We start from the raw sequence: 72,089 nt of genomic DNA, 5'->3' as shown, positions 1-72,089 counted from the left end.
AGAAGAAAGACTGGAAGAGTTCTCTGTCAAAAGTGGTACATGCCTATAACTGTACAAAGAGCGATGCTACGGGTTACTCACCCTTCTTCCTATTGTATGGACGATCGCCAAGACTGCCAATCGACATCATGTTCGATACTCTGGCGTCAGAGACTTACAGAACTTATCTGGAGTACGTTCGGAAATGGAAGGAACGGATGGTGGTCGTAAAGAGGAAAGCCGATGACAGTCCAGTGTATGAAATCCGACTGGAAAGAGGAGATGAGATAACCAGAATAGTCCATCGGAATTTATTACTACCCTGTGATTATCTCCCACCACAACAAGACTTCCCAAAAGCAGACCGACATCGACCGAGATCGACTAAGGGACCACCACAGACTGAAGCTCCAGAGGTGAATAGTGACCTTGAAAGTTCCGATGAGGAAGAGCACACCATTGTATTTCTCGGACAGGCAAGGAGAGGTACGTACCATCCTCAAGAGAGTGAACTAAGTCGCGAGGCTCCAGAGTTTGTTCCACGGAGTACAAATGAAGTCCAATTCAGATCTGATGATCGAACACCGTCACTGAAGAGACTAATCGACACTTAGGAGTAGCAGAATTACCAGACCAGGTGGAAACAGACTATTCAAGAGAAGTACAGAAACTTTCAGCGGCAGTTCCAAGATCATCTGAGGAAGTTCGAGAAATGAGTGCAGCAGAAGAAACTCCAGTGACTGAAGAACCCGTGGTATCTGAGGAACAACCCACCAGGAGGATGCCGACTCGAAAAGTGAGAAAGCCCGTGATGCTGACGTACGAGACACTTGGAGAACCAAGTCAAGTGCCAAGGACTGTCGACTGGAAACAGGTATCTCTGCCTGCGTACAAGGTAAGCCCACTTGAGTGGTATTCACCACTGAGAGACAGTATGGACAATGTTACCTGATGGAAAGATTTGTTTTGGCCTAGTGAGAGAGAGAGAGATGGTTATCAATGTTTATAAATGTTATACCAATTTGACAATGGTAAATTTATATATATAGTTACTAAGCTTTCACCACTGTCTCAGAATTGGTCAGATTGACCAATTAAGACGAATGTCGAGGACGACATTTAAAAAGGAGGGAAGACTGTAACATGCAGAAATAGTGCTGTTGCTTCCAAGGCATCCTGCAACTGTTACAAATAACACAAGCACAGGAGAAAGGAAGTGTTATGCTTCAGAAGCATACAGTAACTAGAGGGGTTAACACAGTCACAGGAAACAGGGAGTGTTTTAACAGAGCCCCAAGGGGATTGTTGGGAACTTGTTATTGTAGTCTGGCTGAAGCCGAAGAGAAAGGTGGTGGTGTGTTATCTGGATCTGACAGAAGGCAACTGAACAGGATTCAGAACAGGAGAGAAACTAAACACAGGTCAGATAAACTCCCTGAACTAACAGTGCAGAGTATTATTGGGCAGGATGATAAGGACTGGAAGGACTAGTGTCACAGGGATCATCTCCCTCATCAAACTCTCCCCCCCTCCATCTCCATGCAGTATAAAGAATGCTGTGTACTATTGTGTCCTTGTGAAGGAAAAGCCTGTGGCTGTGTATGCATAGAAGTGTGCTGCTAAGAGATCTAATCTATGCTGAATTATGCTACTGAAGAGACTGTAATACTGTGCCTTGTGAAGAAACTACTGTATTGTTACTTGAGTCAGTTGCTCAAGAAACTCAGACTGTACTATAATGAAGATTGTTGCTGTAATATCCCTGAATTGCACTGGCCGTGCTTCAGATTAAATTCCACTGTTAAACTCTTGAAAAAGACTCTTGTCAGATGTGTCTGGTCAGCAATTGAATCTATCGTGTGCCTGAGAGAAGCTGCAGCCTATGGCCCCCCTGAGTAACGGTTCCCCCTAGATTCCAAAGAATTCATGAAACCCGTCTTACCCTATCTGAACCTAGCAGCGTGCGTGTAACAGATGCACAGGTGAGATTATGTCTCTGCTCCATGTGTAAACGTCTTCTGGATCCCCGAGCTTGGTACACCCGCCTGGTGCACAGATATTCTCGCCTGTATACTGCGCGGACGTGTTCCTCTTCGTTCTGCCAGTGCGCTCCATAGTTTATCGAGATGTTGCTGGTTCATATAAGAATGCTGCAGTTTCATTTCCCATTCTGTCTTTTGGCCTCTTCTTAGTTACTAATTCATTAATGTGGGGAAATATAAGGAGGATAATTGGACACAGGGACTTCATATTAACACAGGGCAGATAAGTGACTCTGAATCCGCACCGACATCATTATCAGGTGAACAGAACCTAAAAGGGAACCTACAGAACATGCCTGGTTGACTTTTTGAAGCAGCGGCTATAGGGAGAAAATTACGTTTTATTCTCCCTGCAGCCGCTCATTTCTAGTCATAGGGGCGGTGCATGGTTTGGTTACAGTCACCATGATGTAATTACTCCCGGACACTTTGATTGACAGCCCGCTCTGCAGCGACAAGTTGTCATTAATGAATAAGTGTTGTGTTCATAAAGAGAGAAGATTGCGCCTTCACTTCTTAGAAGACCTCATTCAGACACCCATTTTTTTTTCTCGTGCGTGAAAAAAAAATCAGAACGATTTACATCAGTGTTTTGGGTCTGTGTTCCAACAGTGATTTTCTCATATACAAAAAAATAAATAAAATTTGCAAAGCTTCTCCCATCCAATGCTGTCCGTGATTTTTACGAATCCATAGACTTGTATGGGTGATTTGGCTCAAAAACAGACAAGTCTCCATAATTATTTAGTGACTCACAATCCGCAAAAAAAACAGGGACGTGTGAGCAGCTCCATGGACTGTGATGGGTGCGTGTTCTATACACCAGAAATGGACGTCTGCATGAAGCTCAAGGCTGTGCACATGTCCGATTTTTTCCTTGGACCTGAGTGGACCGTAGAAAAAATCGGAGATATGTCCAATTTTGATCCGAGTGTTGGACCAGAATGGGCAATGCAAGTCTATGGTCCGTGAAAAAATCAACTGCACTCGGATGACATCCAATTTTCCCGGACTGACAGAATGGAGAAGGTGGATAAACTTTTTTCTTTTTCTCCACGTCTGAGAAAAATTGATCAAACCCTTATGAGAATAATTGGACCGTATTCCTTGCATGTGGAGAAATTGGTTGTGTGAACCTACCCTTGGTTAAATCAGATAAACCCGTAATCTCGTATCGCCATTTTTCCCCTAGTTGCCCTTGCTGAATAAGCACCTACTGATCAATATCGGTCACATGGCATGTTCGCTGTTGACCACATGCCGTACATGGGGGGCTTGTCCTGCACACCCAATCTACACGTCGTCAGCAGTGATGTCTTTGCATATGGACATGGAACAGAGACAGATGCCCATGAACCTGACGAACATAGCGCGTACCATGGCATCGACTGCTCCTGTGCAATTAACTAGGTGCATGGATTAAGGAAAATACGAGGGTCCTGATGCAACTCGTGGTGGAGATGGAGACAGGTAGCAGGTGTAGGACGGGATGAGATTGCAAGTGTTTTGCAATCTGGGATAAGTATCTGAGGAATTAATTTAGGATTCATGACATGCACCAATGACGTAACACAATAATGGCTCCAAAAAGAGAGAGTTTTAGGTAATCCCAATATAGGAGAGCGCAAAGCTTCAGCGGAAACCTGCAGGACACGCGGTGATGATCTATGGGGGGATCTTTGTGGCTACGGCTGCTGTAAAGCCCAGTAACATGTCTTGGTAGAATGATATCACATGACCCCCACGGCTCCGAGTCACCAATTGTGAAATCTCATATATCGATATTACTTATAGGATGTGATTACACACACAACCCTACGGGATATCAGGAATCCTTTAAACTTTCATGCACAGAAAAGCAATAATGAGATGCAATCAAAGTGATTCACCCCCCAAAACAAAGTCGGTTTATTAGCAAAATCTACAAACTTTCTGCTGTTTGTTCTTGTTTTACTTTTCTTTTACAATGTAAATAGCAACACGACTAATATAACAAGTGGTTTCTCCAAATTCAGCACAAAATGCCACTTTTATTACTACTACTGCAGTGTCCAAATTATTCATTCTCTTCTTGACAAGCGACTTTAATACTTAGTAGAGCCCCTCTGACTGTTAGGACCTGCTGCAGATGTGATGCATATCCAGACAGCATCTTCAGGCAGCGTTTCTGAGGAACCTTAGGCAATTGCCTCCAGGTTTCAAATATTCTTGGGTTATCAAGAGAGTGGTTCAAGAAGTTGAGATCATTGCCTTGCACAAACAAGGAAAAGAACAGTCTGCTCCTATATGCTCAAAACCATATAAATAAGCCACAGAAGCTTCACAAGTTTGTTATGTAGAGAGATGAATTTATGTCTGGAGGGGGAAGCATGAAGTGTATTCTGAAAATAGCACCCTCCCACAATGAAGCATGACGATGCCTTGGTGATGCCTACAGTGAGGCATGGTGGTGACTTTATGATATGAATAAAGAGAAAGTTCCAGCTCACCCCTGAGATGTAATCCCAGTCTGGCATGGAGCACGGAGTCCTCGCTGCTGCACAGCGCCTGGGTCAATGAGGAAGTGAAGATGGATCCAGCTCAACACACCAGGCAATTGATTAAAATTCAACAATCTTTATTGGCAAATCCTTTTAAAAATTTGTAGAAAAAACAAAAAATGGACATCTCAAATGACAAAGCATATATTATGGGGTGGTGTGTATAAATAATGCCATACGCGTTTTGAGTAAAAAAAAAACCTCTTGAACACTGGCTAAGTGCCACTGTGATGTCTACATTAAAGAGTGGTAGTGTCTCAGTGATGTGTACAGTGAAGTATAGATGGGGCTCAGTGATGCCTACAGTGAAGCATGGTAATGTCTACAGTGACAAATGGTGGGGACTTGGTGATGCCTACAGTGAAGCATGGTGATAACTTGGTGATGTCTACAGTGAAGTATAGTTTTGGCTCTGTGATGCCTACAGCCAAGCATGGTGGTGGCTCAGTCGTGCATACAGTGAAGCATGGCATAGGACATGGTGGTGTCTAGAGTAAAGAGTGGAGGTGGCTTGGTGATATCTACAGTGAACAATAGTGGGGACTTGGTGATATCTAAAGTGAAGTATAGTTGGGGCTTTGTGATACCTACAGTAAAGCACGGCCCTGGCTCAGTCCTGCCTACAGTGAAGCATTTCAGTAGGTCTCAGAGATATCAAAGATAACAAAGACAAAACTATAACAAAAGATAACAAAGACAAAACTATTTAAATAATAAAAATATGGGAGGAAGAGAAATCAATCACAAACTAAAATGTTTTTATACAAATGCACAAAGCATGGGCAACAAACAAGGAGAATTGGAACTACTAATGCAGGAAAAGGAATATGATGTCATTGGAATCACTGAAACTTGGTGGGACGATACACATGATTGGAATAAAAGGCTAAAAGGATACAACTTATTTGCAAGAAACAGACTTGATAAACGAGGAGGAGGTGTTGCATTGTATGTTAGAAAAGCGTATATCTGCACAGAGATTGAAGCTTCAGAGACTGGGAGTTCTGTGGAAACTGTTTAGGTAAGAATACAAGGAGAGAACAACGGAAAGGACACCATTGTAGGCATTTACTACAGGCCACCTGGGCAAGCTGAAGATATGGATGAACTCTTTATGTATCAAATGACCAAGTTCTCCAAAAAATATGACGTAGTGGTCATGGGAGATTTCAACTATCCAGACATTTGTTGGGAATCTCTCTCAAGTAAAACTAACAGGTCAAGCAAATTCTTATCCTCTCTTGCTGACAACTTTATCTTCCAAAAGGTAGGGGAGAAAACAAGGGGATCTGCTACTTTGGATCTAATCCTTATAAACAGGGAGGAAATGGTTGAGGAGGTAAAGGTGGCTGGGACCCTAGGAGGCAGCGATCATGCTATTATAGAATTTTGGATAACTAGAGGAGGAAGACATGTGAAGACTCAAACTTCAAGGTTAGATTTTAGAAAGGCAGATTTTAAGAGACTCAGAAAGAGAATAGGAGGGATCCAATGGCTGGATGTCCTTAAGGACAAAAATGTCCAGGAAGGATGGGAAATTTTTAAAAATGAGATTCTCAAAGCACAATCGTTAACAATCCCGAAAAGTAGGAAGAATGGGAAGCATTTAAGGAAACCAGGATGGATGAACACAGAACTTAAACATTTCTTTCTTTCTTTTTAGCATGTGTTTATTAAATGGAAAGAGGGAGGCATATCTAAAGAAGATTATAATGCAGTCTGCAGATCCTGCAGGGCACGTATCAGGTTAGCTAAAGCTGACAATGAATTAAGGCTTGCAAGAGATGTCAAAAGCAATAAAAAAGGATTTTGGGGGTATGTCAAAAGTAAAAGAAAAGTCAAAGATGCTATAGGATTTTTACAGGATGAAAATGGAGAAATGGTAAGAGAGGATGTTGAGAAGGCCGAACTTTTTAATTCCTATTTTGCATCTGTTTTCTCTCAGAAAGAAAATGTAACATCAACTGATCTTCACTGTCCTTTTAAAGGAATAGAGGAATCCAAGTTATCTGTAAACAGAAAGATTGTGAGGGAATATTTAGCTAACATAAATGAGTTCAAGTCTCCAGGTCCAGATGAATTACACCCCAGAGTACTGAAGGAGATCGTAGAAGAAATTTTAGAACCACTCTCCATAATCTTTGAAAATTCTTGGAGAACAGGAGAAGTCCCAGAAGACTGGAGAAGAGCAAATGTTGTTCCTATCTTCAAAAAGGGGAAGAAGGTGGACCCAGGGAACTATAGGCTGGTGAGTCTGACTTCTATACCAGGAAAGATCTTTGAACAAATTATTAAACAACATGTATGTAAGTACATGGATAAGAATGAAGTGATTAACCAGAGTCAGCATGGGTTTGTAACTAACAAGTCATGTCAGACTAACTTAATTTCCTTCTATGACAGAATCACTGACTGGGTGGATCAGGGAAATGCTGTAGATATAGTATATCTTGACTTCAGCAAAGCATTTGACAAAGTATCTCACACCATCCTTATTGAAAAAATGACCAAGTATGCAATGGACCAGGCAACTGTTAGGTGGATTCATAACTGGCTTAGTGATCGGACTCAAAGGGTGGTTGTAAATGGCTTCACATCCAGCTGGATGAATGTCTCAAGTGGGGTACCACAGGGCTCCGTCCTGGGACCTGTATTGTTCAACATCTTTATCAATGATTTAGATGAAGGAATTGAGGGTAAACTGATTAAATTTGCTGATGACACAAAGCTAGGAGGGATAGCTAATACTAGAGAAGAGAGAGAGAGGATTCAAAAAGACCTAAATAAACTGGAGCAGTGGGCAGCAACCAACAGAATGGTTTTTAACAGGGAAAAATGCAAAGTACTACATCTGGGCAATAAAAATGAAAAAAGCATATACAGAATGGGAGGAATAGAGCTAAGCAACAGTACATGTGAAAAAGACTTAGGTATACTAATAGATCATAGACTCAACAGTGTGATGCAGCAGCAAAAAAGGCAAATACAATTCTGGGATGTATTAACAGAAGCATACAGTCTAGATCACGTAAAGTCATTATCGGTCTTTACTCCTCTTTGGTCAGACCTCATCTGGAATACTGTGTACAGTTTTGGGCACCACATTTTAAAAAAGACATAGACAAACTGGAGCAAGTTCAGAGAAGAGCGACCAGAATGGTGACTGGTCTGCAAACCATGTCCTATGAGGAACGGTTGCAGGATTTGGGAATGTTTAGCTTGCAAAAAAGAAGACTGAGAGGAGACTTAATAGCTGTCTACAAATATGTCAAGGGCTGTCACATTGTAGAAGGATCATCTTTATTCTCATTTGCACAAGGAAAGACTAGAAGCAATGGGATGAAACTAAATGGGAGGAGACACAGATTAGATATTAGAAAAAACTTTTTGACAGTTAGGGTGATTAATGAGTGGAACAGGCTGCCACGAGAGGTGGTGAGTTCCCCTTCAATGGACGTCTTCAAACAGAGGCTGGACAGACATCTGTCTGAGATGATCTAGTGAATCCTGCTTTGAGCAGGGGGTTGGACCAGATGACCCAGGAGGTCCCTTCCAACTCTACCATTCTATGATTCTATGATCTACAGTGAAGAATAGTGGTGTCTCAGTGATGTGTACAGTGAAGTATTGTTTGGGCCTACAGTGAAGCATGGTAATGTCTACATTGAAGAATGGTGGGAGCTTGGGGGTGTCTACATTGAAGCATGGTGGGGGTTCAGTGACGCTCTGAAGCTGCTTTGCTTCCTCTGGCATTGGAATCCTGCTGCGTGTGAGGAGCAAAATGGATTTAATAAAGTATCAGGAAACCCAGGAGAAAACATGTCTTCCGTGAGGAGGCTGAATCTCGGGTGTCATTGGATCTTCCAGAAGGAAAATGATCCCAGGCATATCAAAGTTCACCAAACCTTAGTTTCAGAAGAAGTAGTCGTGGAAGGTTATGGAGTGGCCGTCACAGTCACTTGACTTAACCCCCATTGCCCATGAGGAATGAACTAAGATTTCTAAGGAACGCTGCCAAAAACTGTTGTTTGTTTATGCATTGCGCTTTACATCAGGTCATAACAGCCAAAGGGGCTGTGTTAATTACTAAAGATGCTGATCATGGAGTGATGAGGTCAGTAAAAGTGGATTTTTTGCTGGATTTGGCGAAATCACTGGTATGACTTACATTGTTCCTATTTAATTGCTTTATTGCAAACTGTATACAGTTTGTACATTTTGATAAATAACCTGAAGTGCAGCGGGGAGCGGGGGTGAATAATTGTGATTGTAGCTGAACTTACCTTGAATAACACTCAGTCCTTTTGCTTTTGTTCCTGGAGTTCTGCATTTGCGGTAATCCAGGTATTACTGGGGTGATTGCCAAAGAACTGAAATGTGCAATGAGAACATGAAATGACAGCTCCACCCTGGCTGTCTATTATTGCTCCTCAAGAACATTTTACTGGAAGACGCAGCTCTTAGAAACCTGTTAGCCTAAGCTTAATAGCCTAAATGTGCAATCTATCCCTTATCGATGAAATTCTAATTCACCTGATTCCCCGAATAAATCCCGATTTGGCGCAAATTGATAGTGCTCCAAAGCCTCAAATTACAGTGAAAAATGTGTATGCCTCTATTCTCTTTTCCTCACACACTCAACTTTTTCCTTGCTGGGCTGTCACATACTATCTCTCATGTTTATTCAGTGTTTTATGGCTTCCTATCCTTATCTTTATGGCAAAGTTATCATCTTCATTACAAGATTCACTACAAGATAGCAGCTGAATTCCCTGCCTCTGCTTTTATACAGGCTACGACGGTCTCTCTCTGTTGGCTATGCTGTACTATGTGATGCTATACCTTGAAAGCATTATGGAGAAGCCCACCTGAGGTCATGTGACTGTCCGGTTGCAATCTTCTGCTATGTATAAAATGGTGGTGATCATTTTAGTTCATTCGCACAAAAGTCCCAAATTGGTCAAATTTTGCAGGTGGAGCCAATTCCGAAAAATTTGACACAAATTTTCATGCTTTTCACTGATAGCACTTGTACTTATGTTATTTTATGAGGCTGTGCATGTGTCTGATTTTTACCTCGGACTGAAGAAAAAATCGGAGACATGTCCGATTTTGATCTGAATATTGGATCAGAATCGGCAATGCAAGTCTATGAGTCCGTGAAAAACAATGGACTGCACTCGGATTACATCCAATTTTCACGGACTGACAGAATGGAGAAGGAGGAGAAACTTTTTTTTTTTCCCCATGTCTGAAGAAAACTGATCAAGCTTTAATCAGAATAATCGGACCATTTTTCTTGGATGTGGAGAAATCGGTCGGGTGAACCTACCTTTGATTAAATGAGATAAACCCGTAATCTTCTATCGCCACTTTTCCCTTAGTTCTTGAATAAGCACCTACTGACCAATATCGAATGCTGTCACATGGCAGATTCGCTACTGACTAGGGATGGGCGGACCTGTGGATGTTCGGGTCTGTCAGGTTCGGCCGAACTATAAAAAAAAGTTTGGTTCTGGTACCAGAATGGTACCCGGACCCCATCAAATGAATGGGGGACCCGAACATCCGGCATTTCTCACGCTGTCATCTGTATGACAGCATGGGAGACACCGACTCTGATCAGCGGTAAGTTCGTTACCGCCTGTCAAAGCGCTGCGGTTCCCACGATGTCACAGAGATGAGCCAGTAGCTGTGACCAGTGGTAAAAAGGTTACCGCCAGTCACAGGCGACGGCTGATGAGAGTGCAACTCTCATCATCGTATGCCTCTTTTACCTATTTATTAATGTAAAAATAAAAAATGACAGTATTCCTCACTTGTCCACTGAGAATCCATATTTCCCACGACGTGCTCCGACTCTGCTACGTTTGGATGCATTGCTGAGCAGTTACATAAGTAATGTGACCGCTCAGCCCTGCATCCAGGACACAATGAGCTGAGCGTGAGAACGCAGCTGAGTGTGACCAGCGGTGATGTCATTAAGGTTACCGCCGGTCACACACAGACGCGTTCCCACTCAGTGTGATCTGGTTGTCTTGTTGAGCGGTAACATTACTGATGTCACCGATCAGCAATGCAACCAGATAAAGCAGAGTTGGGGATCGTCGTGGGACATATGGATTCTTAGCGGACAGGTGAGGAATACTTAGATTTTTTATTTTTACATTAATAAATGGGTAAAAGAGGGTCGAGTTGTGTTTCAATTAAAGGACATTTTTCTGTGTGTTTCTTTATTAATTTTCACTATAGGGTTAGTAATGGGGTGTCTGATAGACACCTTTCCACGCTCAGCTCATTGTGTCCTGGATGCCGGGCTGAGCGGTCGCATAACTTCTGTCACCGCTCAGCAATGCATCTACATATTGGAGCATGTTGTGGGACATGGATTATCGGCGGACAGGTGAGGAATACTGTGTTTTTTATTTTTACATTAATAAATGGGTAAAAGAGGGTCGGGGTATGTTTATTTCAATTAAAGGACTTTTTCCTGTGTCTTTGCCTTTATTACTTTTGATTACGGGGTTAGTAATAGGGGCATCTGATAGACACCTCTCCATTACTAACCCCTGGGCTTTGTGTCAGAGGAAATAAAACAGCTGACATTAACCCTAAAACTATTACCCCACTTGCCACCGCACTAAGGTAAGTGGGAATAGCTGACATTAACCCCAAAACTATTACCCCACTAGCCACCGCACTAAGGTAAGTGGGAATAGCAGGGCAAAGCGCTAGAATTGGCGCATCTAATGGATGCAACTTTTCTGGGGCGGCTGCGGGATTCTATTGTTAGGCTGGCGGGGGCCAATATCCATGGTCCCTTCCCAATCTGAAAATACCAGCCCTCAGCTGTCTGCTTTAGCTCGGCTGGTTAGCAATAATGGGAGGGACCCTACGCAGTTTTTTAAATTATTTATTTGAATGATTAAGAAAAACGGCGTGGGACCTCTCTATATTTGATAACCAGCCAAGATAAAGCTGACAGCTGGGGGCTGCAGCCAGCAGCTGTCAGCTTTACCTGCGGTGGTTATCAAAAATAGAGGGGACCACACGTCTTTTTTTTTTTTTTTTTTACACAACTACTACCGAAAGTTCATCAAAGGTTTTTCAGTGGCAGCAAAACCTTTGACGGATATAACCAGAAAAGGGACAGACTTTTCCTATTGGTCCAGTCTGTTAAATATACTTATTTTTGTATATTTATTATACATATAGGACTGTTTATCCATGCAATTCTTCCAGAGAACATATCACAATATTCTTATTAAAAAATGTAGATTTTTATTCTTGGGTTGTCCATTAGAAAGAATAATTGCAGAAGTTACATAAAATAGGTAAAATAGTTACAAAGAGATTGATTCATGAATGTCCATCTTTTCCTGGATCCTGAAAGGTAGTTTGCGTCTGTCTTTGTTGAGAACATGTCTGGGCCTACTCGTACATTGTCAGCTGTTTCCTCATCGCGTAGACCCGCCGTCTAATGTAGTGTGAAGTGCAAAGAGAGCCCCTCCCTGTGTCTCACATGGCTTATATAGGCCCCTCATAGCACCTGTTCTTTATATATGGCACTAAATCTTACCTGAGCTAAATGTATAAGAAGAGCCTGAATGTCTTGTCAGCTAAAACCTAGCACGAGGCTGATGCAATTGAGAATAAAAATTAATAACCATAATTAATATTTAACACAGTCCGGCCCGAGAGGCTTTTGATACCTCGAAAAAATGTTTTGCGCCTGCGCCACTCCTGACATGACTCAGCCATTTATTGTTGAAGTTGATGCGTCTGAAGTGGGGGTGGGAGCTGTGTTCTCGCAGGGTGTGTCTCCTAGTAAATGACGTGCAGATTTTTCTAAGAAACTATCATCTGCTGAGAAAAATTATGACATCGATAACAGGGAACTCTTGGCAATTAAATGGGCTTTTGAAGAATGGCATCATTTTCTGGAAGGGGCAATACATCCAGTCATGGTAATCACTGATCCTAAAAAATCTATTTAATTTAGAATCTGCTAAGGGTTTGATGCCTAGGCAGGCAAGGTGGTCTCTATTCTTTGCTAGCTTCAACTTTTTTTGTGACATATAGGCCAGGGGATAGGAATGTTAAGGCGAATGCCTTATCCCGATGTTTCTCTGGGGGTGGAGATAACTGTGAACCGGTAGCTATACTACAGAAAGGAGTAGTTATTGCTGCTATAAGTTCTGACCTTGAAAAACAGGTTATAAAGGCTCAGGGGGACACCCCAGCTGCATGTCCTATAGGTAAACTGCTCGTTCCTGTGAATCTACGTCTTAAGATTATAAGTGAACATCATGATTCGGTCTCAGCCGGACACCCTGGAAGCAAAGTCACCACAGATCTCCTTACCCGACATTTTTGGTGGTCTGGGGCGCTTCAAGATGTTCGGGAGTATGTAGCTCATACTCCCCTCATACTCGTCCATCTGGGTCTCTCCAACCATTGGCAATTCCCAGTAGACCTTGGACTTATTTATCAGTAATTTCATTACTGATTAAACAGTATCTGCAGGTAATACAGTTATTTTGGTAGTGATGGACAGGTTCAGCAAGATGTCTCATTTCATTGTGTTAGCCACCTTACCCAACACCAAGAACTTGGCAAAAATTTTCGTCAAGGAAATCGTAAGATTACATGAAATTCCTACCGATATTGTTTCTAATTGGGAGGTGCAATTTATTTTAAAGTTTTGGAAAAAAATTGAACTCGGTTGGGGATCCATGTGTCGTATTCCTCAGCTTTTCATACACCATCTAATGGGCAAACTGAACGCATTAACCAGCATCTTGAGACTTATCTTAGGTGTTTTGTGTCTGAGAATCAGGAGGATTGGATTACTTATTTACCTCCAGCTCAGTTTGCAGTAAATAACTGTTGTCCTGAGTCTACTGGTAATCTCAGTTCAGCTTGTTTAATAGGAATCCCTTCTCAGGAATACCTGAAGAGGAATGTTTTTCATCATCTATTACGTCTGTGTGGCAAGGGGTTCTTAATAATTTGAAGAAGATGGGGTCCAGATATAAGCGTGTGACTGATCTGAGACGTGTGGTGGGTGACTTGATGTGGTTGTCCTCTAAGAACATTAAGTTGAAGGTTCCCTATTGGAAACTTGGTCCCAGGTTCATTGGTCCTTACCAGATTGTGACTGTCATCAATCCTGTAGCATTTTGCCTTGCATTGCCATCTGCTTTTAGGATTAATAAGGTGTTTCACCAATCGTTGCTCAAAAAGTATGCTGCATCCTCTGAACCATCACCACTGCCTCCGTCTCTGGACATGGTTAATGGGAATTTGGAATTTCAAATAGCTAAGATCATGTTTTCATGCTTGGTTCATTTGTCTCTTTGTTACGGGTCCGGGTGGTGGAACCTCTGTGCCGAGGTGCAAGGAGGGACCCAGAGGGACGTGACTAAGTATCCACCCGAGCCGACCCTGGTCGTATGGCAGCAAACGACACCGTGACCAGGGAGGATCCGGGCTGAGGGACCGGGTGCTACTCTCGGGACGACCTTGTAAGAGAGCAGGTGGCTCCCACGGGTCAGATGGCTGGGACTGACCGGTATGGCGGATGGACACGGCAAGCAGGCGGAAGTCTCTGGTAGCAGACAGGTGGTCACAGTTCGAGAAAGCAGGGCAAGTAGCAGTCTTTAGGTTTACCAGGAAGGTGGTCACAGCAAGTGATGGCAGGGTCTCCAGGCAGGCTGGCAGGAAACAGGCAGGTGCTCCCAGGTGAGCGGGCAGACAGACGAGGCGGGTAACTGGCAGGTAACTGGTGGGTGCTCCCAGGTGAGCCGGCAGACAGACGAGGCAGGTAACTGGCAGGTAACAGGTGGGCGCTCCCAGGTGAGCGGGCAGACAGACGAGGCAGGTAATTGGCAGGTAACAGGTGGGTTCTCCCAGGTGAGCGGGCAGACAGACGAGGCAGGTAACAGGCGGGTGCTCCCAGGTGAGCGGCCAGACTGACGAGGCAGGTAACTGGCAGGTAACTGGTGGGCGCTCCCAGGTGAGCGGTCTGACAGACAAGGCGGGCGGATGCTCCCAGGTGAGCGGACAGATAGCCAAGGCAGGTAACCGGCAGGTAACAGGTGAGCGCTCCAGGTGAGCAGACTGGCAGGTAACAGGCAGATAATAGGCTGGCAGGCAGGACGAGAAGTCAAGCTAGCAGCGGGACCTGAGGGCTGAAGCACAGATCAGACACAGTGCAAACAACTTTGCTCGGGCACCTCCATTTTGGAGGAGGTGCCTTATATATGGGAGGTCCGGGGACTCCTTAGGACGGTGCACGTGGTCCCTTTAAGAGAGGGGGAGCGCGCGCGCGTGCCCTAAGCACACAGCCGGGGAAGGAGCGCGTGCCGGAAGCAGCGGGGAGAGAAGCGCTAGAGGACGCCGCGCCAGGAGCGGGGAGGTTAGAGGGACGGCGTCTCTGCCTAGCAAGGGGCAGAGACGCCGATGCTACAGTACCCCCCCCTTTAGGCCCCCTCTTTTTTAGGCCAGAAAGAAATTTTTCCAGGAGAAGCGGGGCGTTGATGTTCTCCCTGGGTTCCCAAGTTCTTTCCTCAGGACCAAACCCCTTCCAATCTACCAGAAAAAAGGTCTTTCCTCTTAGGCTGTGTGCCCACGTAGCATTTTTCAAGCGTATATGCTGCGGAATATCCGCAGCGTAAACACTTGAAAAACGCATGTATATCCGCACCCCATGGTCCCCAATGGGATTCCGCAAGTTCTATGCACATGCTGCGGATTTTTCCGCAGCGTTTATGCCGCGTTCAAAAATCCGCAGCATGTCATTTAATTTTGCGTTTCCGCAAGCGAAATTGCCTTTGTCCAATGCATAAAAAACGCAAGGCAATTCCGCATGTGGAAAATGCGTGATAAACGCGCGAAAAATGCGCGATAAACGCGTGCGGAATTCCGCATGCGTTTTTCCGGGAGAGGACTTGCATTTATGCAGCAGAAATTTTCTGCTTCATAAATGCAACGTGGGCACATAGCCTTACCCTCTTGGTGGCCAGAACACTCTCTACCTCAAAGACGTCTTCAGCGGAAACCGGAGCAGGGGGAGTACCTGGATTGTTGGAAAAAGAGTTAAAGACAACGGGTTTGAGGAGAGATACGTGGAAGGAGTTGGGAATCCGTAAGGTGGCCGGGAGTTTTAATTTGTAGGCCACTGGATTAATTTGCCTGAGGATTTCGAAAGGGCTGATGAAGCGAGGACCTAACTTGTAGGAGGGTATCTTGAGCCGTACATGTTTGGAGGAGAGCCAAACCTTGTCTCCCGGACGGAATTGAGGCGGATCCAGACGTCTCTTATCAGCATATCTCTTCATCCGCTCGGAGGACAGAAGAAGTGCGGACCTAGGGCTCTCCCAAATAGTAGAGAACTCGCTGACAAGACTGCGCGGCAGGGTTGTCCACAGAGGCGGAGACGGGAAACGGAATCCGGGGGTGCTGGCCATAGACAATAAAGAACGGGGACTTGGAAGAGGATTCGCTCTCGTGGTTATTATAAGAGAATTCGGCCCAAGGAAGGAGGTCCACCCAATCAGAATGGTGGGCATTAACAAAGTTCCGGAGATAGCTGGTAAGGATCTGATTGATCCGCTCCACTTGACCATTGGACTGAGGGTGGTAAGCGGAGGAGAAATCCAGGGTGACGTCCAGCAGTTTACATGTGGCTCTCCAGAAGCGTGAGATGAACTGAACCCCTCGATCCGACACGATGTGGAGGGGTAGGCCATGGAGACGGAAGATATGGCGGATAAAGTCCTTAGCCAGCTCAGGTGCAGACGGGAGACCAGGCAAGGGAATGAAGTGGGCCATTTTAGAAAAGCGGTCCGCGACCACCCAAATGACAGTACACCCGGCTGAAACAGGGAGATCGGTAATGAAGTCCATAGCGATGTGTTGCCACGGGGCAACAGGTATGGGAAGCGGCAGGAGATGACCAGCTGGTAAGTGTCTGGGAACTTTGTTGCGGCCACAAGATGAACAGGCAGAGACGAAGTCTACCACATCCTTACGCAGGGTAGACCACCAGTAATGCCAGGAAATGAGTAGGAAGGTCTTCTTTTGGCTGGCATGGCCAGCTAGTTTAGAAGAATGAACCCAGCGAAGAACCTTCTCACGGGCAGGAGCCGCCACGAATGTCTTGCCGGGTGGTAGACGAGTCAAATCCAAGGGGGCCACATTCATCACCTTGGAGGGGTCGATAATGTGCATAGGCTCCTCCTCTTGGTCGGAGGACAGGAAGGATCGGGACAAGGCATCAACTTTGACATTCTTGTCCGCCGGGCGGAAATGAAGGATGAAATCGAAGCGGGCAAAAAACAAAGACCACCGGGTCTGACGTGGATTAAGTCTCTGGGCATTTTGGAGATATGCCAGGTTTTTGTGATCTGTGTAGATGATCACCGGGTATAGAGCACCTTCAAGCCGATAGCGCCACTCTTCCAGCGCCAATTTGATTGCCAGCAGTTCTCGGTCTCCTATGGAGTAATTGCGCTCAGAGGAGGAGAAGATTTTGGAGAAAAAGCCGCAGGTTACCATTCTCCCGGATGAAGACTTTTGGGTGAGCACCGCTCCGGCTCCAGAGGAGGAAGCATCAACCTCCAGGTAGAACTGTTTGTTGCAGTCCGGACGGTGCAGCACAGGGGCAGAGGAGAAGGCTTGCTTCAGGGAAAGGAAGGCCTCCTCAGCTTCGGGTGGCCATACATTGGGATTCTCTCCCTTACGGGTGAGCGCAGATATGGGAGCAGTCCGAGACGAGAAGTGAGGAATGAAGAGACGATAGTAATTAGCGAAGCCCAGGAATCGCTGTATCGCCTTCCCGTCTGGAGGGCTTGGCCACTTTAGGACAGCAGAGAGCTTCTCGGGATCCATTTCCAAGCCTGTCTGGGAGATAACATAGCCTAGAAATGGAAGAGAGGTCTGCTCAAAAAGGCACTTCTCGTATTTAGCATAGAGGTGGTTCTGCCTGAGCCTAAGCAGGACCTGACGAACATCCCTCCGGTGTGTGGGAAGATCCGGAGAGAAGACCAAGATGTCGTCCAGGTATACCACCACGCAGGAGTAAAGAAGGTCACGGAAGATGTCGTTGACCAGTTCTTGGAAGATGGCGGGAGCATTGCAGAGGCCGAAGGGCATCACATGGTACTCATAGTGTCCGTCCCGGGTATTAAATGCCGTTTTACACTCGTCTCCTTGACGGATACGGACCAGGTTATACGCTCCACGTAGATGCAGCTTGGAAAAGATCCTGGCGCCTTTAAGGCGATAAAATAACTCAGAGATGAGCGGAAGGGGGTATTTATTTTTAACCGTGATCTGATTGAGTCCTCTATAGTCAATACAGGGGCATAGTGAGCCATCCTTTTTTTTGACAAAGAAGAATCCGGCTCCAGCTGGGAAGTAGACTTCCGGATGAATCCCCTGGCCAGATTCTCCTCTAGGTACTCAGACATGGCCCGGGTTTCAGCCGCAGACAACGGATAAATACACCCACGGGGTGGAGTGGCGCCAGGTACCAGGTCGATCGGGCAATCATATGGCCTATGAGGTGGCAATGTCTCTGCTTCCTTTTTACTGAAGACGTCAGCATAGGGCCAGTAAGGAGCCGGAAGACTGGGTAAATTAGCTGGGGTAGGTGGAGGACGAACCGGACGAACCGGAACCAGGCAGGTCTTATGGCAGAGCGGCCCCTACCGGAGTACTTCACCGGAATGCCAGTTCAACACGGGTTCATGTGTCTGGAGCCAAGGTAGACCTAGCAATAGGGAGTGGGAGAGTCCGGGCAACACATGGAAGGAGATTACCTCAGAGTGCAGCATTCCCACCTGCAGGGTTATGGGTTCCGTGACGAGCAGGATGGTCACCGGAAGGAGTCTTCCATCCACGGAGGCGACTGACAAAGGTTCAGCCAGAGACTTGGTGGGAATACGGTATTTCTCAACCAGGGATTGGGAGATGAGGTTTCCAGCGGATCCAGAATCCAGGTGGGCGAGTTCAAAGTGACGGTTCTCTCCCCAGGAGATAGATACAGACAAAGTCAGGGTTGGAAAGGACTTACTTTTGTCTAGGGCGACCTCTCAGAGCGGTCCTAGACACTGGAGTTTACCGGCCTCTCCGGGCAGGAACGGATCAGGTGCTCCTTACTGCCACAATAGAAACAGCTCCCCTCGGCTCGGCGTGAGTCTTGGCGAGATTTGACCATCTTGGTCTGGTCGATCTGCATGGGCTCGGGTGAGTGCGCCCGGGGAGTGACAGAAGAGGAGACAGGTCTCAGGAAAGTAGGAGCTAGGCGGGGAAACCTTCTATCACGGGTGGTCTCTTTGGTGCGTTCTTGAAACCAGATTTCAATCCGGGTAGCCAGCGACACCAGGTCATCCAGGGTGGTAGGAATGTCCCGACCAGCGAGCTCATCTTTAATCCGACTGGAAAGACCCTCCCAGAAGACGGACACCAGGGCCTCGTTATCCCAGGCAAGCTCAGAAGCGAGGGTGCGGAACCGTATGGCATATTGGCCCACGGTGATACTCCCTTGGCGGAGACGTAGCAGAGAGGAGGCAGATGAGGTCTTTCGTCCCGGTTCATCGAAGACCCTCCGGAAAGCAGTGAGGAAAGACGACAGATCAGACACCAGGGGGTCCCCTCTCTCCCACAGGGGGTTAAGCCATGCCAGTGCCTCCCCAGTGAGATGGGACATGATGAATGCCTCTTTGGCCCGGTCAGAGATAAACTGGTGAGCCAAGAGTTCAAAGTGCAGGGTGCACTGGTTTATGAAGCCCCGAGCTTGAGCGGGGTCGCCTCCGAAACGAGGAGGTGCAGAAAGACTGGGTCCGGGGCAGGATGCCATGGTATAGGTGGGCTGCGGCGCTGCCGGGGTGCGAGTCGTGCGACTTGCGGTGATTGCAGGTGGATCAGTCAGTGTGTCCAGGCGGGAGTTGACATTCCGCTGGTGGTTCAGGATGGACTCCTGCTGGGATCTCTGACGGGAGACTTCCTGGTATAGGTCAGAGAGCGAGGGAGCTTGGGTGCCACCGGGTTCCATGGCCCGAGCAAACTGTTACTGGTCCGGGTGGTGGAACCTCTGTGCCGAGGTGCAAGGAGGGACCCAGAGGGGCGTGACTAAGTATCCACCCGAACCGACCCTGGTCGTACGGCAGCAAACGACACCGTGACCAGGGAGGATCCGGGCTGAGGGACCAGGTGCTACTCTGGGGACGACCTTGTAAGAGAGCAGGTGGCTCCCACGGGTCAGATGGCTGGGACTGACCGGTATGGCGGATGGACACGGCAAGCAGGTGGAAGTCTCTGGTAGCAGACAGGTGGTCACAGTTCAAGAAAGCAGGGCAAGTAGCAGTCTTTAGGTTTACCAGGAAGGTGGTCACAGCAAGTGATGGCAGGGTCTCCAGGCAGGCTGGCAGGAAACAGGCCGGTGCTCCCAGGTGAGCGGGCAGACAGACGAGGCGGGTAACTGGCAGGTAACTGGTGGGTGCTCCCAGGTGAGCCGGCAGACAGACGAGGCAGGTTCCTGCCAGGTAACAGGTGGGCGCACCCAGGTGAGCGGGCAGACAGACGAGGCAGGTAATTGGCAGGTAACAGGTGGGCGCTCCCAGGTGAGCGGACAGACAGACGAGGCAGGTAACAGGCGGGTGCTCCCAGGTGAGCGGCCAGACAGACGAGGCAGGTAACTGGTGGGCGCTCCCAGGTGAGCGGTCTGACAGGCAAGGCGGGCGGATGCTCCCAGGTGAGCGGACAGATAGCCAAGGCAGGTAACCGGCAGGTAACAGGTGAGCGCTCCAGGTGAGCAGGCTGGCAGGTAACGGGCAGATAATAGGCTGGCAGGCAGGACGAGAAGTCTGACTAGCTGCGGGACCTGAAGGCTGAAGCACAGATCAGACACAGTGCAATCAACTTTGCTCGGGCACCTCCATTTTGGAGGAGGTGCCTTATATATGGGAGGTCCTCCAGCAATTGGCCGGGGACTCCTTAGGACGGCACGCGCGGTCCCTTTAAGAGAGGGGGAGCGCGCGCGCCCTAAGCGCACAGCCGGGGAAGGAGCGTGTGCCGGAAGCAGCGGGGAGAGAAGCGCTAGAGGACGCCGCGCCAGGAGCTGGGAGGTTAGAGGGACGGCGTCTCTGCCTAGCAAGGGGCAGAGACGCCGATGCTACACTCCTCAGTATTTGGTACACTGAAGGGTTATGCTCCTGAAGAGAGGATGTGGGTACCATCATCTGATGTCCATGCGGTTAGGTTGGTCCAGTCCTTTCATACTGAACATCCTGATAAACCTGGCCCTGAGGTTCCGTAGGTTCTTCATAGATGGGGGGGGGTAGTGTCACGGGTTTACTGCAACATAGAGGAGTCAGAAGACCGCAGCGTCTGAGTTCACGTTCTCCTGCATTGAATAGAAGCACTTTTCCCTCTTATTAAATGGTGCTAGTTTCTTTCACCAGTGCAGGAGTTAATCTGCTTAGTTTTGAGTCTCTGTAGCTTCCTTCTGGAAGTTCTCAGCTGTGCAGTATCAGCTACTCCCTTCTCCTAGATAGTCTCTGCTCTGGCTTTCTGGGATTGCCAGTGTTATGTATTGTACAGCCTCGTGAGAAGTGGAGTGGAGGAGTTCGGTAGAGGCATTTAAGTAGTTTTTCTGTGACTGTTGCTTTGTTTTTTGGCTGTGTTCATAGTACCATTCTCTTCTATTTTTGTTTATTTTCCTAATCCCTTTGATGTTACCACTTTTGTCTGTGAGTGCATATTTGTATGTTTGGTATTTTTATTTTATCCCCGTACGTCCTCCCTTGTTTGTCTGTTTGAAGTATTTACATACATTATTCCTCCCCACTTCCCTGGGTGGGGAAGGGGACAGATAAGGGCTGATTCAGTAAAACAGCAAGGTATGTGGCCCCAACATCTTCGCCATCTGAAGTAACCTGGGGAACAGGCGCCACTAGTGTTAGAAAAAGGGTAGGGGCCCTTGGTCCCGGGTTTTCAGCATTGTGACAATAGCCTCCAGGTATCAAATATTCTTGGGTTATAAAGAGAGTGGTTTAAAAGTTGAGATCATTGCCTCGCACAAACAATGAAAAGACCAGTCAGCTCCTATATGCTCAAAATCATATAAATAAGCCACAGAAGTTTTAGGAGTCTGTACTGTTGAGAGCTGAATGTATGTTTGGAGGGGGAAGAACAAAGTGTATGAAAATAACACCCCCCCACAGTGGTACCTCGGTTAAGCCTAGAGTGAGGCATGATGGTGACTTTGTGATGCCTATAGCAAAGAATAGCAGTGGCTTGGTGATGTCTACAGTAAAACATGCCGTTAGCATGGTGATATCTACCGTAAAAAACGGTGGTGGCTTGGTGATGTCTAGAGTGAAGTATGGTGGTGACTCAGTGATGTATACAGTAAAGAATGGTGGGGACTTGATGGTGCCTTCAGTGAAGAATGATGGGAACTTACAATTAAGCATGGCAGTGGTTCAGGAAGTCTACAGTGAAGCATGGCGGTAGCTCAATGAGGTCTACAGTGAAAATGGCGGTGGCTCAGTGATGTCTACAATAAAGAATGGTAGTGGCTGTGTGATGTCTACATTAAAAAATGTTGGTCGTTTGTTGATGTCTACAGTGTAGAAAGGTAGGAACTTGGTGGTGCCTACATTGAAGTATGGCAGTAGTTCAGTGATATCTACAGTGAAGCATGGCAGTGGCTCAATGATATCTACAGTGAAGAATGGTAGGGACTTGGTGTTGCCTACAGTGAAGCATCGTGGTGGCTTAGTGATGTCTACAGTGAAGTATAGTTGGGTTTCTGTGATGCCTACAGTAAAGCATGGCGATGGCTACAGTGAAGCATTGCAGGGGGTCTCAGAGATGTCTACAGTATAGAATGATGGTGTCTCAGTAATGTGTACAGTGAAGTACAGTTGGGACTCAGTGTTGCCTACAGTGAAGCATGTTAATGTCTACAGTGAACAATGATGGGAGCTTGGTTATGGCTACAGTGAAGCATGGTGATGTCTTGGTGATGTCTACAGTGAAGAATGGTGAGAGCTTGGTGATGTCTACAGTTAAGAATGGTGGGCATTTGGTGAGGTCTACAATGAAGTATAGTTGGGGCTCTGAGATACCTACAGTAAAGCACGGCAGTGGCTCAGTCGTGCCTGCAGTGAAGCATTGCAGGTGGTCGCAGGGAGATGTCTACAGTAAAGAATGGTGGTGTCTTAGTGGTGTGTACAGTGAAGTATAGTTGGGACTCAGTATTGCCTACAGTGAAGCATGTTAATGTCTACAGTGAAGAATGGTGGGAGCTTGGTGGTGCCTACAGTGAAGCATGGTAATGTCTCCGTGATATCCACAGTGAAAAATGGTGAGAGCTTGTGGTGCCTACATTGAAGCATGTTGGTGGTTCAGTGGCACTCTGGTGCTGCTTTGCTTCCTCTGGCACTGGAAACCTGCAGCGTGTGGAGGGCAAAATGGATTTAATAAAGTATCGGGAAATCCCAGGAGAAAACATTATACCTACTGTGAGGAAGCCAAATCTCAAGTGTCATTGGATGTTCCAAAAGGACAATTACCCAAGCACACCAAAGTCCACAAAACCTTAGTTTCAGAAGAAGTAGTCCTGGAAGGTTGTGGAGTGGCCGTCACAGTTGCGACTTAACCCTTACTGACCATTAGGAATGAACTAAGATTTCTAAGAAACGCTGCGAAAAACTGTTGTTTGGTTATGCATTGCGCTTACATCAGGTCATAACAGCCAAAGAGGCTGTGTTGATTACTAAATGTAAAGATCCGAGGTTGTGGGTTGTAAGTAATCACCTAGGCAGGTTAACGATGCAACAATATTTTATTGATCACAGCCATGGTAATAAAGCAATTCAGGTAAATGGCCAAAATACAGTTCTCTCAGTCCTCAAATTCCCAATCTGGGTTCAGTAGTTCCACTGGCTTTGTATAAGGCCATACTCACTGTCTCCCAACTTTTTGTTTGCCCACAGATTTCGTATCTCCAGCCAGTAGAGTCTGTAGCCACAGTCCATGATCCTCTAGATGGCAGATAAAACGATGAAAGCACAGGTATCCAGTAGCAGCAGTCCTTTTAAGAAAGTGTAAATCCAAACGACATAATCCACAATGGTAATATGTTTATCCATTCATCCTTCCTAGTCCACGATCTCCATCCTCTTCCTTCAATCGTTCCACACAACTCTCTCTAAAACATGACTCTCCTTTCTTTCCCTGGGATCAGTCCCCTCCCAGGTCAGAAGTGATCACACCCTCCCCCTTAAACATTCACTGTTTGCTAAACAATGAAGAATATTCTAGAAGCCTTCATCTGAGACTGCATGTAAGACCCCCTGTGGTGACGGCTCCACTGTGTCTACAATCAACACACACATAATGAGATTATTGGCTGTTAGAACAATGGACTCCTGAGATAAAGATGACATTAGTGGAATGCTGGACATTTTACAAGTGAATCTTACATTCTGACAAGTAAGCAGAACTATAAAAAAACATAACAAGTAAATCGCTAATAATACACAATAATAATATTGACAAAAATGGTGGTTCGTTGCTGGAAAAGTATCATAGTCTTTAGTAAGTGGGCAGCTCCTCACATACCTCCCACCACTTTTTCAGCACGGACACGAATGTAAGAGGTCTCGCCTTTATGAGAACGAAACTTTGTATCATCCAGTTTCCTCAAAGCATATTCCATGTCATCCTTGCGAATATACTCCACAGTCCCCATTCCACCCTGGTATACGTCAGTGTAATAGACATCTCCAGCTTCTCTCATATGGTCTTTCAGATCCTGCCAACTTCCCGATGGGGGAAGCCCTGAAACGTGGACTCTGTATTTAGTTCGCTGGATCAGGGGTCTGTCCCTTCCGCGGGGTTTTCCATATCCCCCCCTGATCCCCGGTTTGTCCTGGGAAACTCCCCACGTGCCCAATGAGAACCAAACTTGTATCCATTGCGACCAACCCCAGAGTGCTGACACCCAGTTAGGGGGATCGTCTCTTGGCGGCCTGGTAAAGGGAGCTCTGGGGGGACAGTATCTGGGCTGATCAGGGTGATGGTAGATCCAGTGTCCCAAAGTCCCTGGGCCTCCTCCCTCATGTAATTTACCTCCCCCAGATTACATTCCTTCATTGTGACAGTCATTGCATTTTGTGTATCACTCACCACTGACATGTTGATATTGCTCCTTTCCCAATCGGCTGATGCAGTGTGAACCGGTCCTTGGCTTCCGGTTATGACATTGGCCTAGTGGCACACCAATCCTGCTCCCAGATTGTTTCCCAGCAACACATATACTGGTAGGTGCCGCACTACTCCAACATCCACCATTCCATGACTGTGACCCCAGTCTAAATGTAGTCGGGCCCTCCGAATGTTCAAAGTTTCTCCTCCGGCTATATTGACTAACATACGGCTGCCGGGGATAATACATTGGTCTGGTACTAAATGGTCTTTTATCAATGTGACTGAGGCACCGGAGTCACGGAGCCCCACAGCCTCCACGCCCTCTACCCAGACCGGCTGCAGATGCTAGTGAATAGACTCTGAGGTGTCCCATCTAGTCCAGGACACTTCTCCTTGTACCACATATGTCTCTTCTTCTTCTGGTCGGGGTAGTGGGATCCTCTCTCCCTCAGCATTCCAGCCCCATTGCAGCACAGTGATCACAGGCTGGGGACGCGGATGATGTGGCCTAGAATGTTTCTGACATTCTCTGGCAAAGTGTCCCATGCATCCACAGTTATGGCAGTTAAGCCCTCCTCGCCCCAACACGGGCCGTACTTGGGGGCTTGGGCAACATCCCCCTCTTTGTGAAGTCCAAACTCCCTGCCATTCCTCCTCTGGCCAGTCCATGGGTTTCAATGGTCTCCCTGTAAGCTCCTGTTCCCAACTCACTGGGGCTGTACTTCCACGTTGCCCTGGTCGATTAGCAGACCAATCATCAGCCAATCTTGCAGCCTCATCCAGGCTGAGTGCTTTTCTATCTGCCACCTATTCTTTTAAATCACCTGGGAGTTTGGACATAAATTGTTCCAGCATGACTATATCCATTACATGTTCTGCTTCCCGAGCCTCCAGTCCTTCTATCCACCGAGTGCATGCCGTACGTAGTGTGTTGACAAACTCCCGATGTTTGTGTGCAGCGGGCTTGTCAGTCTCCCAAAACTTCCTCTGGTAGGTTACCGGCGTGACAGCATACCTCTCTAGTAATGCGCTGCGAATGGTAGAGTAACATCTCTGATCCCCAGAAGACAAGTTTATTAAAAGCTTCTCTTGCTTTTCCGGTCAGGCCAACGCTCAAAAATCTGGGCCAGTCACTGACTGACACCTCATGCAGCAGACAGAGGTTCTCAAATAACCGGAGATGTTCATCAATATCCAAGGTGTCCTCATTGAACTGTGGTATATCCCGGTACCTTAAAGATGCGGGCCCCTCTCTCCTGTTATCCACTGTCCTCTGCAATGGGGTGGGTTGGGGTACTGCTACATGCACACCCAGATATTTGCTTAACACTGCCGCCCGCTCTATCTCCGTTGTCCGATCTTCTAGCGCGTCCAGCATCTGCCTCAACTCAGTTGGTCGATCCTCCACCATCTGGATGACAGCCCTGGGCTGTTGTCCCTCATCCACGTCTGAACTGACCTCCTCGTGTGGTTGTTCCTGGTCCCAATCGTACAAGTGTTGCATTAGGATCGCCCGATTGTCCTCCGACAACCATTCTAGTTCTCTCTCAGAGCAAAGGGCTCTCAGCTCCTCCTTCTTGAGCCTCTTGTAGATGGAGTCTGCCATCTCTTCTGCCAAGTCACCTCTCAGTTACTTTCCCTGGTATGCTCTCCAGAGATAAGTGATCCCACCGCTTGCCACCACTTGTAAGGATCTGAGGTTGTGGGTTGTAAGTAATCACCTAGGCAGGTTAACGATGCAACAATATTTTATTGATCACAGCCATGGTAATAAAGCAATTCAGGTAAATGGCCAAAATACAGTTCTCTCAGTCCTCAAATTCCCAATCTGGGTTTAGTAGTTCCACTGGCTTTGTATAAGGCCGTACTCACTGTCTCCCAACTTTTTGTTGGCCCACAGATTTCGTATCTCCAGCCAGTATAGTCTGTAGCCACAGTCCATGATCCTCTAGACGGCAGATAAAACGATGGAAGCACAGGTATCCAGTAGCAGCAGTCCTTTTAAGAAAGTGTAAATCCAAACGACATAATCCATAATGGTAACATGTTTATCCATTCATCCTTCCTAGTCCACGATCTCCATCCTCTTCCTTCAATCGTTCCACACAACTCTCTCTAAAACATGACTCTCCTTTCTTTCCCTGGGATCAGTCCCCTCCCAGGTCAGAAGTGATCACACCCTCCCCCTTAAACATTCACTGTTCGCTAAACAATGAAGAATATTCTAGAAGCCTTCATCTGAGACTGCATGTAAGACCCCCTGTGGTGACGGCTCCACTGTGTCTACAATCTACATTCACATAATGAGATTATTGGCTGTTGGAACAATGGACTCCTGAGATAAAGATGAGATTAGTGGAATGCTGGACATTTTACAAGTGAGGCTATGTGCCCACGTTGCGGACCTGAAGCATATTTTTTACGCTTCTCCCTGGCGGGAAAATCGCATGCGGATATTACATGCGGTTTTCCCGCCAGGTAGAAGCGTTTGTGAGGCGTCTTTGCATGCATTTCCGCATGCGGGTTATCAAGCACTTCTCCAAGCATCACTTGGAAAAGTGCTTGACAACTTGTTCAGAATGGTAAAAAATAAAAAAATAAACTTTATACTCACCTTCTGATGCATTCTCTGCCCCGTCCGGAGGCTTGAGCGGCTCACGCTGTTGTGTGCAGGACCTGCGGTGACGTCATTGAGTCATGTGGTGGGTCACATGACTCAATGACGTGGCAGGTCCTTCAGACAACAGCGCGACGGAGGGAAAACATCATAAGATAAGTATAAACTTTATTTTATTCTTTTTTTTACAGGTTCTTTGGTACCCAGGTCTGGAGGAGAGTCTCCTCTCCTCCAGACTTGGGTACCATCCGCACATTGATTCCGCTGCGCTTCCGCAAAATTAATGAACATGCTGCGGATTTTTGACTGCAGCATATACGCTGCGGAAAAATCCGCAGCATGGGCATTGACATTGCGGAATGCCATTGGGGACCATGGGGTGCGGATCTACATGCGTTTTTCAAGCGTTTACGCTGCGGAAATTCCGCAGCATATACGCTTGAAAAACGCTACGTGGGCACACAGCCTAAATCTTACATTCTGACAAGTAAGCAGAACTATAAAAAAACATAACAAGTAAAGCCCCCGTCTCACATAGCGAGATCGCTAGCGAGATCGCTGCTGTGTCATGGTTTTGGTGATGCAACAGCGACCTCAGTAGCGATGTCGCTATGTGTGACACTTTGCAACGATCAGGCCCCTGCTGTGAGGTCGCTGATCGCTGTAAAGTGTCCTGGACCATTTTTTGGTCGTTGCTCTCCCGCTGGTCAGCACACATCGCTGTGTGTGACCAGCGGGAGCAGCGATCAGGCTGGTAACTATGGTAAACATCGGGTTACTAGGGGCACACGCGCACCTAGTAACCCGTTGTTTTTCATGGTTACGAGCCTGCTAAAGTGAGCGGTAACCTCCTGCTCACTGTAACAGAGTGGTAACCATGATAAACAACGGGTTACTAGGAGCGCGTGTGCCCCTAGTAACCCGATGTTTACCATAGTTACCAGCCTGCTCCTGCTTCAGCAGGCTCGTAACCAGGAGCAGGACATCGTGGGAAGATTCTTTCCACGATGTCGCTGCTCCCCTGATTGCTGGTGAGCCTGCCTGTTTGACAGCTCACCAGCGACCACATAGCGACGCAGCAACGATCCCTGACAGGTCGTATCGTTGTCGGGATCGTTGCAGCGTCGCTAAGTGTGACTGGGCCTTAAATCACTAATAACACACAATAATAATATTGACAAAAATGGTGGTTCGTTGCTGGAAAAGTATCATAGTCTTTAGTAAGTAGGCAGCTCCTCTCACTAAAGATGCTGATCATGGAGTGATGAGGTCAGTAAAAGTGGATTTTTTTTTGCTGGATTTGGCAAAACCACTGGTATGATTTACATTGTTCCTATTTCATTGCTTCATTGCAAAGAGTAGAAAGTTTGTACATTTTGCTAAATAACCTGAAGTGCAGCAGGGGCGGGGGAGACTAATAACGATTGTAGCTGAACTTACCTTGAATAACACTCAGTCCTTTTGCTTTTGTTCCTGGAGTTCTGCAATTTTGGTAATCCAGGTATTACTGGGGTGATTGCCAAAGAACTGAAATGTGCAATGAGAACATGAAATGACAGCTCCACCCTGGCTGCCGGTTATTGCTTCTCATAAACATTTTACTGGAAGACGCAGCTCTTAGAAACCTGTTAGACTAAACTTAATAGCCTAAATATGCAATCTATCCCGTATCGATGAGATAATCTTTGAAATTCTAATTCACCTGATTCCCCGAATAAATCCCGATTCACCATGAAATTTCAGTGAAAAAAGTGTATGTCTCTATTCTCTTTTCCGCACACGCTAATCTTCCCTGTTGTGCTGTCACACACTATTCTTCATGTTTATTCAGTGTTTTATGGCTTCCTATTCTTATCCATAAGGCAAAGCTGTCAGCTTCACTACAAGATATCAAATGCATTCCCTGCCTCTGCTTTTATATGGTCTCTCTGGATTGGTTATGCTATACTATATGATGGGATAGCTGCAAGGCATTATTGAGAACCCCACCCAAAGTCATATGACTCTGGCCAGTTGCAATCTGCTGCTATATATAAAATGGTGGTGGTCGTTTTAGATGATTCGCTCAAAAATCACAAAGTGGTCAAATTTTCCGGGTTCAGCCAATTCCTAAAAATTTGGCACAAATTCGATTTGCATCAAATCAATGCACCCATTTCTACTAACCAGTGGGGAGATGGTGAAAGGCTGTATTGACTGGCCATTGAAAAACTGGAAGTCAACATATGTGGAAGGCACCTGCAGTGGATCCAGGAGAGCAGCAGCAAAGAGAAGGACTCTGGCCACGGAACACCCACCCAGGAAAGCAGTGCTGGACAGAAGGATGATGGACATGAGCAAGCCACACAGGGGAGCGGTAGAGAAGAGCAAGATCCCTTCCAAGGTGAATGAGCAGCAGGAACGAACGTGGAGTTAACCTCAAATATCCCCATGATTGGTCCACTCAGTCACCAGACCTCAAAACTTAGAAACTGGAGTAAAAATGAAACAAAAAGATAAGATAAATATCACAATAAAAGAAGATACCATTTTTATAGTCTGTGCGAATCGATTCAGTCCATTGACCAGTTCCGTAATCTGTTCTTGTCTTACCTCTCGGCATCCGCAGCTCTTTTTTTTAGAATCAGCCGACCTGTCACAAAATCACATGTGCATCACGCCGCAACCACAACGTCAAAAAGAAGATCTGTGGATTCCAGAGGTAGGACTCCAGTCTGGAGGCCACAGATTATAAACCTGGATGAGGGTCGTTTCGTACCAACTCCAGCCATTTTTGATCAAGATTTTCCTGAATATCATGTTTCTACTTTAAGTACAAGTGATGCAATTACGTTCACATACCAGCAGTTTCAACACTGACTTTGTATTCTCTGGGGCTCTGCAATTACTTTTTTTTTTTTTTTGTAGGAATTTCATGGGTGGAGATGTGACAGGCAGATTTTCCCGTCATTGCTGGGTGGGAGAGAAGAAAATCATGTTTAGGTGTATCTCAGAAGTACAATGACACAATCACTGCGCAATGTAGGAAAACCTACAGCTGGATGCCTGAGAAGGTGTGCGTCCTACATAAATCTCTGTGCAGGGAAGACGGCTCCAGAACAGGTCATCGCAAGCGTCAGAAGGACATCAACCGCAGCTTCTCCATTCAATCCAGTCTTTAAGGTAAGCAAACATAAATTAATATTATGACTGATCTGGTAATGATCAATCCACTGACAGAAGAGAATCCCAGCCTATGACAATGATGTCTCTGTGGTGGAAGATACTTGAGTCGGCAGCAAGTGGATAACCCATTGTTAGAGTTGACGTGTTGGAAGGCGGAAAGTTGTTTAAAGATCTGAGTAACATTGACAAGGGACAATTTGTGTTTGCGTCAGAGCAGCTTTAAATTGACAAGTCTGGTGGTCAGTACCTACGTCCAGTGGTCCAAGGAATGGCAACCAGTGATGAGGGCATGGGCATCATAAGCTAAATATACCTCCCATGGGGAGAAAAGGCAAAACTCTTCAATGGGGAGAGGAAATTAAGTTGTTTCCAGATCCCTTTGTTAGCAGCTGATTCCCTGTCGGTGGAAAGAATGGGGCATATTTTTTGCTCTGGACAGGTGCCATCTGTATTTTATCTGACTTCTATCTAATGTGTATGTTTGTGTTACTTGAAATGAGGTTTTACTATATAAAAATTATGAATCAATTGAAGACCTTTCCAAAAAAAGGTTGCGTTATCCAAGATTGTGATATCCTCGGAGAATCCTAACATTTCAGACACAAAGATTATTATGGTGTGTGTGCAAAAGTGGCTGCCCATTGAACCCCGGCATATAACCTCCAGCCCCATCAACTCTGGCGCATAACATCCGTCCCCATCACACCCGGCGCACAAAATCCAGCCCCTTCACCCCTGGTGGATAACATACGGTCCCAGCGCACAACATCCAGCCCCAATGTCCCCGGCGCACAAAATCCGGCCCCAATGTCCCCGGCGCACAACATCTGGCCCCAATGTCCCCGGCGCACAGCATCCAGCCCCAATGTACCCGGCGCACAGCATCCGGCCCCAATGTACCCGGCGCACAACATTGGGTCCCAATACTCCCAGCGCACTACATCCAGTCCCATCGCCCCCAGCCCACAACATCGAAGCTCATCACCCCCGGCTCACAACATCCGGCCCCATCGCCCCTAGTGCATAATATCCGGTCCTATCGCCCCCGGCGCACAACATCCAGCCCTAATGTCCCCGGCACACAACATCCGGCCCCAATGCTCCCGGCGCACAACATCCGACCCCATCACCTCCGGCGCACAACATCTAGCCCCAATGTCTCTGGCACACAACATTCGGCCTCAATGTCCCCGGCGCACAACATCCGGCACCATCCTTTCCAGTGCACAACACCAAGGCCCATCACCTCCGGCCCCAATGTCCCCAGCATATAATATCCGGCCCCTATGTCCCGGTGCACAACTTCCAGCCCCAATGTCCCCAGCACACAACATCCAGCCTCAATGCTCCCAGCGCACAACATCCGGCCCCATCGCCCCCAGCACACAACATCCAGGCCCATCACCTCCGGCACACAACATCCGGCCCCAATGTCCCCAGCACATAATATCCGGCCCCAATATCCCCGGCGCGCAACATCCAGCCCCAATGTCCCCAGCACATAATATCCGGCCCCAATGTCCCCGGCGCATAACATCCAGCCCTAATGTCCCCAGCACATAATATCCGGCCCCAATGCCCCTGGCGCATAACATCCGGCCCCAATATCCCCGACGCACAACATCCGGCCCCATCACCTCCGGCGCACAACATCCGGCCCCAACGTCCCCAGCGCACAACATCCGGCCCCAATGTCCCCGGCGCATAACATCCGGCCCCAATGTCCCCAGCACATAATATCCGGCCCCAATACCCCCGGCGCATAACATCCGGCCCCAATGTCCCCAGCACATTATATCCGGCCCCAATGCCCCTGGCGCATAACATCTGGCCCCAATGTCCCCGGCGCACAACATCCGGCCCCAATGTCCACGGCGCACAACATCCGGCCCCATCACCTCCGGTGCACAATATCCAGCCCCAATACCCCCGGCGCATAAAATCTGGCCCATCGCCCCTCCCGTGCATAATATCCGACCCCATTACCCCGTACGTAGAGCACAGATGGCAGCTGCTAATTTATTCTGTTCTTGTCTTTTAGGTTTTCAAAAGATGTCTGAATTTGTACTTACTCCAGGTAAGTTTGATTTAGGAAATTATGTTTGGAAAGTTCTCAAAGTAAGGAAAGAGTTAATAAAAAATGTTGTCCATCTTTGGGGAAAAAAAAATTCTTTACTTAAATGTATGTATTGTACATGGGTGCTATTAAAAATGTTGCACTGTTTTGCTTTTACAGGTTCTATATTTCCCATCACATTTAACTTTGATGTGGTTTGTGGTGACTAATCAGCTGAGAAGAGCTCTGAAAAAAAACAGATAAGGCTATGTTCATACATGTTGTGTTTTTTTACGTCAGAAATCTGCTGCAAACTTTATCTTCAAGGGCATTTTGTTGCGTATTTTTCCTGCAGTTTTTGTGCTTTTTTTGATGCGTTTTTTCAGTGTTTTTTCTCTGTCCTTCTGTCTTTATTTAGGCATGTACATACAATTCTGTGAAAAAAAAGAACCCCATTCTATTTTGCCATCAAAAATGCTGAAAAAACGCTGATGCAAATTTTGATGCATTTTTGATGCATTTTTTTCACCACCCATTACATCTTACTGGTGAAAAAAAACGCAGAAAGAAGTGACATGCTCTATTTTCCAGGAACCCAACCGAGGCACAAAATACGCACCAAAAAAAAACAACATGTGTGAACAGAGAATTCTGGTTTCTCATAGACTTTGCTGGTACTGCAAAACGCAGCTGAAAATTTGCATGAAAATCTGCAGCTGTTAAGGGAGGGCAATAACCCTTCACGGTTGACCAAGTGAGTGTCAAATTATTAAATTATTATGTTGATTGCAATCCACAGAAAACCAAACGGAAACAATGTTCTGTATTGGGAGGATTCAAAGAATCTCTGATCCCGTTTATTTTGCTTATCATTTTATATTGTTTTGAGTATATCAAATAGCCAATCAACTCTACAGCCATACTACAATACTATAGGCTAACTGATGTTAGTATAATTATTACGGAAAACACATATATGGTCATATTATCATTGTTAGTTTGAAGCACTATGGAAATTTTACAAGGTCAAACCTGGCCTAAACAAGTTAGATAACAGAGTGTCTGACAAAATGTTCTCTTGAGAAAAAGTTAGTGTGAGATAAGTTCTATGGGAAGAGAAAGAAAGAATGTATGTTATGCAAGGAGTGATAATAACATGATTTTAAAGCGAGCAGACAAAATGGAGTTGTTCTAGCATGAGTATCAATATGTCCTCTACACAGCAAAATACTCTGCAAAACCCAACGTGTGTGAACATAGCCTAAGAGTTACAAACTCTCCCATAGAAACAAGCTCACTGATGGATTCTGAGTTAACTCATTCGGCAGCCGGCAATACTCAGTGCAGCACAGAGTCTATAGAAGGCAAATGGTTGAAAATGTTTATTGAAGCCCAATTGCAAAAATGGTTTTCAGTCCCAAACACATGCATTTAAAGAAAAAAAAATTAATTGTACCGTAAGGTGGACAACCCCTTTAAACCTGGCGGATTCAAAAGAAAGATTATTAAGAAGCAGGGGCGTGATGACCGCAGCGTCAGGAGCCCGCCAACGCCAGCAGAAACTTCAACTAGATGTGCATCAGCCAGCAGCTGACATCAGTGTGCACGTGACGGTACGCATGGCAGTGAGGTCATATGCTCCCGTCGCATGCCGAAGTCAGATGCCAGCTTCACAAGAAGATGCGTGTGTCGCAGGAGCGATGCTGTGATGAACCCATAGCTGCCATCTTGGTAATGATAAATCATATCCAGGGATGGCCACACTTCAGCAGCCCCCACCCTTGGGACCTTCTGTTAAAACGTCAACTAGATAGTTTCCCCCATCCAGGCTCCTGTGAGATAAGAAGCCTCCAGGGCCTACTTAACACTTGAATGCTAGGAGCTTCAAAGACTTTGAGAGGAAACACAGCCATCTGTTGCTTAGTCCATCTGTTAAGGCCCCGTCACACTAAGCGATATCGCTAGCGAGATCGCTGCTGTGTCACGGTTTTGGTGACTCACCAGCGACCTCACCAGCGATGTCGCTATGTGTGACACTTTGCAACGATCAGGCCCCTGCTGTGAGGTCGCTGATCGTTGCAAAGTGTCCTGGACCATTTTTTGGTCGTTGGCCTCCCGCTGGCCAGCACACATCGCTGTGTGTGACCAGCGGGACCAACGATCTGGCTGGTAACTATGGTAAACATCGGGTTACTAGGGGCACGCGCGCACTTAGTAACCCGCTGTTTACCATGGATACCACTCTGCTACGGTGAGCGGAGGCTCCAGCGCACCGTAGCAGAGTGGTATCCATGGTAAACAGCGGGTTACTAGGGGCACACGCGCACTTAGTAACCCGCTGTTTACCATAGATACCACTCTGCTACGGTGAGCGGAGGCTCCAGCGCACCGTAGCAGAGTGGTATCCATGGTAAACAGCGGGTTACTAGGGGCACACGCGCACTTAGTAACCCGATGTTTACCATAGTTACCAGCCTGCTCCTGCTTGCAGCAGGCTGGTAACAGGAGCAGGACATCGTGGAACGATTCTTTCCACGATATCGCTGCTCCCCTCATCGCTGGTGAGCCTGCCTGTTTGACAGCTCACCAGCGATGTATTAGCGATGCAGCAACGATCCCTGACAGGTCGTATCGTTGTCGGGATCGCTGCTGCATCGCTTAGTGTGACGGGGCCTTAACTCTGACCATTTGTCCCATAGGACTAGTTTCTTTGTCTGTCACAAGCATGGAGGCATAAGATATAGAAACATGAATAGTACACGCATGTTGCGTGGGATGGGCCAATAAAAAATATCACGGCGTCCCGGAGCCATTGCGCACACAAGCCTCCGCGGTAGACGTTTGTACGTGCTCTGGAAGCCAAGATATAGCGCTGAGCCATTCCTGAGGACCGTATGGTATCATAATTGATATAAAAAGGTCGGTTACGGCGGCCCGAATCCATGGGAACCCCTGGGGGTATCATGAGACCATCCCAGAAGAAGTTATTGGGTTCCTTAGAATTTGGGCTTCTGATCGAAGTTAGACCTGAGGGTGGAGACTGAGCCAGCTGACCTCACCAGCAGTGGGCAGGACGGGGCAGGTAAGATAGCAGGACAGACAAGAGATCACTCAGTCTTGACCCAAGAGCTGGGTGCTGAACATCTGAGCACCAGCTGAGGCCAACAAGGGGAGGAGCAGTTTGACCATGCGGTGGTAGGCCTCAGCCTGTAACAAAGAACCGTGCCTGCGACCGCAGAATCCTCTCCCTGCGTCACAAGAAAATCAAGAAACCGGTAACTGATATGCTGTGGTGATTCTGTGTGTTGTATTCCATTGTTGTATCGTTTAGCCTGACCTTATACCTGTGTATATTTAATTGTATATCGTGTATCTAGTGTATTATTATAATCAATTACCTCAATTAATTGTGGGCCTGCCTTTTATTCTGCATAACAAACGCACGTCCGTGTGAGCTCGGCTCAAGCCAAAAACGCTACCCAGGGTTGGTTCCTGACCCGATATAGGCCCATTCACGGACTGGGCGTATATCTAAAATAGGGACTGGTGGCAGCATACCAACTGGGGATTGGGGAAGGCTGGTAGTGACGGTCGGAGGTTCAGATATATATATTCCTGGCGCGGCCAAGGAAGATATATATACCGCCCTCACTACAGAGGGCCCCGATACCCAGTAGGTTACAGGACAGTCTCTCTGGCGACCGCTTATCCTAGGTGCAGCTCCCTGACTGACCTGAGGCTAAGAGGGCGCTAGCGAGTTGTGCTGTGTAGTGATGTTACGGTTTAGTGACGTTGAAGGGATAACACTCTACCGTGTTCCCTGCGCTGGTTGCAGCTTCCTGGCACTACTTTCTCTAGGTGCAGTACCTTGACTGACCTGAGAGGTAAGGGGGCGCCAGAGAGCTGCACCCACCGGCCGGCTTTCCTCACAGATGCTAAGGTGAGTATTTATTTATTGTTTTCTAAATCAGTGGCCATACTGGTACATGAATGACTATGGGGGTGCATTATATTTTATGGATAACTGGGGGGTGCATTATACTTTATGAATGACTATGGGGTACATTATACGTTATGGATGACTATGGGGTGCACTATACGTTATGGATGACTATGGGAGCGCATTATACTTTATGGATGACTATGGGCTGTGTATTATACTTTATGGATGACTATGTGGGTGCATTATACTTTATGGATGACTATGGGGGTGCATTATATGGGGTGCAATATACTTTATGGATGACTATGGGGCGCATTATACTTTATAGATAACTATGGAGGGAGCATTATACTTTTTGGATGACTATGGGGTGCACTATATTTTATGGATGACTATGGGGTGCACTATACTTTATGGATGACTATGGGGAGTGCATTATGTTATATGAAGGATATGGGCTGTGTATTATAATAATACGGATGGCTATGGGGTGCATTATACTTTATGGAGTACTATGGGGGTGCATTATACTTTATGGATGACTACGGGTTTTGCATTAAACTTTATGGATGACTATGGGCTGTGCATTATACTTTATGGTGGACTATGAGCTGTGCATTATACTAACATGGATGACTATGAGCTGTGCATTATATTATATGAAGGTTTTGGGCTGTGTATTATACTAATATGGATGATTATGAGCTGTGCATTATACTACATGGATGACTATGGTCTGCGCAGTATACTATATGACTTCTATGTATGCCCCTAGTGCAGGGATGCCAATATTAAACACATAGAGGGCGAAAATGAAAAACTTGGACAAATTTGTGGGCCAACCAGTATACAGTATAATGGACCCCATATAGTCCTCCATACAGTATAATGGCCCCACATAATGCTCCATACAGTATAATGGGCCCCACATAGTGCTCCATACAGTATAATGGGCCCCACATAGTGCTCCATACAGAATAATGGCCACACATAGTCCTCCATACAGAATAATGGCCCCACATAGTCCTCCATACAGTATAATGGCCCCACATAGTCCTCCATACAGTATAATGGGCCCACATAGTCCTCCATACAGTATAATGGGCCCCACAAAGTCCTCCATACAGTATAATGGGCCCCACATAGTCCTCCATATAGTATAATGGGCCCCACATAGTCCTACATACAGAATAAAGGGGTGGTGGTTCTGGTGTGATGTGACAAATATCACCACCCTGCGGGCCAGATTTGGCCCATGGGCCGGAGTTTGCCATGGTAAGTATAATGGTTTATTTTCTTCTATACATTAAAGAACAGTGGCAGAACAGGGGACATATACCAAAATGGGGCCAGGATGAGGGACATATATACCAGGATGGATGGTACAGGCAAAGCACTGGAGGAGAGATATGTTTCACTGAAGCTATTAGTGTCACGCCAAGTGTGAGTGCAACACAGAGAGTCACGCCAGGTGTGAGTGCAACACAGAGTGGAAAGGGAAAGGGAGCCCAGACACTAGGGAAAGGGAGAAGAGGTGACCTTCTAATCTGGACTAGTGTCACCCTGTCTCCCCCTAACATCCCTATACAGCCTCTGCAGCTGTCGCCGATCACGTGCCTCGCCCTACGATCCCTGGCGTAAGGCTATAGCTGGGGGTGGAAGGAGATGAGCACTAGTCAACCTCCACTAGCACGCTAAAGACAGAAGGGGAAGAAAACACAGGGGAATAACAACTTAGCTTTAGAAGAAACTCCAACAGGGCACACGGCCTCAAGACTCCTGAGAGGACGTGATTCTACTTCAGCCAAGCTCCAAGAAGGAATGAGTATAACCGGCGACGCCCACCTGGAGAGATCAGGTATATATACACCCAGGCCAGAGGGAGATAGTCTCTGGGTCCTAAAGACAGCATCCTATCTAGGCTGCTGTCTGCATTGCCAAACATGAAGATCTCCTGCAAACCACTGCAGGACGACTGTCTGTCACCTCTGACACACCCGTGAAATCTCGAACTCCAAATTACCATTACTGGGAGTGGTGGTAGAGGTGAGGGCTCAAGAGGTTCTACGTACCTTTTGAGTAAGGACCTGTGGAACACATTGTGAACCTTAAGGGCCAGAGGAAGTTCAAGACGAAACGCTGCTGGGTTAATGATGGCGGTAATTTTGTAGGGACCAATAAACCTAGGTCCCAGCTTCAAAGAAACTTTCAATCTTATATTCTTGGTAGACAACCACACAAAGTCATTCACATTCAGGTCCGGACCTGGCAAGCGTTTTCTGTCAGCCATACGTTTATACCTGTCACCCATGGTCTTTAAATTACACAGAACACCCTGCCACACCGAGAAGAGCGACGAAGCAAACCGTTCCTCTTCAGGAACTCCTGAAGCTCCTCCCCCACTGAAGGTACCAAACTGTGGATGATAACCATATGCACCGAAGAACGGTGACCTGCTAGTGGATTCTTGACGATGATTATTGATGGCAAATTCTGCCAGCGGTAAGTAATTACAAACCCGATGCAACCCCGGCCACCAAAAACGACGAGAGAGGAGGTCCACAGTTGCCTTACCACCTGGATGCCCAGCAGGCACAGAGTTATGATGTTCCTTGATTACTTTACGGCACAGATCAGGTGGTACAAATAATTTTCCTGAAGGGCAGGAGGCAGGGGCGTCCCCCTGAGCCTCCAGCACATCACCCTCCAGTTCAGGAAAAGGAGCCAAAATAACTACCCCTTTCTGTAATATTGGGGTAGGGTTCTCATGGTCACCACCACCAGGGAAGCTCCGGGACAAAGCATCAGCCTTGACGTTTTTGAACCCTGGACAAAAAGTGACAACAGAATTGAACCTAATAAAAAAGAGATTTGGTTTGTCTAGGATTGAGACATTTACTTGACTTTTGATATGACAGGTTCTTATAGTTAGTAATAACAGTAACAGGATGGACAGCCCCCTCCAACTAGTGTCGCCATTCATCGAACGCCAATTTGATCTCCAAAAGTTCCCTATTACCCACGTCATAATTTCTCTCAGCTGAAGACAATTTTTTAGAAAAGAAGGCGCATGGACGCCATTTACCAGGGGACGAACCCTGAGACAACACAGCCCCAACCCCGACATCCGAAGCATCGATCTCCACAATAAAGGGTTGAGAAACATCGGGTTGACTGAGTATCGTGCAGTGGCAAAATGATTCTTTAAGGAAGAAAAAGCCTGGAGGGAAGCATCCGACCATTTGGAAAAATCAGACCCCTTCTTAGTCATGTCAGTAAGGGGTTTAACCACAACAGAGTAATTTTGGATGAATTTCCTGTAAAAATTAGTAAAGCCCAGAAAACTTTGTAGGGCCTTCAGGTTCTCGGGACGTTCCCAGTCAAAGATTGCACGGATCTTCTCCGGATCCATCCGAAAACCTGAAGATGACAAGTACCCCAATAACTGCACCTCCTGAACAACGAAAACACATTTCTCTAGTTTGGCATAGAGTTTGTTATCCATTAATATCTGGAGCACCTGCTTAACATGCCCCCGATGGGTCTCAAAATCAGGTGAATAAACCAAAATATCGTCCAGATAGACCACCACAAACCTCCCCACCAAATGATGAAAAATATCATTTATGAAATGCTGGAATATCGCAGGTGCATTGGTCAAACCAAAGGGCATAACCAGACTCTCGAAAAGTCCTTCCGGGGTATTGAACGCTGTCTTCCATTCGTCCCCTTCTCTGATTCTAACCTGATTGTAGGCTCCCCTTAAATCCAACTTGGAGAAAACCTTAGCTCCTACAACCTGGCTGAACAAATCAGGAATCAGAGGAAGAGGGTATAGATCACTTATGGTAATTTGATTTAATTCCCGGAAATCTAAACGGGGACGTAGACCGCCATCTTTTTTCTTCACAAAGAAGAACCCTGCCACCACGGGCGAAGATGAGGGTCTGATATGTCCCTTCTCCAGACTTTCCGCAATGAAATCCTTCATGGCTTGTCTCTCAGGGCCAGAAAGATTATACAGTCTGGATTTGGGTAGTTCAGCTCCGGGGGTCAGGTTAATAGGACAGTCATAAGCACAATGAGGAGGCAAATCCTGACACCCCCTCTCAGAAAAAACGTCCTCAAAACCAGACAGAAAAGCAGGCAGAAACTCCATAGAGACAGTAGCAATGGAAACATTCAGACAGTTCTCATGGCAGTAATCTCCCCATTCAATAATCTCCCCGATTTGCCAATCCACCAATGGATTATGTTTAACAAGCCAGGGGATACCTAAAACAATTGGAGTAGGGAGATTCTCCAAAACATAGCAAGGAATGATTTCACAATGAACTTACCCCACCCTCAGTTTCACATTATGTACAATCTGAGTAAATGCTTTCTGTGCAAGTGGCACTGAGTAAATGGCAAAGATGGAAATAGGTTCAGCTAAAGCATAGCAAGCAAGACCATGAGTTTTCACAAACTCAGCATCAACCATGCTGACTCCGGCTCCACTGTCAACAAACACAGAAATTTTTTCGATTTTACTCTCTAGCATCACCTCTGCAGTCAGGACAAAGCAGGAACTGCGGTTTGGCCACAAATGCACCCCTTGTTTATCCAACTCCAGACAACCGAGAGTTAATCGAGTCTCTTTTTGTTTAGGAATTGAAGGACAGGTCCCAACAAAGTGTCCCTTTTTCCCACAAAAAAACATACGCCTTTTTTCTTGCGTGTATCCGGGGAGATGTATGTTGTAGGACACCCCCTAACTGCATAGGTTCCTCCACCTCCCCCAGTACTGGTTCACCCCCAGACCACTCCCTTGGCAAAGTTACCCCCGACAAGAAGGCCCCAAAGAAGGAGGTCGCACTCGTCTATCCCGAAGGTGCCTATCCAAACGTATGGCCAAAGACATGGCAGCCTCCAAGGACTGATGGGTATCATATACTGCCAAGGCATCTTTCAACCTTTCCGCTAGCCCCTCACAAAATTGACTTTTAAGGGCTGAGTCATTCCATTTGGAATCCATTGCCCATCTACGGAATTCCGAACTGTATGTTTCCACTGACCGAATCCCCTGCTGAAGGTGACATAGCTTAGACTCAGCCAAGGCGACTCGGTCAGGGTCATCATAGATGAGGGCAAGTGCTCCAAAAAAAAACCTCCACACATTGGAGACAAACCGAATCCTGCGGTAACGAAAACGCCCATGACTAAGGATCTCCCTTCAGTAGAGAGATCACAATGCCAACCCGTTACTCCTCATTACCGGAGGAGTAGGGACGAAGCTTGAAATACAATTTGTATGCCTCCTTAAACACAAAAAACCTGTCCCTACCTCCTGAAAACCTGTCCAGGAGGGCAACCTTGGGTTCAGGCTGGACAGGCCTACCTGCATAAACCCCCACATTGGGGGGTCTGTAACCGCTGATACTGCTGCTGAACCTCACGGTGGAGGTCATTCACCTCCAGAGACAGACAGCGGAACTGCTCTGCGAGCTCGGCAACTGATCCCATACTAAAGGGAGTAAGGAAAAAAAAGGTGCATGTGACGCGCCCCCAGGGCAGTGGGGTACTCGGTGTCCGGGCCTATGGATGCTGGGGGGGAATATGTCACAGTGGCTGGCCCGGTCCGTGGCCCAGGGCAGTCAACAAAAAGGGGATAGTTTATATGGGATTTGTAGTTTGATCGTGACGCCACCTGTGGTTTCTGGTAATTTGTACCAGCGCTGCTGCAGACCTTTGAGGCAGCTGATAGGCAGCTAGGATGGAACAGCTCCCCACAGGTGGAGCGGGCCTCAGGGCAGTGTAGAGTTTGACGGTGAGTGGTGATTCTGGGACTTGTAGTGCAGTTGGGATGGCGCAGCAGGAGTAACTGACAGAGACAGGAGATTCGCTTCTTTACCTTTACTGGTGCGGATGTCAGGTACGGTCCAGGGTACTCGGTAGGAAGGGTGCACTTCAGGATTTCTCCCCAGTGAGCGGGTATAGGGCCTCCTGGTCCGTGTCTCCCTCTCTCTAAGCTCCTGGCCAGCCTGCAACTGGGCCTAGCTTCTGTGTCGTGTTGCTCTCTTCACCTGTCGCTTGGTGGTAGGACCTTCCACTGGCAACCACTATCCCTGGGCGCCGGGGCCTTCGTGGTTCCTGGTCCTGTAATGGGTTTAGCTTCAGGTCGGCCAGGGACTTGTAGTCCTCCTGGTATGCCGGTGATCCCTACTGGGTATAAAGAGACCCTGTAGGCGCGGACCTGGTGTCCGGTTTGTATACTCGGGGGTGAGCCTATGATGCTCCTCTGCCCCCTTAACTCCTCTCCTCTTTTCCTCCAGCCACACTCGGGGCCCTCAATACAGCAGCAGCAGACATGCTGCGTCTTCACTGCTCTCAGTGGCAGCACACTCTGTGAACAACTAACTCACTGCCTGGCTCCACGCTCCATATATCCCTAACGTGCTCCCGCTGGTGGTATGAGGTGGAAGGGTGGAGGTGTTTGTTTGTAACGAGGGCCTCTTGTGGAGAAGTCTATCCATGCACCCTTTTGGGTCCTGTGGTACCTGTAACTGCAGGGTGCCACACATGCTCAAAAACACACAAAGAAACGTTTTTGGTTTTTTTTTCCTTCCCAAAACGTGCTCTGTTGGTTATAATGTCACACCAGGTGTGAGTGCATCACAGAGGGGAAAGGGAAAGGGAGCCCAGACACTAGGGAAAAGGGGAAGAGGTGACCTTATAATCTGGACTAGCGTCACCCTGTCTCCCCCTAACGTCCCTATACAGCCTCCGCAGCTGTCGCCGATCACGTGCCTCATCCTACTATCCCTGGCGTAAGGCTATAGCTGGGGTTGGAAGGAGATGAGCAATAGTCAACCTCCGCTAGCACTCTAAAGACAAAAGGGGAAGGCAACACAGGGGAATAACAACTTAGCTTTAGAAGAAACTCCAACAGGGCACGCGGCCTCAAGACTCCAGAGAGGACCTGATGCTGCTTCAGTCAAGTTCCAAGTAGAAATGAGTATAACCGGCGACGCCCACCTGGAGAGATCAGGTACAGTACAGGCCAAAAGTTTGGACACACCTTCTCATTTAAAGATTTTTCTTTATTTTCATGACTATGAAAATTGTACATTCACACTGAAGGCATCAAAACTATGAATTAACACATGTGGAATTATACACTTTACAAAAAAGTGTGAAACAACTGAAAATATGTCTTATATTCTAGGTTCTTCAAAGTAGCCACCTTTTGCTTTGATGACTGCTTTGCACACTCTTGGCATTCTCTTGATGAGCTTCAAGAGGTAGTCACCGGAAATGGTCTTCCAACAATCTTGAAGGAGTTCCCAGAGATGCATAGCTCTTGATGGCCCCTTTGCCTTCACTCTGCGGTCCAGCTCACCCCAAACCATCTCAATTGGGTTCAGGTCTGGTAACAGTGGAGGCCAGGTCATCTGGCGTAGCACCCCATCACTCTCCTTCTTAGTCAAATAGCCCTTACACAGCCTGGAGGTGTGTTTGGGGTCATTGGCCTGTTGAAAAATAAATGACGGTCCAACTAAACGCAAACCGGATGGAATAGCATGCTGCTGCAATATGCTGTGGTAGCCATGCTGGTTCAGTATGCCTTTAATTTTGAATAAATCCCCAACAGTGTCACCAGCAAAGCACCCCCACACCATCCCACCTCCTCCTCCATGCTTCACGGTGGGAACCAGGCATGTAGAGTCCATCCGTTCACCTTTTCTGCGTCGCACAAAGACACGGTGGTTGGAACCAAAGATCTCAAATTTGGGCTCATCATAACAAAGCACAGATTTCCACTGGTCTAATGTCCATTCCTTGTGTTCTTTAGCCCAAACAAGTCTCTTCTGCTTGTTGCCTGTCCTTAGCAGTGGTTTACTAGCAGCTATTTTACCATGAAGGCCTGCTGCACAAAGTCTCCTCTTAACAGTTGTTGTAGAGATGTGTCTGCTGCTAGAACTCTGTGTGGCATTGACCTGGTCTCTAATCTGAGCTGCTGTTAACCTGCGATTTCTGAGGCTGGTGACTCGGATAAACTTATCCTCAGAAGCAGAAGTGACTCTTGGTCTTCCGTTCCTGGGGCGGTCCTCATGTGAGGCAGTTTCTTTGTAGCGCTTGATGGTTTTTGCAACTGCACTTGGGGACACTTTCAAAGTTTGCCCAATTTTTCGGACTTACTGACCTTCATTTCTTAAAGCAATGATGGCCACTTGTTTTACTTTACTTAGCTGCTTTTTTCTTGCCATAATACAAATTCTAACAGTCTATTCAGTAGGACTATCAGCTGTGTATCCACCTGACTTCTGCAGAACACAACTGATGGTCCCAACCCCATTTATAAGGCAAGAAATTGCACTTTTTAAACCTGACAGGGCACACCTGTGAAGTGAAAACCATTTCCGGTGACTACCTTTTGAAGCTCATCAAGAGAAGGCCAAGAGTGTGCAAAGCAGTCATCAAAGCAAAAGGTGGCTACTTTGAAGAACCTAGAATATAAGACATATTTTCAGATGTTTCACACTTTTTTGTTAAGTATATAATTCTACATGTGTTAATTGATAGTTTTGATGCCTTCAATGTGAATGTACAATTTTCAAAGTTATGAAAATACAGAAAAATCTTTAAATGAGAAGGTGTCCAAACTTTTGGTCTGTACTGTATATATACACCCAGGCCAGAGGGAGGTAGTCGCTGGGTGCTAAAGACAGCCTCCTATCTAAGCAGCTGTCTGCATTGACAAATGTGGAGATCTCCTGCAAACCACTGCAGGACGACTGTCTGTCACCTCTGACACATCCGTGACAAGTAGCTTCAGTGATTTGAAATCTGGAAGTTTGCTCCAGCATACTAAGTGCTGAGAGGGGTTAATTGTCCATTTTAATGGCTAGATTTTATGTGAACAACCATAGAGTGGGTGGGAGGTCGTTCACCATATATACAAATAGCCAGCCTTTGAGTCATTAGGTGTTCCGTAGGCCTTGAGATAGGAACGCCAGGGCTGTGTGCCCTGATAAGGAAAGCTGAACCAGTGTATGGTTGTTCTCCTGAGTGGGCAGATCCCCGCAACAACCCGGACTGTGCTGTGTAATATGTTTTGTTTTTCGTTAAGCCAAAAAGGCAGTGTTTGTTTTTGTTAACTCTGCACCGATTTATGCAGCACCTTTAATAAATCAGTAGTTTAAAGATACAGCGTTCCTGAGTCTACCTCTGTGTGTAGCCAACTGAGCCGATCTACCGAAATATATATAAGTGGACCATTTACCCCTTCACCATCCTGCAATTTTCCGTTTTCTTTGTTTGCTCCCCTTCTTCCCAGAGCCATAACTTTTTTATTTTTCCGTCAATATGATCATGTGAAGGCTTATTTTTTGCAGGACGAGTTGTGAATTTGAACGACCCATTGATTTTACCATATCATGTACTGGAAAACGGGAAAAAAATTCCAAGTGTGGTGAAATTGCAAAAAAAGTGCAATTCCACAATTGTTTTTGGGTTTGTTTTTTACCACGTTCACTAAATGCTAAATCTGACCTGCCATTATGATTCTCCAGGTCACTACGAGTTTGCAGATACCAAACATGTATAAGTTCTTTTTTATTTAAGTTGTGAAAAAAAAATCCAAAGTTTGTAAGAAAAAAAAATGGCGCAATTTTCCGAGACCCGTAGCGTCTTCATTTTTCGAGATCTGGGGCCGGGTGATGGCATATTTTTTGCGCGCCGAGCTGATGTTTTTAATGATCCCATTTTGTTATAGATACAATGTTTTGATCACCCGTTATTGCATTTTATTGCAATGTTGCGGTGACCAAAAAAACCTAATCCTGGCGTTTTGATTTTTTTTCTCGTTACGCCGTTTACCGATCAGATTAATCCTATTTATATTTTTATAGATTGGGTGTTTATGAATGCAGGGATACAAAATGTGTATTTTTTATATTTTTATTGTTTTATTTTGTATGGGGCAAAAGGGCGGGTGATTTAAACTTTTTTATATTTTTTACATTTTTTTTCAAAATATTTTTTAAAACATTTTTTTCTACTTTTTACTTGCTTCAATAGCTTGAAGCTGCGATCTTCCGATCGCTTGTGCTACACATAGCAGGGTATTGGCCCTGCTATATGTAGCAGAAATAATCAAATCTATGTCTATACGTATCTATACGTCATAGGTTGTGAAGGGTTTAATATATACTACAACCTGGCAGGTTTTCCATCCTTTACATTGGACCCAGCTTTCTGCTAAAGCTCATCCACTAACTGTGCTAAAGTCCTGCAGTGCAAATTCGAAAAGTGCACCAGGCCAATATAGGCTGCGGATTTTCACTGCGGAACCTGGCAATTACAATGCATGGGGTGAACATATGCAAGAACTCTACATGTTACATTCAGTATCGGGATGTTGCCATGAACCCTAATGGGATTTTGCTCTAGGGAGTTTTCAAAAAGAGAACATATGCTTGGAAATACAAGGCCACGTTCTTCCAAAAATCTGATTTGTGTCTTTTCTGCAGTCTCAACTCTATTAAAATAACTGGGGCTGAGCTGCACTTCCACACTCCACCAGTGGACAGGTGTGGCGCTATTTTTAAAGGAAATGGTCAGCTGAATTCCATCCTGCGATAGGTTTTGGAATCGACTCCTAAATAGACGAGCAACGAGGAATTTGGCGTCTCTTTCCAGCGATCAGCTGCTCGTCTTATAGACGCCATTGTAGTTTACTCTTTCTATTCAATATTTTTTCTTATCTGATTTCAGATCCTTTTACTTGGGAAAAAGGATTCGTAAAGGTTGGGAAACTTCAAGTGACCATCCGAAATTTCCAGAAGGAGCTTCTCGTTGCTAACCCAGAAACGAATGACGCTACTTTTCAGACATCTGCAAATGCTGAAGGTAAATTACAGATGTCTGGTGCTTCAAAAAAAAAACTAGGAGAAAGTAAAATGAAATAATAATAATAATTTTTGTAATAAGTTTATAATTTATCAATTACGTATTAATAGAGATTTGAAACTTTAGTTATAGAAATATAGGTTTACTAAATAGTTATAGCAAGACGTCTTCCTTTTGGTCAGAGACAGTACCTTATCAGAACTCACCTGCTTTGAGCAGGGGGTTGGACCAGATGACCTAGGAGGTCCCCTCCAACTCTACCATTCTATGATTCTATGATTCTAAGATGTCCTCTTTGTGGTCAGAAACATCTGACATTCTGAGCTATGTGTAGAGACAGTAATCATGCTTAGAATATTATCTATAGTCTGCAGCAAGAATTAGTTTTAACTGACTCTATTATCTGATTGTCTGTATTTTGCATTGTCTATACAAGCTTGATCAAAATATATTCGCGTCAAACAGCCTGCTGAGAATCTCACTTGTCATCTCCCTGTTAACAAGTAAATAAACAGAGATTTACTTCCGGAATTCAGGTGTTGTCCTATCTCACTTGGTAAAATCTTAGAAGCATAGAATGATAGAATGTTAGAGTTGGAAGGGACCTCCAGGGTCCTCATGTCCAACCCCCTGCTCAATGCAGAATTCACTAAACCATCTCAGACAGATGTCTGTCCAGCCTCTGTTTGAAGACGTCCATTGAAGGAGAACTCACCACCTCTCATGGCCGCCTGTTCCACTCATTGATAACCCTCACTGTCAAAAACAAAGGTTTTCCTAATATCTAATCTGTATCTTCTCCCTTTCAGTTTCATTCCATTGCTTACAGGGCAGCACGGTGGCTCAGTGGTTAGCACTGCAGCCTTGGGGTCCTGGGTTCAAATCCCACCAAGGACAACATCTGCAAGGAGTTTGTATGCTCTCCCTGTGTTTGCGTGGGTTTCCTCCGGGTTCTCCGGTTTCCTCCCACACTCCAAAGACATACTGATAGGGAATGTAGATTGTGAGCCCCAATGGGGACGGTGCCCATAATTTCTGTAAAGCGCTGTGGAATTAATGGCGCTATATAAGTGAGTAAAAATAAATAAGTAAAAATAAAAAATTGCTTCTCGTGTTTCCATGTGCAAATGAGAATAAGGATGATCCCTCTACGGTGTGAAGGCCCTTCAGATATTTGTAGGCCGCTATTAAGTCTCCTCTCAGTCTTCTCTTTTGTTGCTAAACATTCCCAGTTCCTCTAACCGTTCCTCATAGGGTATTGTTTGTAAACCGGTCACCATCCTGGTAGCTTTTCTCCGAACTTGCTCCAGTTTTTCCATGTCTTTTTTAAAATATGGTGCACAGAACTGGACACAGTATTCCAGATGAGGTCTGACCAAGGAGGAGTAGAGGGGGATAATTACTTCACGTGATCTAGATTATGCTTCTCTTAATACATCCCAGAACTGTTTGCCTTTTTTGCTGCTGCATCACACAGTTGACTCATGTGCAGTCTGTGATCTATTAGTATACCCAAGTCTTTTTCACATGTACTGTTGCTTAGCTCTATTCCTCCCATTTTTTATATGCTTTTTTTCATTTTTCTTGCCCAGATGTAGGACTTTGCATTTCTCAGTTAAAAACCATTCTGTTAGTTGCTGCCCACTGCTCCAGTTTATTTAGGTCTTTTTGAATCCTCTCTCTCTTCTCTAGTATTAGCTATCCCTCCTAGCTTTATGTCATCAGCAAATATATTCAGTTCACCCTCAATTCCTTCATCTAAATCATTGATAAAGATGTTGAACAACACAGGGCCCATGACAGGTGAAACACAGGGCCCAGATAAAAGGTGAAATTCTCCTGTCAAAATCCATGCAAAGTGGAAATTAACTAAACTGTTATATTTTCTGCCCAGTTCTGAGATTTTTTCCCCTGTAACTTTGTCTCTTATTTATGTCCCAGTGTCAAAAAATGAAAAATAAAAATTCCTAAATTATATATTAAAAAAAATAAAGAATCCTAAATTAAAAAAACACAACGTATTTAACTTTTCTACACATTATCCCTAATATACCTAAAAATGGTTCTATTAAAAATACATCTTCTCCTGCTACAGAAGAGGCAAAAAAATATGTCTGATGAAATGGCACGATGAAAAAATAAAAGGATTAAACTAAGGTTTAAAAGTCCATTTTCAGTGTTTTTTTTATTTCTCAGTAGGCTTTTCTTGGATTTCTAGTCTGAATGTCACGTAACTTGCTGAGCAGATCTATCAACGTTAATTTTGCTGTTGAGCAATTTTCCTATTTCTGCACTGTATTCCTTTGCATAATTATCCACAAAGGCTGGAATGAAATATTTGTATCCTGATTTCATCTTCTATTTACTTATATGAGGAAATAATAATGACGACGACATCCATGTTATCCCCTTTCGGCTGCTGTTCATTATCTTGATCCTTTATACAAATTATTTATCTTTCTGTTTTTAGATGAAAATGCCAAATTTGAAATGTTCATATACAAAATACTTAATGGCCAAGGAAATGGACAACCAGTGGCCATCAGCTGCACAATAGACAACAATAATTACCTTCTGTCTGTAGAAAATAACTCCGTTATTCTAAAGGTAAGATCCAACGTCAGATACAATTGTAATCTACATTATATGGATAAAAGTATATGCCCCCTCCACCTCCCATCCTACATCCATAGACATTTGTATGGAGTCGCTCCTCTGCAGATATAACGGCTCCCGATCTTCTGGGAAGGATTTCTACTGAATTTTGAAGGCGTCTGTGGGAATTTTTACACCTTCATCCTGAAGAGCATTTGTGAGGTCCGGCACTGATGTTAGGAAGAGACCGGGCTCACAAACTCCAATCTAGTTCATCCCAAAGGTGTTAAGTGGGGTTCATCAGACCAGATAAAGAAGTGTGATCCGTCACTGCACAGAACACGTCTCCTCCAGTGATGGCAGCTTTACACCACTCCATCCGACGCTCCGCATTGTGCTTGGTGATGTACGGCTGCATGCAGCTGCTCAGCCATGAAGCTCCCGGCGGGGGCGCAGTGTTTGTGCTGATACCAGAGGAGGTCTGGACTCTGCAGTTATGAGGTCAGCAAAGCAGTGGTGCCTTTTCTGCCCTCTGCTCCTCACCACTCGGCCCCCCGCTCTGCAACGTTACGGGTCTCCACTTTGTGGCTGAGTTGCTGCGGTTCCTTCCACTTCTCAGTAATATCACAGGTGATGGGGGAAGATTTAGGGGGAAAAAAATGTCATGAACGGACTTGTTACACTGGCGGCAGATGGCATGGCTAGGGGCGGGATGTTGTGCACTGGGGGACGATGGGGCCTGATATTGTGCAGTGGGGGCGATGGGACTTGATGTTGTGCACCGGGGGATGATGGGGCCGGATGTTGTGAACCGGGGGCAATGGGTCCGGATGTGGTTTACTGGGGCCAGATGTTATGCACCCAGTGCGATGGGACCGGATGTTTTGCACTGGGGGCGATGGGGCCGGATGTTGTTCAGCGGGGACAGTTGGGTCTGATTTTGTGCACTGGGAATGATGGGGTCGGATGTTGTGCACCGGGGTCGATGGGGCCAGATGTTGTGCACCAGAAGTGCTGGGACTGGATGTTTTGCACTGGGGGCGATTGGGCCAGATGTTGTGCACTGGGGGAGATGGGGCCAAATGTTGTGCACCGGGGGTGATGGAGCCAGATGTTGTGCACCAGGGGCGATGGAGCCAGATGTTGTGCACCAGGGGCGATGGAGCCAGATGTTGTGCACACAGGGCGATCGGGCCGGATGTTTTACATAGGGGGCGATTGGGCTGGATGTTTTAGCACTGGGGGCGATGGGGCCAGATGTTGTGCAGCAGGGTCGATGGGGCCGGATGTTGTGCATGGGATGGGGGGGTGCGATGGGGCCGGATGTTGTGCACGAGAGGCACTGGGGCCAGATGTTGTGTGTGGCGGGCGCTGGGGCTGGACGTTATGCACCCAGGGTGATGGGACCAGATGTTTTGCACCGGGGGTGAAGTGGCAGGATGTTCTCCATAGGGGTCGATGCAGTTGGATGTTATGCATTGGGGCGGGGCCTTATTGATACCATGAGCACTGACCAAATCTTTATGATCAATCTTGACAATCCCTTAAACCTCCAAGCAGAAGGTTTTCCCATCCATATAAGTTAGCAATTCATGCAGGTCATCTCCAATCCCTAGCATTAAGAGGTTGTGATATATTCGGTGCAATTGCGTCAAATTTTTTAATTTTATCACATAAGGTCGACAATTCATGTCTTCCTATTATATAATGAAATATTATAACAGTTTCCAGCCCCTGGGGAAGTTAGAAAGAACCCCAAAGGTTTCACTTTTAGGTGGGGCTAGCATAAGCCATGGGAAATTGGTGGCAAGTATGAATAAGCCCTGCACCATGATGTCCTCCACATGGACAAGGCTGACTTTTATCTTCTAGAAGTAAAGTTCTTATTGAATGACATCAAGCAGAGATATTGAAAACCACGAGGTTGATACAAAAGTGTAGAATGTACATTATTTGCCAAAGACGCAATACCCCTATAAGTAGGAAAAAAAAGGACTCCGGCCAGCGTGTATCAATACCTAAATAATACCCAAATTTTAATTTTAGGAAAGTGAAGTGCCAGAATTAGTCCTCTTGGAGAACAGTGAATGCATCTTCTACTTAAGAGGTGACGTAATATCAAGCACAACTTTCGAGTCATCGGTGGAGCCCGGATTTTTCCTCGCGAGCAACGAAGACGACTCTAGGCTGATATTAAAGCCCCACTCCGAAGAGGAACCAGAAGACACGGCAAAACTGCGCTTAGGTAAAAAAAAAGCAAAAAACAATGACTGCAATTTACTCAATTGTCTTTTGCAAACGTTTATATGAAAGGAAATAGGAGCTCGGAATATGTAAGAACGGAAAACATACAACTATAAAGTGTCCGACCTGGAAGAGACGAGATAATGGAGCAGACAAAAGGCCAACTCATCCATCAGCGGCTCACATAGAAATGAATGGAGAGATCCTGTCCTTGGGATAGACGCTGTTCAAAAAGGGGGATCCTGTGTTATGTACTGTATATAGAGGAGTTATCAGTCATTGTACAGGAGGAGGAGGTGAGCTGTGACATCACCTATTGTGTATGGTGGATCCTGTGTTATCTACTGTATATAGAGATGTTATCAGTCATTGTACAGGAGGAGGTGAGCTGTGACATCACCTATTGTAAATGGTGGATCCTGTGTTATCTACTGTGTATAGGAGGAGGTGAGCTGTGACATCACCTATTGTGAATGGTGATCCCTGTGTTATCTACTGTATATAGAGGTGTTATCTGTCATTGTACAGAAGGAGGAGGTGAGCTGTGACATCACCTATTGTGAATGGTGGATCCTGTGTTATCTACTGTATATAGAGGTGTTATCAGTCATTGTACAGGAGGAGGAGGTGAGCTGTGACATCACCTATTGTGAATGGTGGATCCTGTGTTATCAGCTGTATATAGAGGTGTTATCATTCATTGTACAGGAGGAGGAGAAGGTGAGCTGTGACATCACCTATTGTGAATGGAGGATCCTGTGTTATCTCCTGTATATAGAGGTGTTATCAGTCATTGTACAGGAGGAGGAGGAGGTGAGCTGTGACATCACCTATTGTGAATGGTGGATCCTGTGTTATCTACTGTATATAGAGCTGTTATCAGTCATTGTACAGGAGGAGGAGGAGGTGAGCTGTGACATCTCCTATTGTGACTGGTGGATTCTGTGTTATCTCCTGTATATAGAGGTGTTATCAGTCATTGTACAGGAGAAGGAGGTGAGCTGTGACATCACCTATTGTGAATGGTGGATCCTGTGTTATCTGCTGTATATAGAGGTGTTATCAGTCATTGTACAGGAGAAGGAGGTGAGCTGTGACATCACCTATTGTGAATGGTGGATCCTGTGTTATCTAGTCTATATAGAGGTATTACCAGTCATTGTACAGCAGAAGGAGGAGGTGAGCTGTGACATCACCTATTGTGAATGGTGGTTCCTGTGTTATCTACTCTATATAGAGGTATTACCAGTCATTGTACAGGAGAAGGAGGAGGTGAGCTGTGACATCACCTATTGTGAATGGTGGTTCCTGTGTTATCTACTGTATATAGAGGTGTTATCAGTCATTGTACAGGAGGAGGAGGAGGTGAGCTGTGACATCTCCTATTGTGACTGGTGGATCCTGTGTTATCTACTGTATATAGAGGTATTATCAGTCATTGTACAGGAGGAGGAGGAGGTGAGCTGTGATATCACCTATTGTGAATGGTGGATCCTGTGTTATCAGTCATGCCTATTATGATAATGAAATGACTGCAGAAAAGTGATCTACAGAGGAGCTATTAGCCTGAGTTTTAATGGACAAAGTAAAAATTTCAGAATGTTTTAATACCGATATCAATTTGTAAAACAGTAAAAACAACAACACCAGTAATATTTCAAAAGTATTATAATAAAAATATAAAAAAAGGTCATTTTCTGATGACACTAATAATAATAATAATAATAATAATAGATATAGTAATAGTGGAGCATGTTGAGTTCTTGACATTAAATATTAAGTAATTCTTATCGGGTTTTCTTTGTCTATTACAGACTCTGTGAAGTACACAAAGACATCCACGTCACAAAAAATCCCCCATCATTTTTGGAACATCCGCATAGAGTCAGATAGCCAACTGGAAGAGTCTCCTGTGGAGTCTTTTGAGGAAAGTGGAGATGCAGGTAGGTTCTTTATATCTGCTTTGTATACAGTAATGTTCGCTCTTGGCACCCTCTTGTTTTTCTCTTGGGGCTGACTTTTTTCCTGTGCAGCCCGCGGGGACCCTGGGGTAGAGGTGGTCCTTGGCTGCTGTGCTCCCTTAGAGTCCCACATTCGCTGGTCCTGTCAGGGCTTCTATCCGGACCCCCGAAAAATGGGATTCAGGCGTATGCGCCGATGGGGCCGTGACTATAATGGTGAAGACGGAGTCACCATGTGCTTCGTCGTGCATCATTTTCAGCTATATGCTCCTATTTGAGGCGGATAGTTATATTGTGACTAGTGTTGAGCAACCCCCGTAGTGTTCGTCGAACACCTTCGAACACCGTTAAAACCAATGGCAGGCAAACAAAAACACATAGAAACACATAGAAACACATAGAAAACACCTTCAAAGGTGTCCAAAAGCTGACAAACTGCTCAGAAGACATAACTAACACATGGAAAAGTGACAAGTACATATAGTCATGCGAAAATAAAAGAGGTGGAGGAGTAAAAGGAGGGGGAGACACAGATATAGGCATGTCATGCCCTTCTAAAATCCAAAAAGTGAGAAGCCGACACGGCCAGTCCGCTCCTGCCCGTGCCACCTCCGTGTCGCCGGGTTTGTGCGGTGAACCCTGATGGCCAGCCCCCCTCTCCCAATACTGGTGCCTGTCCGCTGGTGGGTCGAGCGAGCCCCCCTGTGGTGGAGGCAGCTCTAAGCTTTTTAATTTAAATTGTCTCTCTAATTTGAATGAATACACTTTAAATCCATTTACAAGGATCTATTGGAGGGCAAGTCTCATGCCAGCAGCCGCGTAATTCCAGCTCCAGTAGCGTCCACTAAAGCTGCTGCGGTTAAAAAGCTTTTATAAGGATCGAGCTCGGCTGTCCACCGCAAGGCATCCTACTGCCAGTCCCAGCCCCTATGCCTTGGGGTGCCTCCTGATGCTCTTCACTGAGTATCCCATGGTCCCGAAGCATTTCCTTTGAAAAAATTAAGTGTCTAAACTACAGGTGGTGTAGCTTGCTTAACAGCCGGGATAATCCGCTGACTAGCAGACACTGCTACTAGGCACAAAGTATTTCCTGGGCTAGATGCAGTTAAAAATTTGTAATTAGATACTCTCGTTGGATGCTGAGAAAGCATTCCATAGAGTCTCTTGGCACGCCATATATGATTCTCTTAAAAAGCTTGGGGTAGGGGTCTAGGGGACCCTTTTATAGCCAAAATCACGGCCCTGTATCACAATACGTCACCTAGGCTGAAGATAAATGGAACTGTAGCACCCTGAGGGCTCGGTTGCTACAGAGGTATTGCACCTCACCCAGAGGTGTGATATCTCACTCTCAGGTAAGGATGGAGTGTGGATCAGGACCCGACACCTGCATGCATTACACCACATTGCCGTGGGGCAGGGCGACCAATATGCCTCTGAGATGGGCACGACAGTCCCTGTCCCTGGCTGGAGTGGGGGGAGGGAACACTGAGGAAGGGGAACCCTGTAGTGCAGGAGCAGGGAGGAAGCAGTTCCTGGGTGCATTGAGAAGGGAGTATAAAAGGTGGGCACCATCTTAGTTCAGTGCAGAGAAGTCTGAGCAGAAGTGGCAGGGAGCAGGGGCTCTGCATGAGCTCTGCTCCGGAGGCGGGCCTAGTAACAGAGGCCCAGGCCTGGAAGAGGGAGAAGGAAGGAAGAGGAGCGGAGAAGGCTCCAGGAACGAGGAATGAAGGGATCCCAGGGGTGCGGACGGGCGAGTCGCCACCGCACGCCCGAATCCACCTGCGTGGAGGGGTCAGGCCAAAGGGGGAGACCGGTCCCCGAAACTAGTGGAGGCAGGAAACGACCCTCAGCTAGAAACCGGAGGCTGTGACATTTTATGTGGCACAGCCCCTCGCTACACCCGCTAGGAAGGCACCACATAGGGTCAGGGAAACTGGCGCCAAGTTTACCAAGAGGAGGCCCGAGGCAGCCGGACAGAAGGGTTGGTAAGAAAGGCCAGACAAAGGACACACAAAGGGGGTCCTGTGAAGCGCTCCAAAGTTATCTGGGAGTTGTCTGAGCCCCTCACCTGGTGAGCACAGTACGACGTGGGCAGCCGTTACCTGCAGACGTGGTCTGGATAATAAGAACTGTGAGTAAAGCCCTGGACTGCATCACTGACTCCGTGTCGTTACTGCTGCTGCCCTGCACCATCACCCCCATCCTCCGCATACACTGCCCTGAGGCTATACTCCTCCCGATGGGAGTTATGCTACGCTCTGCTGCACCCACAACACCAGCCTCAGCGGTCTGCCCTGCAGCGGCGGTTCACTCTGACCGCAATCCACGGGTGGCGTAGTCGGACATTTAAACATCAAAACCACATAAATAGTTCCGCTACTGGTTTGACCACCCTGAGCCACGGAACCGGGTCGCCGCCACGAAGACTACGACCACCAGCATCCACCAAAAAGGGTCTGGCTCCGGGTGTCCCAAGGCCCAGGGGGTGCATCAGAACATTTTCATCACCTTTCACAATCACCAATGGGACAAGGCAGGGATGTCCTCTGTCCCCTCTCTTATACATCCTAGTGACGGAGCACCTGCTCTCATCAATTCGCCATAACCCCAATATTAGGTGGATTGAGGTGGGAGGCACCGAGTACAAGTGCTCTCTATTTGCTGATGATGTCCTAGTATATATCACTCAATCACATATATCCATCCATGCTGTTATGGCTGAAATAGATCACTTTGTTACATAGTCAAATTTTAAAATCAATGCAGCGAAGTCTGAGGCCCTTGATGTCTTCCTCCCCAAATCCATATAGGATTCCATCCAGTCCAACTTTCCCTTTGCCTGGCCCTCACAGGGTATCAAATACTTAGGAATTCCTATTCATAGAGACCTCTCCCATCTATGTTATCTTAATTTTGGGCCCTTTATTGAACAACTCCATACAGACCACGGTTGGCAAGTTAGAACTGTAAGATTCACTACGTGAACCACTGGTGTTTTGTGGAAAAGCACATGTACACTGCGTTCCAAATTATTATGCAAAAAGTGTTTAGGAGTGATAAGGGAAGAATTTGTTTGTTTGTCAGTTAAACTCATTGATGGTGATGTGTGTCAGGGCTCTTTATATCACTGTAAGCAATTGCAGACACCTGTGCTAATTAGTTTGGCAGGTGTGTCCAATGAAAGGCAAGACTACTTAAGAAGGTTGTCTCACATTATTAAGCAGCCTACATTTTCTGCCAAAATGGGAAAGAAAAAGGATGTGTCGGCTGCTGAGAAGCAACAAATTGTGGAGTGTTTAGGTCAAGGCATGACTACAATCAACATTGTGCGATGATCAGGATGAAGTGTCTTGGCAATGAAGAAGTATGTAGCTGATTCACAGTACACACGTGTGCGTGCTGATAAGGGCAAATTGAGGACTCTTTCCTACAGGCAATTACGTCAGGTTGAAAGAGCAGCGGCAAAAAAGCCTTGTCATAGCAGCAGACAAGTTTTTGAAGCTGCTTGTGCCTCCAACGTCCCCCGAACAACAAGATGCAGGGTCCTTCAGAGGTTTGCAGCTGTGCATACGCCATCCTGTCGACCTCCTCTATCCACTTCACACAAGCAGAAACGGCTCCAGTGGGCCAAACATTACATGAAGACTGATTTCAAAACTGTTTTGTTCACGGATGAGTGCCGTGCAGCGCTCGATGGTCCAGATGGATGGAGTGGAGGATGGCTGGTTGATGGACACCCCACGCAAACACGGCTACAGCGCCAACAAGGAGGAGGTGGAGTAATGTTTTGGGCTGGAATCATGGGGAGAGAGATTGTCGGCCCCTTTAGGATCCCTGAAGGCGCTAAAGATGAACTCCATAATGTATGTGGATTTTCTCAAACAGCACTTCCTGCCATGGTTCAAGAAGAAGAACCGTGTATTTCACAGCAAGATCATTTTTCTGCATGATAATGCACCATCTCATGCTTCACATAAAACATCTGCATCTCTGGCTGATATGGGCATAAAAGGGGACAAACTTATGGTGTGACCCCCATGCTCCCCTGACCTGTACCCCATTCAGAACCTTTGGAGCATCATTAAAAGGAGTGTCTATGATGGCGGGAGGCAGTTCACATCTAAGCAACAGCTCTGGGAGGGTATTCTGTCCTCATGCAAAACAATTGAAGCAGAAACCATCCAAAACCTGACAAATTCAATGGACGAGAGAGTTCAGAAGCTCCTTTCGAACAAGGGGTCCTATGTGAAAATGTAACATCACCTAGAATAAAGTTTTGAGTTGAAAACTGTTTGATTTCAGTTTCTAACAACCTGCTAATGCTTATCATTTCAAAAATGACCATTTTTTTTGGTCTTTATTAAAATGAAAAGGTTGATCGAAAAGTTTGGGGGATCTAAGAGTGTGGCAACCCAGTAGTCATGATTACTTCGAATTCTGACAATATGAGGGTCATGCTGCAGGTAGTGCAGCAAGAAGGCACTTATGTGTCTTGCGCATCTCGGAGCCCCAAAATTATTTTCCGGGCTAGATGCAGCTAAAAATTATTATTAATTTTAAATCTGGTGAAGCTTTAGTATAGATGGCCTAATAGGATCAGTGCTGCACACTGCTACAAAGCCCAAATTATTTTCCAGTCAAGATACAGATAAACATGATTAGTAATTTTAAATCTGGTGGAGCTTATTATAGATGGCCTAATAGAATCAGTGCTGCACACTGCTACAAAGCCCAAATTATTTTCCAGCCAAGATACAGATAAACATGATTAGTAATTTGAAAGCTTAAAACGGTTGGTAGGGTGATTTTAACCAATCATCAAGCTTTTACTCTCCCCAGGATGACACAGGGGTAGAAAAGTCCTTTCGGATCCATGATTTGTTCATCTTTATGAACGTGAGTCTGTCTACATTATCAGTGGAGAGCCGCGTGCGCTTATCTGTCAGCACACCACCAGCAGCGCTGAACACACGTTCAGACAGAACGCTGGCTGCGGGGCATGACAAGATCTCCAAGGCGTAAGTGGCTAGCTCCGGCCATTTATCCAGATTGGAAGCCCAAAAAGAGCAAGGGTCCAGTGACACAGTCGTGGCTTCAGTGTTTACTTGGAGATACTCCTGTACCATCGTCTCTAGGCGTTGACTATGTGTCAGACTTCTTGTCTCCTGTGGCCTTGCAAAGGATGGGCTAAAAAAGTGGTGAAATGATTCCGCAAAATTGATGTTACCAGCAGATACTGTGGTTCTGTTACGGTTTGAGTGCTGAACACTTGACGGTCCCACGGTTGGCAAGTTGGAACTGTGAGATTCACTACGTGCACCACTGGTATTTTGTGGAAAAGCACATGTAAGATTCTGCAACAGTCTCTGCTGATACTCCTGCATGCGTGCATCCCTTTCTATGGCAGGAATAATTTCTGCAAATTTACTTTTGTACCGGGGATCTAACAGTGTGGCAACCCAGTAGTCAGGATTATTTCTAATTCTCACAATTCGAGGGTCATGTTGCAGGTAGTGCAGCAAGAAGGCACTCATGTGTGTTGCGCATCCAGGAGCACCAAGTCCCTGTTGTGTTGGTGGCGAGGTAATAATCATGCTTCCTTCCTCTGTCCTCTCCCCCCAACCTCGCACAACAGAAATGTGATCAAGGTCTCCCTCATCTGATGAGTCTTCCATCAGTTCGTCCTCCACTTCTTCCTGGGCTCCTGCACCTTCCTCACTAGTTTGGCTGCTACCATGCGCCCTGGTAAAACCATCTCCCCCACCCTCACATGCCTGCCGCCTTGGTGCTGCCGACCGTCTGGACCTTGCAGATGTTAGCCCTTCCGCATACAACTCCTCCTCCTCTACTTCCTCCACCTCCTCTTGTGCCACCACCTGACTCCGAATTCTGTTTAACATGTGCTCCAGCATGTAAATCACCGGAATAGTCATGCTGATAATGGCATCGTCAGCACTAAACATCTTCGTCGCCATTTCAAAACTGTGCAGAAGGGTGCATAGGTCCCTGATCTGAGACCACTCCTCCAGCGTGATTTGCCCCACCTCTGAATCTCGTTGGCCCAGGCTATACGTCAGAACGTATTGCACCAGGGCTTGTCGGTGCTGCCACAGTCGCTGCAACATGTGCAGAGTTGAATTCCACCGGGTAGGCACATCGCATTTTAGCCGGTGAAGTGGCAGGCCCAACGACTTCTGTAGAGATGTAAGTCGCTGAGCTGCGGGATGCGAACGGCGGAAGTGAGCACACAGCGACCGTGCCCTCTGCAGAAGGCCATCTAGTCTGGGATAGTGGGCTAAAAATTGCTGGACAACCAGGTTCAACACGTGAGCCATACAAGGCACGTGTGTGACTTTGCCCCGGCGAAGGGCCGCACCCAGGTTTGCAGCATTGTCTCACACGGCCTTCCCTGGTTTCAGGTCCAGTGGAGACAACCATTCATGAAATTGGTTCTCCAGAGCTGACCACAACTCCTCAGCTGTGTGACTCACATTTCCCAGACATTTCAATGTAAAAACCGCCTGATGACGTTGAGCCCTACTGCCAGCATAGTAAGGAGGTGTGCAGGATCCCTTCTGCGCAGTTAGAAAGCTTGTGGCATGACCAGACAGGCTTTGGGTGCAGGTGGAAGACCGAGAGGAGGTTGAGGAGGCAGAAGTAGTGGAGGAACTTTGACATAAAGAGGATTGACGCACAACTCGTGGGGACGGCAAGACTTGGACAGCAGCCCCTTGTCCTGCTGTCACCATAGTTACCCAGTGCCCAGTCAGCGACATGTAACGCCCCTGTCCATGCCTACTCGTCCAAGTGTCTGTGGTGAAATGCACCCTGTCACACACAGAGTTTCTCAAAGAAGCGGTGATGTTGTGTGCGACATGCTGGTGGAGCGCAGGCACACCTTTCTTTGAGAAGTAGTGCCGACTGGGCATCTGGTACTGGGGCACTGCGACGGACATAAGGTCTCGAAAATCCTCTGTGTCCACAAGGCGGAAAGGCAGCATTTCTGTAGCCAAGAGCTTGCAGATGGTGAAATTCAACCTCTTAGCTTTCTCATGGCTAGGAGGAAATGGTCTTTTACTTGTCCACATCTGAGGGACCGAGGGCTGGCTATTGTGCTTAGACGGGGTTGATAAGGGTGTCCCCGGCAAACTGCCGGTCTGTGAGGAAGATGCAGGCGGACATGTTAGGTTGCCTTGATCCAAAGGTGGTGCTATCGATGTCGGACAGCGCTCAACACCAGCTGGTGTTACCACCTCCAAAGAAAATGATGACCTGCCAATCACGCTGGCTGTTGCGGGTAAAGAGGTGGCAGGTCTGCGCCCCAAAACAGGTGTGACTGCTGTCCCCCCAGTCACAGAGGATGAAGAGGCTGCGGATGCACAAGATATGGCAGACGGTGGTTGGCCCGGCCGGCTAGGCCGCATTGTAGCACACTGAGCTTCCCACTGCAACTTATGCTTCATGTCCATGTGCCGGTTCATGCATGAAGTACTCAAACTATGTATTTTTTGGCCTCTACTTAGCTTTTGCTGACAAATGTTACAGATAACACGAGTTGGGTCATCTTTATCGATCTGAAAAAATGCCCAGGCTATGCAAGGCTTAGCACCCATGCGACCTGAAGAGCCACCACGACTTGTGGTGAGAGGCAGAGTTGTGTTTGAGGATGCAGTTGTTGACGTGCTTCCAGTACTACGTCTCTGTCCAGGAAGGCGCAACCTGACCTCGTCGTCACTAGCATCTTCCTCCACCTCCTCTGCTGACCTCATCTCTTGGCTGACTGTGGGTTGACAGTAAGTGGGATCTCCAACCTCATCATCATCACCCTGTGCGTTATCACACCCGTCGTCCTCAGAGCCAACCTGTTCCTGCCCTGACAAAAAACTAAAGTTGTCGCTCCAATCAGGTATTTGAGTCTTATCATCGTCTTCCTCATTGTCTCCACCAACAGGAGTTACAGTTTGGGAATGAGGGTCTACATTATGGTCAGAACCTTCTGCGTCTGGTCCTGGATCCGACTCATAAAGATTCTGGGCATCAGTGCAGATCATTTCCTCGTCTGGATTCACAGAAGCGCTGGAGTCGACCTCTGATTCCCAGGCTATAGTATGAGTAAACAGCTCTGCAGACTCAACCATCTGTTCTACCTCATACTCAGACGGGCAGCTGGAGATTTGGGAGCTGTGAGGAAGCAAGTGCGATTGGGGTGACACCTTTGAGGACTGGAGTATTTGTGATGTTGAAGTTGATGTGGAGGAGAGCCCACTTAAAGGAGCACTTGATATCCGTTGAAGCATCTGCTGTTTTTGTGCCTCATCTGGAATTTGTAGCGATTGGCGTGGCCGTAAGAAAGGGATCTTATCACATTGTCCGCTAAAAGAAGTAGACATTTTAGTTTGGCTGGAAGATGGTCTTTCTTCTGCAGATGTTACTGTTGCTTTAACACCTACCCCACGGACACAACCTTTTTTCCCCTTCCCAACACGCCTATTCCCCTTTCCACCAGCAGCAGGCCTTTTTCCACTCATTTTGGTGGTTAACTAATTCACAACTCTGGAGTTGTTTGCACAAAAAAACAATGGATGGGAACCGAGCAGAGCTGAGTGGCCAAACTGTGGTATTAGGCCAAAACTATTGGCTGGGTTAGATGCAGAAAAAAATTATATTCAATTTGCAACCTGATGGAGGTCTGTATAGATGGATTAATAGAACAAGTCCCACACACAGCTAGAAGCCCAATATTTTTTCAGAGGTAGATGCAGAAAAAAATATATTCAGTTTGCAACCTGATGGAAGTCTGTATAGATGGATTAATAGAACAAGTCCCACACACAGCTAGAAGCCCAATATTTTTTCAGAGGTAGATGCAGAAAAAAATATATTCAGTTTGCAACCTGATGGAGGTCTGTATAGATGGATTAATAGAACAAGTCCCACACACAGCTAGAAGCCCAATATTTTTTCAGAGGTAGATGCAGAAAAAAATATATTCAGTTTGCAACCTGATGGAGGTCAGTATAGATGGACTAATACAACAAGTCCCACACACAGCTAGAAGCCCAATATTTTTTCAGAGGTAGATGCAGAAAAAAATATATTCAGTTTGCAACCTGATGGAGGTCAGTATAGATAGACTAATACAACAAGTCCCACACACAGCTAGAAGCCCAATATTTTTTCAGAGGTAGATGCAGAAAAAAATATATTCAGTTTGCAACCTGATGGAGGTCTGTATAGATGGATTAATAGAACAAGTCCCACACACAGCTAGAAGCCCAATATTTTTTCAGAGGTAGATGCAGAAAAAAATATATTCAGTTTGCAACCTGATGGAGGTCAGTATAGATGGATTAATAGAACAAGTCCCACACACTGCTAGAAGCCCAATATTTTTTCAGAGCTAGATGCAGAAAAAAATTATATTCAATTTGCAACCTGATGGAGGTCAGTATAGATGGACTAATAGAATGATGCTATGCCCAAAAGATTTTACTTCACTAGGTGCAGTAAAAAAATTGGTATTCTATACACAGGTGGTATATCTTGCAACAGAGATAGGCTACTCCACTGACTAACACACTCTGCAATAGGCCAAAAAGGATTAGCTTTGCTAGATTCAGCCAAATGCTGTGAAAAAAACTTGCACAGCACTGGCACAGACCTGCCTGGCAAAAACTGATAGGAACTGATGTAACCTAGTCCTGAAAAGGACTCCAATTACAATTAGTCTTTACTCCCACAATCTATCTATTTAAGAGCACAGATCTGCCTGATAAAAGTCGTAGGAAATGCTGTAACCTAGTCCTTAAAAGGACTGCAATCACAACTATTCCCTACTCCCAAGCTATCTGTAGATTTGTGCGAAAATTGGCTTGAAATTAACAAGGTATAGCGCACACAGCAACAGCGGTGCCATCTAACACGCAGCTGCAGCAGTGAGAAAATGGTGGCGACGGGGAAAATGACTTGGTCTTATAGGGCAAGGACATGTGACATACACTGCCAATGACACATGCCCTTGCTTGTGTGAAAAAAAGCACTTCGCTCCGTGTGTGCGCTGCTGATAGGCTGACAGATTGCACCTCCCCACTGCAAATGCGGGAAAGAGAAAAAAAAATGGAGATCTTCATTGTTCCTGCAGAGATCCATCCCCTGCCCCTCCCCCCACCCCGCTGTACACTCAAACTGCGTATTAACATTAATTTTCATCATTACTGAGAAAAAATCCAGTTATGATTTTGGTGCACGAACAGTTATCGAACATAACCTCGAACAGCCGAATTTTTCTCAAATTGTTCGTGTTCGCCGAACGGCTCGAACACCGCCCAAAACAGCTCGAATTTGAGATTGGCGAACAGTTCGAGTAGAACAACGCTCATCTCTAATTGTGACTCCGTCTGCACCAATATAGTCAATGACCCCGTCAATGCATACCATTTTGCTCAAGGTGCAGATATAAGCCTCGAAGGGGTCACCGAGCTTGGGATTGGACCGAACTGACCTTCACTGCAGAGTTATTCATCCTCTCTTGGTAACAGTCTTAGTACTTATTAGAGCTTCTCTGGCTGTTGTGACCTGCAGTCCCTCTGGCTGTTGTGACCTGCAGTCCCTCTGGCTGTTGTGACCTGCAGGCCCTCTGGCTGTTGTGACCTGCAGTTCCTCTGGCTGTTGTGACCTGCAGTCTCTCTGGCTGTTATGACCTGCTGCATGTGATGCACAGCCAGAGACCAAGTTTTTGCAGTGTTCTTGAGAAATCTTAGCCCATTCCTTGTGGGCAGTGGCCTTCAGGTCATTAATATTCTGCTGCAACTTTCATCTTCAAATCACACCAAATATTTTATATGGTGTTCAAGTCCGGCAATTGTGACAGCCGCTCCAGGACTTCTTCTGAAAGCAAGACTTGGTGACATTGAGGGATGCTTGGGATCATTGCCCTGTGGGAAGGTCTGATGGTGCCCACGCTTTAGCTCCCTTAGTGCAGGTGCATTGGTGTCAGGGCACTCCATGGTAGACATTGTAAGTAGGAGCAGCCCCTATACATGGTGGCGCCCTCTGCTGGTATATTATCACACATTTATTTTTCTAGACTGCTCCAATTTTTTCTTTTGTTACAATTACAGATCTTTTTGCTATACTCAACGTGTTCAGGCCGAGTATATCTACCCAGATCATCCCTTATCATATCCAGAATCACATGAAGGACTTCCTTGTTGCCGACCCAGAAAAAAAGATGGTTACTTTCGAGTCAAATGGACAAAAAAAAGGTATTCTTCTGATTTACCCATTGATTAGATTGAGAACTCTTGGAAACATTACACGGGTTGTCCAGGACTCACAATACAGTAGATCATCAAAATCAGATTGCTGGGGAGGGGGGGCCGAGAACACTCAGCACCTGCGGGGGTCACATGCAAACAGTAAAGGCACCCAGAGCTCAACAGCGCCGCACACCGTGTAGTATCCATTCTCGGTACTGCAGCTTATCTCCTATTAGGCCACGTTGAGTATTTGATCAGTATTTTACATCAGTACTTAGAAGCCAAAACCAGGAGTGGAACAATTACAGGAAAAGTATCATAGAAACACGTCAACACTTCTGTATTTATTACCCACTCCTGGTTTTGGCTTACAAATACTGATCTAAAATACTAAACGTGTGAACGTGGCTTAATAGGAGATGAGCTGCTGTACGCTGTCTCGGCTTTGAACACTGCATACATCTGACCCCAAGAGCTGCTGAACAGCTGATTGTGCTGGTGACAACTATTGGAACCCCATTGATCTGATGTAAGTAGTGAACAATCCCTTTAGGAATTTCATGCAGTGTCTTCTCTTGCAGAAAATCCACTGATTTTTACATTGCTAGCATATTGAGGTTTACAGCACAAATGCAAAGAAGGAGAACTTAATTTCTCCATCTTCTTCATTGTCTCTGTGCATATACATTATCGGATGCACTCACAGCATGCTGCCATTTTTTTCTCATGCTGAATCGGCACGAGAAAAAAATGGCAGATCTGCACTGCCCCATAGAATAACAAGGGGCCGTGTGCTATCCGATAAAATATTTTCTACGCTCGTGTGAGCGAGACTTAAAGTCCTGTGTGCACTGGACCTTAAACTATTAGCACCTTCCAACAAAGCCACCATATTTTCTCATGCAGTAGATTTAACATGATTTTTTCCCCACAATGAATATGCAGAAAAATTCTATATAAATATTTTACTGTATTATTTAGCTGTGAATTTGCATTGCAATGGGGAGAAATCCGCCATGAATTCCCTCCAAAGAATTGGCGCGCTGCAAATTTTATGATCCACACCGAATGTCAACTTCTGCACAGAAATTTTCCACATTGTCCCGTAAAGTCGGTTCCTTTATTTTTCTGCAGATTTTTTTTACTCTCCCACTGACGCCACAGGAAAGGGCTGCATGTAAACCATGGAACGGAGGTGATCCCACTCCCGCAGCAGGGACACCACCCATATGCTGTGATTTGCATTGTTGCGTCACATGCAAATTTTTATGCAGATTTCAGCTTAATTAAAACCTGGGGGAACTCTGTATGGCACTGGTAATGGGCGTAATCTCTGGGTAGTACTGTACTGTATATATGGCAGGCATAGGGGCACTGTGATGTGTAAGAGAAGTACCCACATACTGTATAAGGAAGAGATCTGTCAATCCAGCTGAACTGGGCGGAGAGAAGTTGGTAAGGACTGCCCCCTTCACTCTTCATCTGCAGAGAGCTATCCTGCCCCTGTATCACCTGACAGGTGCACTTTAAGAAAGATAAATATATTTATTTTTTTATATAGATGAACAATCAACGTTTTATGTGAACATGTACAGAGAGAGCAGCAGCAGTGACGGATTACCAGTGATCCTCAGTTGCAAGGTCCAGAATCACAATTACCTGGTGTGTGCAGCCAGCAAGTCCGTTATCCTTAAGGTAAGATCCGGGCCGCCGACCCTCCGTTTTGGCGCTTATCTCTGATCTGCGTGATCCACTCTGTAGACTGGGGAGCTGTTCACACAGTTGCTGTGAAGATGCAGCAGATTTTCTGGCCAGATTTTGTAAAATCTCATGCTCACACAGCAGAGGTTATCCACGGTGTGAATTCCCCCGAGCTGAGGATTTGAAATCCGCCAGTATAAATTCATGCTGTGGTCTCCCAGATTTGTGCGGATTCATTTATTTTCGCAGTGAAATCTGCAGCAGGAGGGAATGCCTTGTGTGCACGGACCCCAAAAAGGGGAAAATTGGCGATAAGTCTTAGATCAGTGCGAGTCCTGCCAGTAGCCAAAATGGGTCCAAACTGGTGGGATCCACAATCATCTAAAACGTTTCGCCTATATAGTGGACTGGTGATCTTATGTGTAAACTGGTGGGATCCACCACTAGTAGGATCCACAATCATCTAAAACGTTTCGCCTATACAGTGGACCGGTGATCATATGTGTAAATTGGTGGGATCCACCATTAGTAGGATCCACAACCATCTAAAACTTTTCGCCTATACAGTGGACTGGTGATCATATGTGTAAACTGGTGGAATCCACCACTGGTAGGATCCACAATCATCTAAAATGTTTCGCCTATACAGTGGACCGGTGATCATATGTGTAAACTGGTAGGATCCACCACTAGTAGGATCCACAACCATCTAAAACATTTTGCCTATAGAGTGGACTGGTGATCATATGTGTAAACTGGTGGGATCCACCACTGGTAGGATCCACAATCATCTAAAACTTTTCACCTATACAGTGGACTGGTGATCATATGTGTAAACTGGTGGGATCCACCACTGGTAGGATCCACAATGATCTAAAATGTTTCACCTATACAGTGGACTGGTGATCATATGTGTAAACTGGTAGGATCCACAATGATCTAAAATGTTTCGCCTATACAGTGGACCGGTGATCATATGTGTAAACTGGAAGACCCCTTTAAAGACCAACTTAAGATATGGAGTATTCATTGGGGTTGATTAGAGGTGTCGATTTTCCCAAAAGCACTTTGGCGATGAAGAATGGATCTAACGGACTCAAGAGATCTGACAAGTGCTCCTTACACGCGCACCTAAACATTCCCACAAGGCTTTAACCCATTATCTACCAATGTCCTTTTTTTGGGACGCCTAATTTTTTGCTTCTAGCAACTAAGATTTTCTAATTAGGTCCAAAAAAACAAAAAATGAAAATTGCTAATTTGGCAAGTAATGGGTTAAGGAGGACCCGTCAGTGAGCGCATTCTCTGGTATCTGACACTTATCTCTCTTCCCCTGAACCATCTTCTAAATTGATTTATGACCACATCAAAGTAAAACTTATTAAGGTTCAGGAGAAGAGAGATAAGAGTTACACATCCTACGGTCAGGAACAGGAAGATGGTGGTCGAGGGCCAATGACTGGAGGAACGGTATCATCACCTCACAGAAACTGACCGTGTACCGGAGTCTACAGAGAGACTACAGACTGGCCCCATATCTGGAGAAACTCCCGGACCCCAGAGACCGCCAGATCCTGAGCCACTATAGACTCGGTGCCCACAATCTGACCATAGAGTCCGGCCGGCATAGACAGCTACAAGCCCAGGGAGGACAGACTGTGCCCACACTGCGACCTGGAGGCCCTGGAGGATGAGACTCATCTCCTGCTACACTGCACCAAATACTCAGCAGTGAGACACACTCACTTCAGAAAACTCTCCCATCTCTTCCCGGATTTCAGCTACATGAAAGAGGAGAAACGCGGGGGAAGACGAAAGCACAGTGGAGATAGTCTATGCTATGGCATGCACTCATATACTGCACTAATATGAGAAAGATGACATTGTATGGACTTCTGTAGCCCCCACCCTGGATATGTCCTCTTATCCCTCATCCATTAAGGCACTTTCCCCCCAATTTCCTATTTTGCACTTGCTTTGGCAATACTAATTGTTATTCAGTCCAGTCGATGACTCACTGATGGATTTACTGTTAACTCCTTCTGTAGCCCGCTATGTACTGGGTACATAAAGGCTGTAGTAGACAAACTGTCCAAAAATGTTAATTCAGTCTTATTGCAAAAATAAATGTATTTAATTAAAGAAAAACACATCTAAAGATGCCATGTACTAGAACTCCTTCATCACCCTGAGGTTAGGAGTCCAGTGGGTAGGTCCTAGTTTGTGATTGACAGCCTTGCGTGTATGAGTATTCACATAGAAAATACTGTAAATCATCAAACGAGACCGCCCACTGGACTACTAAACACAGAATGAGCGGAGACTTTGATCAATAAATTACAATTTATCCTACATTATAGCAACCTTCTTCGTTCCTCCTGCACCAGTATTCTCACGGTGATGGCAGCATGCGCTGTTCAATATGTTAGACTCTTTGTTGTGCTCCTGACCGAGTGAGGGGCTGGCTGGCGGTCTGCTCAACTCAACAGTTCAGCCAGCTCCCTTCTACTAGGCATAGGCATTGGTTATTGAAATAAGCAGTCAGCCGGTCCCTTCACTTGTTCTGGTCATCTGCCTAAATTCTGGACTGGAGTGGTGGCTCCTGATCGAGTGAGGGGCTAGTTGGTGGACTGCTCAACTCAATAGTTCAGTCAGGCCCCTTCTACTGCACATATGCATTGGTCATTGAAATGACCAGTCGGCCGGTCCCTTAACTCATTCTGGTGATCTGCCAAAATGCTGGACTGGAGTGGTGGCTTTGATCGAGTGAGTGACTGGCTGGCAGACTGCTCAACTCAACAGTTCAGCCAGCCCCCTTCTACTGCTAATATGCATTGGTCATTGAAATGAGCATTCAGCCAGTCCCTTCACTCATTCTGTTCATCTGCCGAAATGCTGGACTGGAGTGGTTGGAGTGGTGGCTCCTGATCGAGTGAGGGACTGGCTAGCGGAGTAGCGAGGTGCTGCAAGTAATAAGAATATATTAATAGCGATGTCGCTTATTACTTACCGTACATCTAGGTGAGGACAGACCACGACTGATTCATTAATGCACTTTATTTTTGTTTACACAGATGAATGAATTGCCAGACTTAATCGAAGGAAGCAGCGAATTAATCTTCTATATGAAAGAATTTTCTCCCGGACATCCTACCGCCCGCCTCGAGCCATCGTCAGATCGGAAACTTTCCCTTGCATGCAACTTATCTGAAAAAAAGTTGATGCTTAAGCAGCACAATAACAACGGGGAAGTCGATGAAACCATGGAATTTACACTAGAAGACAAGACGAAACACACGCCACAAGCCTGAAATATGGAGCAACTACTCCCATCATCCATAATACGGATCTAGCTAAGAGTTATTTTTTTATTATTATTTCATGTATTATTTTGTAGTGCAGTGATAATGATCACCACTCTCTCCCCGCCGATGCCTTTACCTAACACCCCATTTGTGTTTTCTGGGGAAATATTTGTATTTCACATTTAAAACATTTTAAAAAATAAAAAAAACTATGGCAGGAGAATTTTTTTTTTCTTAACGTTGTGCACTTCCTCTTTTATTCCTCTTCAAATAAATTGACATATAGGTGTTACCATTCCTCTTGTCAAATATGGAGAATGTTGCTGATTGTCTGCACCTGCCCAGTTCTCTGCTGATTGGCTGCAGCGGTGACGTCACAGCGAGAGCGCTGCAACCAAACAGAGGCCAGAGCAGCAGGGGAGACACAATTATTTAATTCTACCTAGAGCATTTCTTTTTTTTTTTTAAGTACAATTTTATATCGTGCAGAGAACGTAGGTTTATTGCCAGGGCGCATATTACATCATCTGCAAAAATCCCCTTAGTCATAAAAGTGTTGGAAACCAAAAAAATAAGAAATTTCTCTGGCTAGTAGTTTGGTACAGTCCGTGGTAATAATAAGAGGTAGTGCGGAGGAAAAATCCGGGGCCCAGGTCCAATATTCGGAGAAAATAAACTATGCCTGTCTATATACTGTGCATAAAATGCTATATATGCATACTATACAATATATAATTCTGTACATACATACTTTACATTTATACATATCACACACCATTCTACATAATACAGGTGCTTCTCACAAAATTAGAATATCATCAAAAAGTTAATTTATTTCAGTTCTTCAATACAAAAAGTGAAACTCCTATATTATATAGAGTCATTACACACAGAGTGATCTATTTCACGTGTTTATTTCTGTTAATGTTGATGATTACGGCTTACAGCCAATGAAAACACAAAAGTCATTATCTCAGTAAATTAGAATAAGTAACAAAAAAACACCTGCAAAGGCTTCCAAAAAAGGCTTCTAAAAAGGTCCCTTAGTCTGTTTCAGTAGGCTCCACAATCATGGGGAAGACTGCTGACTTGAGAGATGTCCAGAAGGCAGTCATTGACAAGGAGGGTAAGCCACAAAAGGTCATTGGTAAAGAAGCTGGCTGTTCACAGAGCGCTGTATCCAAGCATATTAATGGAAAGTTGAGTGGAAGGAAAAAGTGTGGTAGAAAAAGGTGCACAAGCAACCGGGATAACCGCAGCCTTGAAAGGATTGTTAAGAAAAGGCCATTGAAACATTTGGGGGAGATTGACAAGGAGTGGACTGCTGCTGGAGTCATTGCTCAAGAACCACCACACACAGATGTATCCAGGACATGGGGTACAAGTGTCGCATTTCTTGTGTCAAGCCAATCATGACCAATAGACAACGCCAGAAGCGTCTTACCTGGGCCAAGGAGAAAAAGACCTGGACTGTTCTCAGTGTTCCAAGGTGTTGTTTTTAGATGAAAGTAAATTTTGCATTTCATTTGGAAATCAATGTCCTAGATAGTGTTGAGCCACC

The 72,089-nt window shown here is 46.0% G+C and overlaps 1 protein-coding gene across 1 annotated transcript; it reads left to right on the top strand.

The window, feature by feature from the left end:
- The first annotated feature begins 30,327 nt into the window (after positions 1 to 30,327).
- On the top strand, positions 30,328 to 70,751 carry LOC141172712 (uncharacterized). The gene is made up of 9 exons (XM_073657170.1): positions 30,328 to 30,566; positions 32,611 to 32,646; positions 47,327 to 47,461; positions 49,932 to 50,068; positions 52,103 to 52,301; positions 54,115 to 54,243; positions 65,385 to 65,528; positions 67,084 to 67,217; positions 70,298 to 70,751. The coding sequence occupies exons 2-9, from the start codon at positions 32,622 to 32,624 to the stop codon at positions 70,532 to 70,534; spliced, it is 1,140 nt and encodes a 379-aa protein (XP_073513271.1). The 5' UTR covers positions 30,328 to 30,566; positions 32,611 to 32,621; the 3' UTR covers positions 70,535 to 70,751.
- Positions 70,752 to 72,089: the final 1,338 nt, after the last annotated feature.

This window comes from Phyllobates terribilis, unplaced genomic scaffold (genome assembly GCF_046119375.1).
Source record: "Phyllobates terribilis strain yellow unplaced genomic scaffold, ASM4611937v1 Scaffold_12__6_contigs__length_324123572, whole genome shotgun sequence".
Taxonomy (NCBI): Eukaryota; Metazoa; Chordata; class Amphibia; order Anura; family Dendrobatidae; genus Phyllobates; species Phyllobates terribilis.
This window is presented reverse-complemented; position numbering and strand designations above follow the sequence as displayed.

Excerpts from the sequence above, each read along its gene's own strand:
- LOC141172712 (XM_073657170.1), top strand. The coding sequence starts at position 32,622 with ATGTCTGAATTTGTACTTACTCCAG. Across the intron at positions 50,069-52,102 it reads ATAACTCCGTTATTCTAAAG|GAAAGTGAAGTGCCAGAATT; the intron begins GTAAGATCCAAC and ends TTTTAATTTTAG. Across the intron at positions 54,244-65,384 it reads TGAGGAAAGTGGAGATGCAG|ATCTTTTTGCTATACTCAAC; the intron begins GTAGGTTCTTTA and ends TTACAATTACAG.